The following is a 65270-nucleotide window of genomic DNA, read 5'->3' as shown; positions in this document are numbered from 1 at the left end:
CGACGCCACCCAACGGTTCCATTTTGTTATTCAATTTTGTTTTATTTCTGTTCCATAATTGTTATATAACAGTAAATATCAATGAGTGCCAAATAGTTTGTCATTACACTTTTTCACAATTTTGTGGGGGGCAGAATTTTGTGTGTGTTTTTTTTGGATGCGCCATTCTATGCAGTTCCATTTCGGCGCGTTACTATTTCGTCCACCGTCTCCAGCACCACCCATCTGTTTCCGTGCCGTGTTTGATTTCTGTTCATCATTCATGCGGCACGAGCCTGACGCGCTATGTAGTTTATGGTAGACCATGGCGGACCGATCCATCCACCGAATGGATCCGCCGATCGTTGTGTGTTGCTGTTAGTTAGTGTTCGCCCTCGCCCCGCTACGTATAAATCCATTCATCGTACAGACTAGAAACAACCATTCAAACAGAGTACGCTAATTCAGAAGGCCCAAACTCAAAACGGTGTTTAGATTTGCTTGCTTTAAGTACCCGGACACTAGCCGTCTCACACTCTGTGACCGTAGTTTTCGTAGTTCGTCTGGCTAAGAGACGCCCGCCCGTCGGTTGGATTGACGATTTTTACAGACGCCCGGCTCCCCGGTGTAGCTGGCCAACCAACGTGCGCCGGCGGCCTCCGCCCTGCGAGGAATCGATGTTCCGGGCGGTTCCAATTAGTATTTAAAATCTTGTTTTATAGTAAAGTGTTCGGCGGCCACTAGCCGCCGCATATTTCGAATTCGAATTTATCGTTCGTTTGTTTTTTACACACGTCGTTAGAGAGTGCTACAGAGAAGAGGGAGCTGTTAGAGTTGGTTGGTACAGAGTAGTGTTATGTTACAAATATTATCAAATAGAGTACTTAAAATAGCCGTTTTACTTATGTTTGGGTGTGTTCCTTTTGCTTGTTCTAAACATTCTCCGTTACCGCTACAGTGTTTCTTGCCTAGACTTCGAGCGGTTACCGCCCTTTCGCCCTTTTCTTTTCCTTTCCAATTTTCCAAGATCTCGCGTTCTGAATCCACAATTTTTGCCTAAATAATTAACAGTTAATTTTAAGTTACTTTTTCTAGGTTGTTTTTTACTCTTTGTTGCATTATTATCCCTCCGTCGACACCGTGCGTCTTTCGGGCCGTCCTACGTCTTGTTTGTCCCACCCACAGAAGAAACGCAATCCCGTGAAAAAAAAAAGTCAATCCTCTTCCTCTCCGTCGGCTCTTTAGCGAAATATTTACAGACTTACCCCCCCTTGATCCCAACAAAACAAAAGTCACATTGAAACGTACGAAATACACGAATGCAAAAGCCGAAGAAACACACTCCGCTGCCGCTGCGTCTCGTACTCGTATCACATTGCACATCCTTGAAAAAGTAACAAGAATCGATTCAACCCCCCCGGCCCGGGAATTGGACGCCACATTGAGCCATACTGAGTCCAGCGAGGGGGGCCTAGTAGTCTGTAGTAGCGGTTCGCGCCATGTTTCTCTCATAGTTATTACATTTGCTACCTTCACTTTACACGATTACGTTGTTTGTTTTTCGTTTTTGTTTTCGTTCGTAAAAATAGAGGATTTGAGTCACCTGTAGTTGTCGTTTGAGTAGAGCGAGCGTGTGTGGGTGTGGTTCGAGTGGCGGCCCTTCGAGTGTCGTGCCTATTGTTTCGCCACGATCACGCCAGCCCACCGGACACTATTATTCACTATTTTTGCCTGTTTCGTTAAAGGTTTACGGTTAAAGATTTGTTTATGTATATGAAATTCATTATGTTACCCTGTTTTTATTCCTCTTGTTTATTTAATGCTGCAGGCGCAGTGCAGGAGTGTGTTGTTTGTTCTCGCCTCTCTTTTCCTCCTTTTTCCTTCTCGCTCTTCGGTTGTTGTTCGGTTGCTATTGTTTCAAGTGTGTGCTGCAAGATAAGTGAGTCCATTTCGGTACTTTGGCTTCGATACTGTCGTAAGTTGTGTTTCACAAAAATTGCAAACGAAGAAACGGGGAGAATCCCGGCCTTTGACGGGGTGTGACTGAAGGTCGGCAAAACGTAAAACGTTGTTCAACGAAATTCGGTTTCAAGATTGTCTATTGCTTTGAATTGTGCTCGATGTTTGGTTTCGCCTGAAGCGGACACTAAACTGGGGGCTGACTAGTAACTGTACTGTGTGTATGTGTTTGTGTGTAAAGTTCTTAAATAATACGCATCTTGTTCGTTGTGGCACTGGGTTGTGGCAGAATTACCTATTTGGAACGCAAAAAACAACAATGAAATACACGGGCGCGCACACCTTAATTGCACGTTGCGCTAATAATGTTGCTAGGTTCGGGTTCCAGCTTTGTACATATGGTTCACCTTATTCAGTAATCCTGTTTATGTTTGTTTGTTGTTTCACCTTCTTTCGCTATTACTTTATGCGCCGTTTTTTACAGTACTTGAACGTAAAACCGTTACCAAGAACACGGAGCACGGTTCACTAACGCCATTCCTTCGTATACTCTAGTCTCTTTCCGAATGGCCGTTTTCGTGTTTAACAAACAAAATTCATCTTTACGAGTGTGTCGTTTACCACTCCGTTTCTTTATCGTTTTCTCGGTTGCTCAAATTGTAGTTTAGTTTTGCCAGTTATGTTTTGTACAATTGCCCGGTTTACTCCGAAAGCGCGCTTCGTTGTTCGCGGATCGATCGGGATCGATTCGGGACTTGCCCCTCGCGCCGGAACCGGAAACAGAATGTTCAGAAAGAGTACTTGTCACGCTTTTGGTGCCTAAACGAACGAAACGAAAGAGGGCTTCTGATCGCAAACGCAACGACGATTAATACATTTCATTGCTCGCATTGCGTTTATGCTGCGGGTTTTTTTTGGGGTTGATTCTCTGTACATAACATTGTTGCATTAGCCCAATCCCTTTCCCTGTTTGAGGTTGTGTATAAAATCTGCTACCAGCCAGCCAGTGTGTGTTGTGTGTTTGTGTTGCTTGTCCCGAGTTTTCCGGGCCCCGTGTTTTCCGGTACGGAACCGGGCCTCGTCCATTCCGTTAGTGCGCTTCCCGCGTGAAAATGATTCCCCGGCTCCGGCCACTCCTCCGAGCTTGACCGAGAGTTGACAGTCGAGTCGAGTGCTTTAAATCCTTGGTTTCCATATTCTTCAATATTCTCCGCCCGATCGCGCCGCTATTACCTGCCTATTGCGTATTGCGTTGTATAAAAATATATGTAAAAAACAGTTTCCCGGCCCGGCCCGACCCGGCCCGGCCTTTATATGTAGTTGCGGTCCGGATCGACCCCGGTTCCGGATCGTCTATCTATCGTCTCTGGTAATGTAAACCGGTTCCGCGTTGTGTAAAAAACCATTCCACTTAACTCAGCTATGGATTCGGTGCTTCGGAACTGTTTTGAACAGTTTCTGGTGCTATCTTGTAAATAAGAGACACACGCGGGACATATCAGGGCGACCCAGCAACAGCAGTAGTAGTAGTGGTAGGACCCACCCTGTAGGAATGGAGCCCAGGTTCGGCCAGGACCACACGGGACCCAAACACCCAACCCAAACGTCACCGTTGTTGCCGTAGGCGCATAACACAGTCAAACAGCTTCTCCTTCCGTGGGCATGTGTGTCCGGGTGTCCGCACCCTATTGCTCCTTACAGACTGCGTGGGTCGCGAGATACGCCGCGTGTGTTTGCGTTTGTGTGTGGTTGCTGTTGTCGGTTGGCTTATTTCTTAATCTTGATCAACAAATAACTGTTGTAAGTATTATTGTATATGTATATTGATTGAGGAACTATTGGTTGTGGTTGCTTGTATGTTGTATGACCTTTCATCATCTTCATCATCATCATCGTCACCATCGGCTTGTTTGCTGCTTGCTTCAAGTTTCACTGTATAGTCAGAGAGTTTAGTTTGCTGTGTTGTGAGTAGTTTGCCTGTGACTATTTTTGGGCTAGCATTAGTAACTTTTTCGGTTCGGTCGGCACTGCACAAAAGTGCACTGCGGTGTGCCCCGAGTTTCGGTATTTACCTACACAACAGTTTGCATTAACAAAAACACTATTGCTCTGTGTTTGGAGGCGTGAACGCACGGTGCATCAGAAGGGTCGTTAGTTAAGTGGGTTTAAGTGTGTTTCGTGTCTGTGTGTTTGTGTGTGCTATCTTCTTGTTTGCAAACTCAAACAGTAATGTAACAACCAACAAAACACTTTGAAGCGAGCGGGCTCTTGAACAGAACTGAAACAAAAACAAAAAGAGGTGGTCAAAACATAATAAAAGTAAACAAGTTAATGAAGAGTGAGTAACATGATGGCCTGACTCCAACGGGGCTAGGTGTAAGATCTCAGTGGGTCTCAGTCTTATTTCGAACGAATCATTGCGATCCGACCTTCCGCGAGCTGCGTCCTGCTAGTTGGGGTGTGTGTTGGGTGTTTCCTATACTGAAACGGTAAAACAGGAGCAGGAAAATGTGTCAAACAAAATGAAAGTAACGTGAAACGTGGAAATAAATAATATAACAGAAGCACAAGTGGTAGAACAAAAAAACAAAGAAAGGGTAATGGATGATGTAAGGGTATTGCGAGAATATCTGATTTATTAATACTGTATATTTCAGCTGGTGTGTCGGCGTCGGCTCTTCTTTGAAGTGTTTGTGTCTCCCCACCATGGTTCTTGATTGCGGTCCCCTTCCCCCCCACTCTCCCTTCCCTCCGTTCTACGAGTTATAAAATAGAACCCAATTAACTAAACAAGGCCAAGTGTAAAACTAAAGTAAATAGGAATCGAGATAGAAATCAAGAACGGAAGAAGTGTGTTTTATCTATCAGCATCACAAAAGGAGTTGCTCAAACCAAATCCTCAATATCGTTTTTTCGTTATCTGTGTTGTGTCTGTTTCGAAGCCGAACGCTAGAGACTACGAATACGTATCCTATATCTATGTACACCGAATTGCGGTAAGTTAAAAATAAAGAATCTGCAAAGTCAAAACATTAATTGCACTTACTGCTACGGTACACGGTCGCTTACCAACTAACAAAACGAGGATAAAAAACGGGCGCAGTTTTACGGCCGCCGAATAAAAATAAATAAACAATTGCGCCAAAAATGACAAAAACAAAACTGACGAATTGGAAGAACCAATAGAAGAACGTGAGAGGGAGAGAGAGAGCTGTGCAGTAAGAAGCAGGGGAGAGCATGGCCTACTGGCCTATTGATTGACACACAACACAGGAGAAGAAAACACCCTAACACCGGCCCACTTTCTTCAGGAAGCACATTTTTCTCCCTCCCCTTCTCCTTCTCTCTCTTTCTCTCTCTGTCTCGCACACTGCGCTCGGTTCGCTTGCGTTCTCGGTAATTGATTTGACCATTGTTTGACACGTGGTTGACATGCAGAGGTTGCTTAGACTATTATTGTTTGTGTGACTGTCTGTATGTGTGTATGTTGGGTTTCGTTTGCGGCTGTGTGTAACGATGAGTAAAAATACGTATATAATCTTAAGAAATAATATTCGAGAAAGCACCATACATTTTTCTTCAACTTAGGAATAGCCCATTGAAACATTAAACTAGAAACGTGTTTGTCTTTTCCGGTCCGATAATATCATGTTGCGTGTTGCACGAGCCGTTTGCCGTCAAAAAGGAAAAGATCCTCGCCACTTTCCACTAGCGACCCTAGAGGTACTGCACTTCGATACAACCGACCAGTCTTCCGGTGTGCAGCACGTGCTCCGCAACGTGCGCCACAATTATTGCCCCGAAGAACTTAAAGTAGTATATCTATCCGGATCCGCGTATAAACTCCGCTGCTGCCTCCGATCAGTAGTAACAAATAAGTTATGTAACGTGTTCGCGTTGCACCTTGAGCGTCTGGCGTCAAAAGCTGCGCGTGTTAAACTCAGGGAAAAGAAAACAAAGTCTACTAGCGCCACCGTCACCTACTGGACCTACTAAGCGGATGACGTCATGCCGGGGCGAAGTAATCACAAAACGAGAACGAACGTAGGATCCCGGAACGTAGGAATTGAGCTAAGGTTGCGATAACAATTTGAGGGGACCCTCCCGGAGCGGAGCCTAACTCGGCGTCGGTGGCTGCAGGCGCTGGCGCATGAATCTTAAATATTAGTCCTGCCCGTTCTGTTGGTATATCTCGCGCCGGCTGTCGGCCAGCGGGTCGGCGGCCGGCCGGTTCAGGGCGAGCGGTTGCGGGAAGTCATCGTCCAGCGATTGCTTCGAGCGATCGCTCTTGCAGTCCTCGTCGACGGCCAGCGACGGGAGCGAGTGGGGCGGGTGCCGGTCCGGGGGCAGCAGGTTCAGCATGCTGAGCGGAAGTCCCGGAAAGCCGCCCGGGAAGTCCGGATAGAACCCACCCGGGAACGGGTTGAACAGTGGGTTCGGGCTCGACAGTAGCTCCGGTTCCGACGAGACCGACCGAGGGCCCCGGAGATCACTGGCACCTCCGCCGCCACCACCGCCACCACCACCACCACCGTTCGGTCCGCTGCCATTGCTGCCTTCTCGGCCGGGGCCACCGTGGTGATGCAGGTGGTCCCCTCCTTGATCCTTGTTGCCGCTGTCCTTCTTGTCCTTGCCGGAACTATTGCCAACGCCCATCTGGAGCAGCTCGATCGGTGGCCCGCTGATGCAGTCCTTGCGCAGTTGCTCCAACTTCAGGCTCTTGCCGTACTTGCCCCGCACATACATCAGGAGTGAGTTGTACGGGATGCCGAAGATCCGTGACGCTTGGCTCGTCGTCATCTTCTTGTTCCAGACGTGCTGCAGCGCCTCGGTTAGCTCCGCGTTCGTCCACGACCGTGGCGGTCCTCCCCGCGGGGCCGAGTGTTGTCCCTTCGGTCGATTCACTGTGGAGTGAGAGAGAGAGGAAAAAGTAGACATAATTACTAATTTTGACAGGAAGACAACAGGCGTAGTACTGTAACTCGAATTGCATAGCTTCAGACGGCGTTCGATTTTTGTACTTAAAGTCCAAAAGTCCCCTATTTAAACAACTGCAATCTCGTTATAGCGAGCTTCTGATTTGGACCGCCTAGGTTCCCGCCTAGAGCCTAGCGCAACGTCCCGGAATAGAAAGTGCGATCGAGTTGCGGTCTAGCAGGGTGGGAACCGATCGCGGTATCACCCCGCGGTAAAGATCACCCGCGGGCCGCGGCCCGGTTCCCGGGGGGCGTAGTGAGAAAAGTCGTGACCATCGGGCGGGCCCATCAGATGTTTGCCGAAAGCCACGCTCCGGGGAAGGATTTGGAGGTGTAGCCCGACACATTGGAGGTAGTCCATTTGTCCAATTACAGAAACAAGCTCCAGGTACCGATCAATTAATTATCCTCGCGATGATACCTCGCTAGGTCCTGGGGTCAGGCACCCGCATCGCACCTCGCATCACCCTCACATCATCGCGCATCATCACTGACTGATAACCTTTTCCCGCATGCGACCGCTGAAAGAAAGTCTTTACCGGGCGATCAGAGAAGGTCTCAAAAGGGGGGGCTCGGGGAACTAGACTAGAGGCTCCTGAGGCTGGGCTGGCTTTTGGGCCGACTTTCTGTCGACTCATCATGACGCGGAGCTGCTGGCCAGCCATCGAGGGCCGCCAGTTTAGTTGCTCCATCATTTCACGACTCTCTCCCCGACCCCACGACTGCCACTGGGACTGGGACCTATGATTTCGGCGGGCCCAACAGTGACGCAACGACGCGCACATCTTGTTAGCACGTTTGATCCGCTCCCTGGCGGCAACCTCTATGATGCCGCCCGAATACCCACTTTTTGGCACACAACCCGCTGCCGGGGTAGTTGTTGTTGTTGCTGCGTTGTTACGAGGTGCCCCATGTGTGAGAAAAACGTGGGGCGAAAAATATTATCTCTTTGTTTGGGAGGTCGCGCCGGTGGGTCGTGCGCAAGGCACTGGCGGCCATTCTTGGTCGGGGCCGGGTTTCGCGCTACATAAATCTTCGCGTGTTTGGTTGCGCCCAAAAATAAACCACAACCCGAACGGCGCATTATTCAGCTGTGGCAAGAGACTCCGGAGCTACTGCTTGTTATTGCGTATGGGCTTCCTCTGAATTCTTCATCACAATCCTTGGCGTTCTTGGGGATTCGTGTACGGGGAGGAAGTCCAACAAGCTGCGAGGCATCCGCAGAAACGGTGCTTGACGTGCAATCGTGACCTGAGCCGGGAGACGGCTGTCTCAGTCCTCAGTCCCGATTCTGATTTGGAATCAAGAAGTTATCCTCAAAAAGTCTGCCGAAAGAATGAAAGTTGAAGGAAATCGTCCCGGAGGCCGGCAATATCTCTCCTCGGTCTTGTGTCCTCCGATATCAAATGTACTGATGCGCGGTGTGTGGTGGAAAAAAAAGTGGTCCAGATCTCTTCTGTGAGGTCCTCCTGCACCGTACCTCTAACACCTTCGCCGGGGTAATAAATGTAATTTCATCCATCTCGGTGCATTATCTGCGCGAATGCTCTTTTTTCCGGCGTTCCGGTGTGCTTAATTCAGGGTCTTCCGCCGGCCGGTAATCGCTCACACGGCCAGTCCTTTACTGCGGATCTCTCTCGCTCTCTCTCTAGTGCCAGTTTTTGCCACCCGCTTCCGTGTGAACCGAGCGGCGACGGCGAACCAGATAAAAGTCCTTCACTTTCAATTTTCACCTCTCACATCGCCAGCAGCCAGCGCATCCTTTCGATACGGTTTGCACTTTTCTGTTCCCGGCGGCCACCTTCGGTTTTTTCGCTGATTGAATCGTCATTTTCTCACCCACCAGCAGCACCGGTGGCCGGGGTGCAGTTTTTCGCCACTCAGTTCCAATCCCGGACCAGGCGAGCAGACTATCAATCGAGGCACAGGATTCCTCATTCGGGCGGCACATCAACCTTGCGGAGCAACTGACGGAACAGATCGCTGGCTTAATGTCTTGTTTTCCACTCATTGATCGGTGATGGCCACCGCTTCGGCACCTCTTTCATTCATACGATCGCGAGCTACACGCTGTTGCTTTTTGCCAAGAGATGTCCCTTTGAGATTAAGATTGAGTCCCCAGTCCAGCACTCAGTCGGACCACACAAGGGATCTGCAGTGGAAAAAAACCGGGAAGCACATGAATGGAGCCCCCAACTCATGTACGTAATGAAACGGTTCCAACCGCGAACTCTTGGAGGTTGGCATGGAATGGTTTTCGGAACGTTCAAAGTGCCGATTGGATCGATGCAGTGAAGTTTCGTAAATTTAATCACCAACATTGACTCTTCGAAAGTGGTTTCTGTCCGGAGCCAAGTCGGAGTGGATTAAATGGTGGTTGATTAAATTCGCGCAGGACAACAATTAAGTTGCTGAGTGCCTTGTGGGTCCTTCCCCATTAATCACACATCAGCAAATGAACACAAAATAGGATCAAACTAAATGCAAACAACACCGAATAGACGATGGTCGGTAGTGTTCTATCATTGGCCACCTATCACATGAGTTTGGCCGTTGAGCCCCGATACATCAAAACATTAATAGTAAAATTAAAATTACTTCAATAATAAGTACTTCCGGTCCAGGACCTCGGTGCTAAAAATTCTGAATCGCTTTTCGATTAATTCTTTATTTTCAGGGTGTAGAACCCATAAGAACTAGGTAAAAGGGCATCCTCAGGCGGTGTCATCGTCCATGTGAGCACAGATAAGTTGGTTCTACTGTGGGTAAGCGTGGCCTTAAAATGATGGTGTTTTTCATACTAAACCCCGAACTACGAACAATTAATGTAACTGAGTTTTGATATTTTTGAATGAATTTTTTTAAATATTTTTTGTGATCTATCTCTGATGAATGATGAATAATTTGAAGACCTCAAGCGGTTAATTATTGACTTCTTTTCACGAACCTCGGGAGAAGATACTGCTTGTTTCGTAGCTTCTGATCTGTTCGAACCATTCAAAATTAAAGCAAAAAAAGTGCAACCGTTTTTCACCTTCAGAAACTGCTCGAAACTGCTCGAATGGCACTAATATTCACAGCTCTTGTAACTTTTAACCTATTCAGCTAACCATTGAGTGTTGGCGTGCTTCGAAGGGTCAACTTTTACTTCCTTCTGCTGCCCAAAAAGCCGACCCTATGGGTAGAGGTTTCGTGGACCTCAGCGAAAAGTGTGTTACCCGCCGGCGGTTGGGCCGAGCGAGGGTGGAAAAAATCAGCTCAATCAATCCGTGAATCGCCTCGCCGCCGAAACTAGCCGCCCACCAGAAGGGGGGCGGGAAGGGTAACTCCGGTAAACGGCGGCCCATCGACGGTGTGGTCATCCTCATTCACACCACACCGTGGCCGCGGCCGTGCGCGGCCAGATTGATTCGGTAGTGATGTCTAAATATGCAATTAATCGAATTGATTGAAGGAAAAGAAATTGATTGAATGAAAAGGAAACGAAGGGAAGGGAGAAAACAAGAAGCGAAAAAGAGGGGCGCTGAAGAAGACCAGTGGACACCAGTCCGCAGAATCGAGCGCCCGAGAAAGAGAGAGACTCGTGCGATGGTACAAGGAAGAAAAGGTGGAAAACGATGCGAAGACAGAAAGAAAGCCAACGGAGAAAATAAAACACCAAACAACAACAAAAAAACGGTAGTCTAGAGGTAGAAAGAGAGACCCTCGGAAGAAGTAGGTGAGAATAATGCTAAAGCGTTCTGTTCGGCCGGACAATGGCCAGGAAGGAGTGGTGTATCATTATCGCGTCTCCGTATCTCCCTGCTGTTGACTCGTTGCGCCACCGAGCTGCGTGTTGGCCCCGAGGCGCCACCGAAAGGAGAGTCCCGCCGCGAGGGAACCGGCTCGGTAGCCTATGGGAATCGGCGGCAATCGGCGCTTGCAACGGCCTAAGTGAGTCTCCGAAAAGTCTTGATTGGCATATCGGCGGAGATTGAACCTGTAGCAGCAGCAGCAGCAGCAACCGTGTACAGTTAGACTCATCCTGTGGTTTTCGAGGTCTTGACGAAAGCGCCCCGGCCGGAACTGCCACCGGTAAACGTTTCCGGGGAACACTGGACCGAAGAGTACCGAGTGGCCGAGTACCAGGAACCTGGCGGCGCCCATGTGGCGTCGAACATCGCACTGCTTAACGGGGCAACCGGCAGGTGACCTTCAGGTAGATCGTAGACCGTAGGAAAATGACGTTTATCGGACGTAATGAGTAGCGGGCGCATTTAAGTCATTAGCTAAATGGGCAAATTTCGTTGCTTCGTTGCGGTCAACGGTTGTATCTTCCGCGGTCGCTAGAACCGGGATCGCGTCATGGTGCGATGTTATTGTTGTTGATTCAAAACCCAAACTCGGTGTACTTTTGTATTTCCGTGTTGTTTCGAGCACATTCTTCTATTTCTAAAGTGTTTTGTCTAGGCGTTGCAAGCTATTTTCCTAGTTGCTTGATTTTTTTGCTTGTTTTTTTTCTAGTTTCACATTTCTTTTGAAACCACTTTCAACATTCTTTAGCAGGTTTTTTTCACTTTGCTTGTCCAATTATGTTTTCAGCTTTGGAATGCACTGCTTTATTTGTCACACTTGTTTCATTGTTTTATTTTTCTTTGTTAAATCTTCGCCATTTTCCAAATTCATTCACTTGTTTTTTTCCCATTCTTCATTCTTTGCTGTTCTTTTATTCGATTTCACGAACGTGTGCGCTTGTTTACGTTTGTTTAACTAGTTTCAGGTCGTCACTTACTTTAACGAACCTTTTTTCAATTGTTTCTAGCAACTTGGTGCACCTGCACCGATCTGCCAATCAAACAGCTTTTTCCAAACCTTTCGCCAAATGCCACCAAGCGAATTTTATCCAACCCCAAAACACCTCGGGCCGACCTTTTGCATCGGAAACAATCGCGTCTGCCCACCGCCTACGGGACGGAGCCGGAGTGGGCCCAGATTGGTCAAACATTTTCCTTTCAATAGAGTTATTACACACCGACGCTCGTCGGTCGGTCGATCGGACGAGATCAGCGATACAATCATTCAATTACTCAATTTCGCCCGCCCGAAACGGGGCCCATCCTAAACCGGGCGGCCCTGTCAGCCGGGGCTAGGGCACAGAATCTTAACACCCGCCCCGGGGGCATCCTCGCTTGACTAGAGGGGGGGGGCGCCAGGCGACCCGAAAAGGGCACACCCGGGCCCCGGCGATTGGCGAACCGTCCCCGCTAACATATCGCCCAGATAATGATAGTCATTTCGAGCACATTTATTCTGCATATGCACTGCACTGCACTTTATGGGCTCTTGTTTTTTTTTCTTCTTCTAAAGGCTGCCCTTTGCTGCTAAACCCGCCCCCGTCCCACCCGCGAGGACCACCCAGTGACGGGTGGCGTTGGCGTAGAAGAGCCGGTCGGCAGGATGCGCGGCGGAGGCTGATTGATGATTTATCTTGATCGTTTGCGATGGCGGTTATCTATGGGATTTGGTTTTTGTGCTTCCCCTCCCCCCCGTGGCCGGGGGCCATTTACCCGCACCACCCCACCACCACCGCACGGCAATGGCCCATTGTGCGGGCGCGCTGACAGGATCAGGGGTTTTTGTTTATTTGCTTACAGCGGAGCAATTGAGCGGAGCGAATTGAGCAACGCGGCTGCTCGTGGTGGTAAAAAAGGTCGAACCAGGTCGTGGCTAGCGAAGGTGGGCACCTAGTCCCCGGGGGTTGGTGCTCCACTGCACCTCCACAATCGGGGCAAATAAGCCTTTCAATCCGATCGATCAGCGCGGCCGCACATCCTGGGCCGCGAAAGTGGCTCGTTGAAGCGAGACAGCCGAAAAGGGCTCTGGCCTCCTGGCAGTGTGTTGGGCTGGCCTGCCCGAAACAATGCGCCGCTCCACCGCGTCTCACGCTCGCCGGGCAGGCCTGAGGTCCTGAGGCGCATATCGTTTTCTGTGTGTGCCGGGCGAAGACCGACAGCGAATCCATTATTTGCATATAAAGCTTCTCTCGCCGATCGATCTATGCGCCACCCACACCCGCCGACGACGACGACGAACGTGGCGCAACCGGTTCCCGGGGACGAGCCGAACGCGGACCTGCCACGTGCCTAGCTAATGCCGCATAATGGGCCGGAGAGCACACGTTCGGAACTGCACACTGCGCACATTGGGCCCCGCTGGGACCGAGGCGCCCTGGCCAGCGTTGATGAAGATGCAACCACTAAGTGAGTGCTTAGGCCACGTTACCGAGTTTTTCTTCTATCATTGTGCTTTTTTATGTCACACGATACAGTGGGACATCAGTGTGGTCCATTAGCGTAGTGAGTTCTTCCATCGATAGTGATAGTGAAGAGCCCCAACTTGGGGATTCTATTTTCTGAAATAAAACTCGTAATAAAAATGAAACACGTTGACACGCTTCAATCCGTGGTATCAAAATGCTCTCCGTTTTTATTTCTCCTTCCTTATTTATAGTTAAATGGTGCCCCCGCAGCTCACACATACCAACGAAATTCCATTCCAGCTATGATATAAGCTTCGCGTTTTTAATGCCCTTATTTGGTCCGAAATTGTGAGATGGCTCGTCCATGTCCCAGCCTGCGGTCAATCAATGCCTTATCAACCCCAACCAACTCGTATGGGCCGTTTAATAGAGTAGTGGCTACCTCGAAATCTCACACGACAGCTCGAACCTGAGTTCGAATCCCCCGGCAAAACGCAGAAAACAGAGCTGCTCAAGTCCCTATAAAAGTCTGGGGCATTTAAGTTCGGAAACGATTACTTACTTTACTACAACAAGCTCAATGGTCCGATCGAGAATTTTTCGACAAACATCAGACGAGAAGGATTTTGACATATCTCCAATTTCGAATGCCAAAAGTTCAGTTTAAACGATATTACGACGATAACGACTGGATATTGAGGCAAGAATTTTGGGACTAAAATATTCCTTCGGAAATTGGGTCACCAATTCGGACACCAAAGCTCTCGAACCAAGTACGGAAAGTTTGGGCAACGAAACGTTCGGGAAGATGATTTTTTGGCAACTCCCCGGTCCTTCTAGCCATGTTGAGTGTCATTGAACAATCTTTTAGTTTATAAATTATCCTGGAAAGCTTCCGTTCTGTACCCGGATAAGAATGGAACAGACAAAAAGCAACCTATTTTGTTAAAATTCTAAAGTCGTACATTGATATGAAAGTATTTATATAAAAGTATCTGGGAAGGATACTTAACTACTAAAGTAAAGAATACTTATAGGACCTAAAAGCAGACAACAATACTGTAAAGTTTTTCCTGATTTGGAAAACTGCCACTAGGACAAAAGCACCAGTAATAATGGTACCTCTTCAGTGGCACCATTAAAATGCCACGCGGATCACACCACTTCGACCAATCGAAAAGTATTGGCCAACTATAGAGTTGGAAGTTGAAAAAGAATACTGTGGACATGAAGAATTGGAGAAGACAACGTACCTGGTCTGGTTGACCTACAGAGTTTCCGAAAACATGATTGAAGGATTCTGTAGACGAGTCTACGATTTCTTCTACACGAAATCACAATAAAATCTGCTTGGAACCCGAGCGGTTTAATTTGGAAGCTCAGAATAGTAGCTTCACTTCACCCCAAACAGTATTTTTACCCCGTCTAATTAACAACGTAACAATAATCCTGTCATATGCAACCGACACGCCTAATATCGCCACGCTTTGACTCAAAGACAGCGGAAATATTAAACAAAAAAAAGAGATTACCGCATGTCTAGGAACATGCCGTGGGATGGCATCGTTAACACGACTAACTTCATCAAAGTATCATGATGGCATCGGAAATTGTTCTCCGGCCCGACGCGACTTCGCCCGTCAAAGTAACAATTCATTTAGTCACATTCTCAACCCCACCAAAGCCATGTGTTGGCTGCGGTTGGCTACTAAAGTTGAAAGTCATTAGAAGCGACGAAGTCCAACTCCACGGAAGGCCACAGGTTAGGGCCCGAGCGGTGCATGCACGGGGTTGACTTGCGTTTAAGCGGGACCACAAACTACGGCCCCGCGCGGAACTCGGTATGCAACTCCCCCCGGACATGGCCCGGACTCTGCTGCGAGACACGACAAAGTTTTCAACTCCCGTTTCCTGCTCCCGGTTCCGCACCCGATTCGATTCGCCGTCCAAGCGAAGTTGGCCGCCAGAAAGGCCGCTCGGAATGGCGAAAGTAACCGGGGCGTAGCTTGCGAAGCCTTGCGGGTTCATACATGGTCTCCGATGTGATCAAAGATATGACATCGCTTCGTCCTTTTTTTGTGGTGCCGTTTGGTTGTTTGTTTGGTTACATCCCCAATCGGTACGGTCGGTCGTTACGCAGGACCTACGCGAGAGTCCTTCCCCTCGCGCGGAACGAACGATTCCTCAACCTATGCGTGTGACTAGTGGTATGTCAAAACAGAGGCCAACCAACGCGCCCGTGTATGTGTGGAAGGCCAATGTCTGGTCTGGCACCGGCATATAGGACACACTTCTCCCCTTCTCCTCCACCAGCCGTCGGTTCTTGGCAGTGCTTGACGCATGGGGTCGACTCCGAACCAGGCGAGTCCTTGCGATGCCGAACGCGTTTTTTCCCCCGTAGCCAACTCCTTAGCTTAGCGTCACCAACGAAAACAAACAAACGGCGGACCTAAAAGGTCCAGCTCGGCGAAGGGAAACGCAGCGCGAATTTGGCGGAAATTTGGCCAAATAAATTTCGTTTCCATGTGGCTTCCCGTTCTTCTTTTTTTTTTGTTGTCCTGAGTGTAGAGGTGGTCCTGTTCGTTTTTATGCCATTCTGCTGGTGCTGGTGTCCTTTCGGGTTAGTCGCGTTCCGAAACGGGAGTACGGGCTTCTGGGTTGGTTTTCCATCAGACACATGCGCCACGCGTTGCAGGAATTCAAGGCTGGTGTTTTCTTATTAATAGCATAACTGGGAACCGTTTGAGAAAATGCAGAGCCACCATGCACTGCACTTTTGAGTGCCAGACGTACTTCACTGGAACAATCGGGACTTTGAGTCGGCACTTCAGATGCCGACTGAGCAACCATTCAAACCATCCTTAAAGTCAGGGCTGGTGCCCTAAATAAAAGGTGACCGAGTTATAATTTTAACTTCCACAACAAATTTAAGTTGTTCTTCATATTATGCTCACAATAAGCAAAATAAAGTTGAAATAATATTCCCATCTGTTACAATACCAAAAAACATGATCGAGTTTCCGATACGATTTTGTGAGTTGGGAAATTACCAAGACACCATTTTTATGTGCAGCTTTGTGGACGAAACAAAAAAAAACAGTTCCCTAGGTCCTTGCTGCAATATATATAATAAATGGCAATCAATGGAATGTTAGAAGTAATGCCCATTGTAAGGTTGGAGATAGTAACAGTAACGAGATAAAATAATAATAAAATTATAATAATTATATTAGAAACATTTGAACACTTCATCAGTTCGCGTTGATAGTGAGATCGATTAAGTAGAACAAATGAACAAAGCCAGTTTTCCTTAGATATGACCTGCTATTCATTAATTGATGTCATAGAAAAATGAAAAACTTGCTTGAGATGTTTTTTGCTTTGGCCTTGTTAGATCTTAAGATTTTGGAGACCAAAAAATTAAAACAAATTTACCTGTAGACTCATTGGAATCTTTTAAACGAGCAACGCAGATTACTTGACTCGCTCGCTACGACTACTGCAGAACTTATGTGGGCTCGTTTCTGTTTGAGCATTGACGAAATAAGATTTAATGCCGTATTGCACCATTCTCACACGGAAAAACACAAGAGCTCCACCCAAAGACAAAAACCATACAAAATAAACAATCGATCCGCTTGTAGTGCCGAAGAATTGCACCAATTCTTCTGCGAAACCCTGTTCGACCCACGAACCACGGCGCCTAGCATCATGGGCTAGCGAGGCGAGCAGCATAAAGCACACCTCCGCGCGTTCCCACCGATCAATCGAAGATCACGAACCGACGGACCAGGAATTGCCGCCAGTTCGGGCCGCCAGTTGGGTCCACGGACTCCACTTCCCGGCCGAAAAATGTTTAACATTCGCGCCAAAACAATCGGCACCGCTGCACCGGTGTCGCTGCTTTGATCTCCCTACATACCGAAGCTCCTGGGTGGAGGGCGGTTGGGGGTGGTCAACGTGTCTTACACACACACCCACACGATCTGGAATGCTTTTCGGAAGAGTTTCCAACTCGCCGCGAGATGAGGTAGAGCACTCCTAATCAGGCAATATGGATGATCCTGCCGGCGTGTTACCGATAATGAGAGAGAGAGGCAGAGAGACTACCTCGGGGAGGCCTGAGGTCTGAGGGCGTTCAATCGACCCGCCGCGCGATCGGTGGCCTCTGGGGGGGGATGATGATTAATAATTTCCCACATTGTCAAATCGATTCACGTGAATCATTTATCTCATCTCCAGCATACCTTCCTCGAACTCACTCTCCGTCTCTCTCCCTCTCTCTCTGTCTCTGTTACATTTTTTTTGTCTTCCAGTTGGTGGTGGGGACTCCACATTCGCCACCATCATCATCACCATCATCGTGATCATCGCCGGCATATCGGCGTCGTCATCGTCGTCGGAGGCTGCCGTTAAACGTGTGTCCAATTCAATCGCCCATTTACTTTGACGTTTGCTCTTTGAAGTTTGACAGGGGGTGGTGGTGGTGGAGGGCACACCCCCCAGCCAATCACCCACTGTCGAAGAAGGCATTTTCAGGGGGGCGAGAACTCCTGTGTCGCCCTCTGGCGTGTGACGTTTGTTTGCTTGGTCTTTCTATTTTTCTCTCCCTGTCTCTGTTCATTTTCGGAAGGCTTTCTCCATATTATCCTCCGAGATGCCGAGCATCATTTATGATCGTAATTCACACCTAATCAGCGATGTCGCGGCACATGCTCCTCAGCGTCGTCAAAAGCCTGACGCGCGCGTTAACGCAAGATTCTGACGCGTGTCAGACAGCAGGAGCCCATGTGGAGGCCGCCCCCATGGCGGTGGCCTATTTTTTATCCTCTTTTTGAATGTTTTATGCTTAACCGATGCTCGGCGTGGCGGGGGTATGCGTCGTGATGAAATGGAGATAACCACGAGTATGAATAATTTTATCACTCGCGTGGCTCTGGCTCGGCGGGGTCTTCGGTCGGGTGGAAAATTAAAGAGATTTGGAGATTTTTCGCGCTTTTTCCCACCAGCAAGGACGTGTGCGCTGTGCGCGAAAGTTCGTGTGACAAATTGTGGCGCGGGCCACGTTGGATCGCGGTTCGTGGAGTGAGCTGCTAAATTGATTGAAAGTTGCAGCTGTGGTGTGGCAGGCACCAGTAGGTGGAACACATCGCTCAGCCTCAGGTTTACGAGTTTTTGACAGCCTTTAACTACTACGTAGGGGATCTAGAGGGCCCAGGGGGAGTCGCGCGGTGGGAATTGATGACATTGCCGGTTACCCCGGTTGATTTATTAAGCGTGAACTCGCGCACGAGGCAAACAAGGCTAATGTGGCTGCGTTTAATGAGTGTTAAAACATTGATGATGACTTTTCGCGAGCATAGATCATTTATCAGATCAACGATTTTTGCGCCCACCGGGGGTGACTGGTGACTGGGTGTTGCCGGTGAGCCGTTTTATCGCTCCTTTTATTAGGGTGTGATGTTCGTATAAAGGAAGTGGAATTTTGGGCGACCTCTCGACCGCTACTTAATTGAACACTACGAACACGCATATAATGTTTGGTCGATGGGGGGCCATCAAGTAGCGTTAACAATATTATATAAAGAATATTTTTCCAAAGACCCAAAGGGCAAAGACTTTGGCCCTAGCTTTGGTCTAAGGAAAGCAAAAAATAGGCTAGTCTAGGGTATTCGTCAATACTGCTCTAAGAAGCATTTTTTGAGAAGGAATATGACTTCCTTTTGCCATTCGAAAGCTCGAATTTGAACAGTGGAGAGCGAAAAGAAGTTTAGTTACTGAACATTTGAATAATTGAATAATTTGAATTTTTTTTAAACAAGTTTAGTTGAAGATTAAAGTTTGAAGTTTTCAGTTTTTCACAGCAATAACCTTCGTTTTGCTTGGTGGTAAAGCAACTGGGGCAGATTTAGTTATTTATGAGTAATAATTACTTGATTTTTTACATGTTTTTATATTCAAAATGCAAAATGAAGACTGAGAAACGCTCCGTGTAGAAGTCACTAGACATAACACTATTTCTGAGCTTGTAAGATGGGAGAACCCTTGAATTATCGTAAACTAACCGATGAAAAAGGGAAATTGGTTATAGTTATGAGTACTAATGGTAAAAATAATAGGAATTTTGAAAAATGTGTCTACAAAAGCGAACAAACAATCGGCAAAATAATAAAGGAAGTTCTTTAAGCAAGGGCAACATGAAAAAGAGAATTTGACTTTCGCAATGCTTTGAAACCTGCTTCATTCTGTGGGCATTAATGGAACATCGAGTGTCTCGTAAGGGATCGCGTACTTTAACGGAGTTAGCCAAGATCATTGAAGAAGGCGGGTCCACAATAACAGCAGGAAGGTCATCCAGAAACAGAAAAACGGAGTTTAGGTTTCCTCGCCAATCCCAAAGCGCGCCAGAAGGTATGCAAACAGCAACTCTCGCTCGTATGTGTTATCCTTTAATTTCCATCGATAAATCTTTACCATTCAGTGTAACAGATTGTTGAATTGAATGAACCAGCACAAACCATCGTCGACAGCGGAGAAAACGGAAAAAAGATTGCAGAAATCACAAGGAAGCAACAATGTTTCTGGAACATCTTCAATCTCCGAGGACCTTTCATTCTCAGTGAGTTCAGATCTCGCAAGAAAGCCCCGAAAGCCCATCGGGCGGGCTGGCTAATCTCGTTAAACTATCTTCGTGCTTCGTGAGCAGAACTTATCACAATCATTGCCACCGACACAAACACACACATACACGCTATTCCCAATAGACAAAAGCTGCGCGCGCACGATGAAATCGGATCCATCACATCCATCGCACGCGCGGATATTTCAAACTCCGCGCTCGCTCGTCAACGCGCCAACATACCACCAGCACGTAAAGCACTCAGCCTCGGAGAGATGGCCACAGGGAGATGGGTGAGAAATAGGATCACCCTCGGGTGATTGTTGGGTGTAATGGAAACCCCCGGCGGACGCTTGTTTGTTCACTAAAAACACTTCACCTTCACTCCTAGCTCTCTCTGTCTCTCTGTCTGGGGCTGCCGCTCAAAACAGTATCAAACAACGGACGATGTTGCGAACGCACACACCCACCCGCCGCCCGGGGATGATAATAAATTATCGTTTTATTCTTTTCTGATGTGATTTATTGCTGGTTTTGTTGATACTACGCGGTGCACATCACTTCAGGCTGCTGCTGCTGATGTGCTCCCGTGTCGCGGTGCCCCCGATGCCCCCGGGCCTCTCAGACGAAGCTTAAGATCCTCTCAGCTGTCGAGGAGCTTCTATTTCTTTTTTGTCCCCCCTTTTTATTGTTTCGAATTGAATTTGAATCGTGCGCGTAGCCAGCCGTTGATGGTGGTTGACGGAACTTTGTCATAAGTTCAAGTTCCTTCTCGCTCGCTCGGCCAGCTTTATGGTCTTTTAATCGGTCGAATGGTCCGGTTATGAGATGATGCTTATGCTTTGGAAGCCACACAGTGACAATTGACTAATAACGATCATGGTTGTTTTCTTTGTTTCGGATTCGGATTTTTTTCCCCTATGCTCGCCCTCCCGATGGTGTCCTGCGGTCTAGCGGGAACCTGTTACGGTGTGGTACGCACGCGTGTGTGTATGTGTTAATCTTGGCGGAACTGTGGTCGGTTCTCCGCCACCAAACCTCCGCCCTCCGCCGCGGTCACCGTTTTTCGGTGGTTAACACCATTACGCCCGATGGCCGGGGCGTTGAAGGGTTGCGAGTTGAGGCTCGGCTTAAAACAAGCGATTAACGACCGACTCTCGCACGACTCTCGCAGGCGATGGCGATGGCCTTCTGGCAGGCCGCCATCGATCAAACGGTCGGCTGCCGATGCCGAGTAAACCACCACCACCACCGATCGAGCGACACATAACTATGCTCGAAAGCGTAAATTTCTTTCCCAATGCCCAGCAGCATAAGCATGTGCGGATCGCCGATCGTGTGGTTTTCGAGCAGCCTTCAGCTGCTAACCGCACCGGAACGGCTTGGCCTGCGCCTGCTCATTTGCGTCTCGGTTTAGTTGTGAATCATTCGGGGTTGACGTACGCCGACTCTGCGGACCCGCAACAAGTTGCTGCAACCTTGCGTTGATAGTGTGTTGTTGTTATCCTTCTTGTGGTTAAGAGAAACCATGACTTGCTGGGTCACCGTCCCGTCAAAGTGAAGCCAGGGTGATCCAAGTAGCACCGCTTTTTGTCGTCAAGAGCGAAGGGAGCTTGGTTTGTAGTGTTCAAAGCCCTGTGAGTCCCCGATTGATCTTCACAGTCGATACACACGGAAAAAGACGCGATGTACATTGCCCGATCGTTATCGAGAGAGGACAGATTTTGCGATAATTAGTTGTGAGAAGAAATGGTCTCCAGAGCTTAAGACACGCGGGACAATTATTCATTCTTTCCACAGCGCGCTCCCGTGCCGGGCTGTCGGACCAACCTGTTTCCCCGACCGATCGTGTGATCCGCGAGATCCGTGTTCTCTGCGTGGCTTGAAACACTTTGATCCTCGGGCGGTGATCCGCGGGCGAGGAGATCCGAGAACATTCAGGGGGTTCCGCGAGTGTCAGGTACATTAAAGACATACTAAATGACAACCCGCCTGCCTGGGTAGGCCCCACAGCACCACCCCCTGATCGTGTGTGGTCCCACCACCCACCCGGTCTGATCACTTTTATCGTCGTCGCTGCTCGTGGACAGCTGCTTGAAAGCATTGTCATGATTGATTGAGGTCAGCGAACCGAACCAGGGGTGGTTTGGCATTATTTCCTCAAAAGCTACAGGGAGCTCTGGGCTGGACTGGTGTGAGTAAGGGCTTATTTTGGTAGGTTTCGTTCGGGAGTTGAACTTCGCTTCTTTGGCATCATGATGTGGTGAGACTGTTTCGGAAGATGTACGTGGCCTGTTAAAAAAGTATCCGGAATTTTGAATTTCCCCGGGCTACGTATATTCGATTTTCGATTTTTCTGATGCGTTATGTTGCTACTCATGTCACTTACTAATGGTGATAAGGGCGGCCATTTTGACTAATCGGTCAATTTTCGGCAGTTTCTTTTGCTTGGACGTTTTTTGGCTCATCTTCGATTTTTTCTGCTTTACGGCAAAGAATTTGAATCAAATTTAGTTTGACAAACGAAATAAAAAACTCGGACGCAATCTAATTGTTGACTGTGGTTTAAGGTAAATCTGTTTTGGCCCAAAGCAGCGTTTATCGGTGGTTCAAAATGTTCTCAGAGGGTGAGAAGATGTGAACTCAAGGAGAGCCAAGTTTGGTTCAATGTGAACAGTTTTTCATACAGTTCTCTTCGATTGCAAGAGGTCATGGTGCTTCATGAGTTACTGCAAAAGGGTAGAAAGGGTTCATAATGAATATTAGCCGCATGTTATGCGCAAACGCCCGGATTTGTGGGAAATCAAAAATTGGCTTTTGCGCCGCTGCTCACACATCGTTTTTTCTGCCCGAATGTTTGGACAAAAGGACCCATTAATGATGACAAAGCCACCATATTCTCCAGATCTGACCTCCTGTAACGTTTTCTAGTTCCGGAAACTGAAGGGGGTCATGAAAGGACGACACTACGCAACGATTTAGGAGATACAGACGGCATCGTTGAAGGAGCCGAACAAAATCACAAAAAATGTTTTATTGAAGTACTTCTAGGATTGGAAGAAAACGTCGACACAAGTGTATGATGGAGGTTACTTGAAAGGGCGGGAAATAGATGTTCATGAGTAAAGCAATATAAAAAAAAAAAACACAAAAGTCGCAATGCTTTTTGATCACACCTCGTATAATAAGGGTTACCGTTTGCAGCTGAACGTCGTTTTTTGCTTTCATTCAAATGCCGTGGCGCTTGTCAGTATGATTCGAACACAGTTTAGGGGTTCCAACAATATAATTGGGGCTTTCTAATTAAAATAAGCCAAATCACCGTTTCGTAGATAAAACTTCAATACTTCAAACCCGATGCGATGCGCAATTGGGGCTGCACATTCCAAACTGCGCCTGTCGTGAGGTGAATTGAGTGCAATCGGCACGTGATGCTCTTCTTGTCCTTTTTTCGCCTATAATTAAGCGTTCTAATCAATAGTGGCCCCCGGGGGCCCCGGGGGTAAATAAATTATACCTCCCAGCAATGTGTGCCGCTTATTTTGACAATTGGCATTTCGCGCGCCCAATACACCAACTGTTACTCATTTCAACGACCGCGAAGGGGCGACGGCGGCTGCCCAAACCGAAAAACCCATCTGCTGGACAGAAAATCGATACACCGAAACCGAGTTCCGTTCCGGGGTTCTGTCAAAACCGGTGCACGGCAGCCTTTTCCCGTGGTCCGAAATAAAACAACCATCCCAAGCAAGCCCCCGAAATTAGGCATGTCGCTCGCCAAAAGCAGCCTCGTCTGATTAGTCAAAGGTTGATGGCCCCGGGGGCGGTATAGGCGGCGCCACAGAGAGAGAGAGAGGTGCATAGAATAAAATCATGATTTTTTGACAGGGAAATTGATACAAAACATTTGCGCCACGGCAACGGAATTTAAATAATGATCTAATGCAGCCGACCGGACCCCGGGTTCCGGGTCCCGGGAACCGGGACACACGCCGGGCAACTAAAGTAGACCAAAGCCGGGGCATAAATTGTATCGGGCGGTTGCGAGGGCAGAGGCGTTTTGCGAGGTTCTCGCCAACGTCAGCCACTCGTCAGTGCGCGGAGTGTTCCCGGGACTCGATCGTCGTCCGATTTGGTGCAGGTGCATGAAAGGCGCAATGCGCTCCACTAAACTCCTCTCGGGGGAGCCTAAGTGGAATAGAAAATTCATAACCATATTTTATGATCTAAATTAAGCAGTTCCCTGAACCAAAACAGATCTCTTTGCGCTTACATTATAATGCGGGATTGATGGTTTTCGACATACCGGAAGAAGTTGGAGAACTTCCGCAAGTATTTGCGCTAACTCAGTATTTGTAGGGAATCAATAAAACAAATAACATCATACAGGGTTGTTCAATAAGTTCTGCGGTTCGATAAGAAACTCCTAATTTTATGGTTTAAAATACACTTTATCATTCAGTATGGTCTCCCTGAACATCAATACACTTGTTACAACGAGGTTCCAATTTATGAATTCCATCCCTGAGAAACTGAAAGGGCTTAAAAATACATTTCTAAAGTTGTTATGACCTCATCGTTTGATAATGAAAGCTTTTCACGCACACTATTTTTTAACAGATGGAAGTCGAAAACGCTCCAAATGATGCTGAGAATGTGACATTGCCCAATGAGACTCCCAGGGCTTCTACTAAATCTCTTTCAGTCACTCGACGATTTTCCAATACGATATCCTGTATTTTTCCTACGATTTCAGGTGTTGCTACTGCTTTTGGATTTCCTTGACGTGGATCGTCTTCAATGCGTGTACGACAACGTTTAAATGGAGCAGCCCATCATTTAACTGTACTAACTGAAAGCGAAGAGTCCTTATGTACTTTCAATATTCGTTCATAAATTTCCATTGCTGTTAAACCTTCCTAAACTAAAAACTCAATGACACGTCGATATTAAATGGCTTGTAAACTAATAATAAATTGACAGATTGAAACGAAACTTCACATACGTTCATATGAAGAGTGTACCAACATACCAAAAAAAATTGGGCTAATAGCAACGGCGTCTGTTATTGAAGCCCAAAAGTTATTTAAAAGCCTGGTATACTACATTCAAATGTACCATTATGCCAGCAAGGATCAGATAAAATATAAAATACAACATTTAGAAAGAATATGAAACAAAGCGAAAGGTGAAACTAAAAAGTTTACTAAGATTTTAAAGAAATGAACTAAATAACGGTGTTATACGAGAACGTGTATCAAAAACTTTCTACCATTTACTTTAAGTTGTTCTAAAACTAAAAAGGCTTAAACCACCGTCCCGTAAACATAAAACAAACAATTTAAAGCAAATCATTTGCCAAAAGTAATCACAAACGCAACGGCATGTTTCAAATTAATGCAGATCAATGCACAAGGAGAATAAAACTGTAAACTGACGCCAACTGCAAGGCCGATCAGCAAAACAATGTGCCCCACATATTAACCAACCTAATGGTTGTCAATAATTTAATTTATTTCAACATTTCATTATCGACTGCTGGTTTCGCGGCGGTCCGACCGTCCGGGGCTTCTCATGTGTTCGCTGACCAGCGCAAGTCACAGCCACAGCCGCCGCTGCTTAGCGCAATTAGCCACACACTCAATCCAATCATCCCGATTTCCTCATTCTCGCTCCGCATTGAACCGCGGTGTTTATGCGATTTATGTTACAGGATTGACGCTTTTTCTCTCTCTCTCTCTCTCTCTCTCTCTCTCTCTCTCCCTCTCTCTTTAGTGCTCTTACATCGCCACATCGCCGCACGTCTTTGGCAGGCAGATCGATTGAAATGATTCAGTTTTTGTTTCTTTCGGTGGTGCCATTGCTTCCGTAACGGAACCGTATCGGAAAGCGGCTAGAAAGCAAAACCAATGGCAACTTATGGGCCCCCCTGTTGGGGCCCCACCGGAAGCCACTGCGGCCACACACCCATACACACACCCCACAAGGCAGTAGTAAAAATGCGTAGCTTAAATAGAAACGCGCAGCCAGCTCGAGCAGAACTCGTGGTCGCTTTCCACCACCTGCCAATCTGTTAGTATGTATGAGTGTGTATGTGTGCGTGCGTGTGTAGGTGGTGGTTTAAGACCCGGACCTGGGGCGAGTGCAGCCAGGCGCGCCTGTCGGATGCATTTCTGGAGCGGAAGTCATGCCTGCGTCTGGAGCGCGACCGAAACCGTCTTCCTTTCCCCGGCCGAATGTTGGAAGTCACACAACACTCGCCCACATACACCCTGTGGCCTTTTTGTTTGGCAATTCAGTTTTGTTTTGTACGATTTGCACATGCCCAACATATTATTGTGTGCGGTTTTTATGTTGCTGTGGGCCGTGGCCCTCTCGCGGGGCTTGCATGTCAGCCGTTTTGTCAGCGAATCGCATGCACAATCGGACGAATAGGAAAAGGACGAAAACGAAACACACGCGGGATGCGCGGGTGGTGTGTGCCGGCACACAGCGAACCGGCCGGGGTTCCTTTGAAAGGGTTCTGCTTGCCAAAAAAAAAAAACCTACGGAAGCTCACCGAAACAACGATGTCGACAACGACGACGGAGCGAAATTGTTTAATCGAAATTTTAAAAATAACAAATCAACGGTCGGTGGCCGCGGGGTCGCGGTGGCCGCGGGGGGCATATGGAACCCGGGTGACTAGAATGGGGCGACCCAAAAAAAAAATAGAGAAAAAACCCAAACAAAACGCCCGCGATATGATGAACGATTGCTAAAAATCGATTGTCGGGAGCGTGGAAAATGGTAGTTCACGAAAGGGAATCGGCACAATGCCACCGACCGAAGGGCCTGCCTGCCTGCCAAATGTATGGTGCGCCGTGCCACCCACCAAAAAAGGGACATTCGAAGACCCCGAAACGCCGACCCGTTGGGGAAACGGAGGAGTGTGTCCGGGTGAAACACCACATGAAAGGGCCGCCCGAGTTCGCCGGGATGCACCGCCGCCGACGAGGAAGACATCAAAAACCTGCGACCAGAAATGATCTTTTCCTTCGCCGGGATCCTTCGCCGGGCGCGACCGTCTTAAAATAATTGTTTTGCCAGCTCCGCCACGACGCAAAGAGCAGCGAAATTCTCGCTTTGAACTCGTGTGCACTTTCGGGTGGTGAGAAAAATCGCGCAAATCGCGGAGAAAAACTTTAACATCTTCACCCACACATTCGAAGGGCGCGTTCCGTCTTCATTTCGCCTTCCTGCGTCGTGGTTCCTGCGGCGGTGCTCAGGATCTGTTCAGCGTTCTGAATTCGATAAGGCAACTCCGGCAGCTCCGACGACAATGGGGACGCCGTTTCCGGCGTCGGCGGACGGTTTTGGCTCGCCCCGAAATTCCGCATCCTTTTCGATGCCGTTTTCACGTAAACCTCACACACTGACGGGTGGGGGGGGCGGTGGCGGCGGCAGCAGTCTGTCATTTGGGTTATGAAAATACGACGGCAGCGCGGCGCAACAAACATGTCTCGGCGCTGCGCTCGAGAGATGAGCAAAGTTGAATGCTGCAAATGAGGAAATGAAAATCTCTGGCTCTGGGGTGCTCGTGGGCTGCAGCATAGGAGTCGCATACGTTACATTACTCATTACGGAGCAACACGACGCCACGGTGGAAAGTTTTCTCAAGTCGCTTTGAAACGGCTGGTTCCGGCCTTTGTGTGGCTTTCGGTGTTTCGTCTTCGACCGGGGACTATGGTTTTTTTGCGTCCTCCTTTCCTCCTGAGCGTTGAGCGTGAATGAGCAGCATAAGTTACTTTTTGCCCGGGTTCGCTCTGTATGTCTTTTATCGGTTATGCTGTGTGGATAATGCGGGCCGAGTATTCTTAAGAGCGCCAAGGCAGTACAGATCTGATTCCCATTTTTCGCAATAAGACCAATGTGTGTATATCTCACATAGAATGCTCAATTCATTTTATTAAATCTACAGGAAAGTTGTGTCCGGGGTGTTGAAGTAAACCGGAATACGAAGTTTCCCAAGCTTGAATAAGTCTTTTTAATTTAAAAAAAAGGATATTGCTTCCTAGTAACTTTGGCAATATGTTTGGCAATCGATTGCTCCGACAGTGGCTTGCAGACAGCAGCTATGAAATTGAATTTGATTTGCTGTATGCAAATCTCTTTAGGTTTTGTATGTTTCAAAAATCAGCAATTCCTTGGTAAAGACTTTCGATAAAACTAAAGAAGACAGGCTTTTTAAGCGTTGCAGTAAAATAAAGAAAGATAATTCAGAGAGGATTCAATGCTTCGAAACTAACAACTATTCTTACATTACAGTATTCTATTTGAAAATAAATTCTCCATAGACCTTAAAGGTTTAAACAATGAATTTTCTACACAAAGTTTGCATATTTGTTTAAATAGTGACAGCCGAAAATTTACCAAAAACGATTATGGTTGTTGCAAGTACAAAGCAAACTTCGTCTTCGGAGAAGGAACAAACCGGTCAGATTGATCCCGAAGGTCTCACAAGACACATTTCAAAAGTATACTTTCAAATACCTTTTTGTAAACTTTTCTCAAATTTTTCATATATTCCCATCAGCTTCGCGGACAATTTTTGAACTATTAACCAATTTGTTGTATGAAAATAAAAATGTTCAAAAAATCCTATTCGTTTTACTTCTCTACTAACTAATCCCGTTAGCCCGTAGTTCTGACGAAAATTCCATTCCAAGTGATTTCGATTGATTATGGTTTAACCGGTTGCTGATGGCCTAGATTGCCATTGGACAGATGAATATCAGCTCTAAACACAATAGCTATATGTATTTTTATTTTTTGGCAAGAAATGAAATCCTAAAAATATAGCTTAAGGATATCTTCTAATGTGTAGTCCAGTCATGTATCCATTCAGCCCTTAATTGGTTAAAAAGTTAAAATAGATATATTTGCTTTAAGTTCAAACCACACGACCAACTCTATTGATAGACTTTGGCAAACAGCTGACCTCTAGAATGGCAGTGCCGCCGGTGGATCCTCCCGGGTGCCTCCGATAGCTCTATTAAGGTCCACGGTTTCGTTCTCTCGATTCCCACGATTCCCAGGGGCCCAAGAAATAAAACGAGTGCGTCATTTCCTTTCGCCCGACAACGGTTCCAACCCTCTCGGACCAGAGATTCGTTTCGGGCGCCCAATGGACGGCGAGTGAGGCGAGAGAATTCGCCAACGCCGGAAGCGGATACACGGAGCGCCCGGCGGCCTCGTGGGATCGAGGAAGCGATCGCACGCGAGGCGAAGTGTGAAACTTCACACACATGCTCCCCGATCGATGTCTTCCTGTGGCGCTGGAACATTCTGGTCCACCAAACCCCGGACCGGGTGCGGTTGCTAATGGCTTTCGATTACCCGCAAACCGGCAGCCGCGCGAAGGCCGAGCCTCGAATAACTCAATCGATTGATCAGGTGTGTTGGATCATGCGTGACACGATCGACGACGACGGTGGGGCCGTGTAACCGATGACAAGATCACCAAACGCCACCGCCGCTTTGCGACAAAAAATAAGAAAATAACACCACATGCACCAGAAGCCGGGGTCCGGCCGCGTTTATGTCAGCTGGGTTCGGACGGGTTCGGCCACGCGTAACGATCGGCGGCGGTGGCGATGCACATTAAGCAATGTTTCGTTTTCTAATGTTTTACACTTTCCCGCTTCATTAGCCCCCGGCGACAGTTTGCGGCCCTCTCGGCTGCGGCCATAGATTTTCCATTTCTCGAGCCACGAGGGGTTGCAAATGGAAAATCGGGTCGGGCGATTCTCGGCAGGTGCGGCCGGTGCCGGGTCCACAATATCAATCGGTCGATGGTGATGTGTGGGCCGATTGTGTCAACAACACGCTGTTACGCAAAACGGAAATGAATAATACATACACTTACTTTTCTTCTTCAGGAACGGGGGCCCGTCGTGGTGCATGCTCCGCGGGTCGGACATTTCCATCAGGGGGCTGTAGATTTTGCCCGGGTCCATACCGGGCGGAAACAGGCCCAGCGGTGAGTCCAGACCGAACACTGCAATGGGAAAGCGAAGGGAGTAAGTAAGAAAATAAAATTAGCTAAATGCCTGAGGTCTGGACATCTGTCTGGATGTGTCCCTCGGATCCTTAGGTAAACCGTCCAAATCTATTCGTTTTGTTTAGGACTCTTGAAAAAAATCTTCAAACAGTTTTCAGACAATTTGCATCTCCAATAGTTCAATCCGAATCAGAATCGCTTTGAGCCAGCGCCCGTCTGATCGCCTTCGATGGCTCCTGCTCGGACTCGAATCTCTTAACTCATGTCGTGGATGTTGCGGGACTCCTGACCAACAATGTTAACCCTCCAGGACTACCTACTGACACTTACAGTCTCGGTGTCAGCTTAAGAATTTTTGTTAATTTAATGTTGGTAGTAAGTTAGGTTATCTATCTGAGTGCATCCAGTTTGATCTATCTCTTTAAGTCTTTGAATCTCTGAATAAATCTCTCTTTAGCATTTGATTTCATTGTTGTCAATTAAGCCTAGCGACTCGACGGACTAGGACTTAATAAATAAACAGTATAAAGTCGTTATTGGAACTGCTTAACGGGTCGCCCGAGCCGTCAGTTGACTTTTGGCGGAAAGTGACTATTGAACGAGTTTAGCGTATCCCAAAGCGCTACGTGTTGGAAGAGTAGCAACTAGTAGTTTTTGTCCGCTCTTAACATAATCAATGGTAGGTCAGTTTCATAACTTTAGTTCGATAAGTTCTATAAGTTCTATTCTTAATTAAGGATCTTACGGATCCTTAATACGGAGTGATCCGAAGAAACTCTTTTCTGATCATCAACCCAAAGAATACTGATACTGTCAAGACTGTTTAGGACTGACGGTAACGAAACGAATTGAAGACCTGCGGCGGTCATTACGACCCAAAGCTCATTAGAATGATCGATGTCGGGAAAAATTTTCTACAAAGGATTTGATTAACCCATCCTACAATCGTTTGACGTAGATCTATTGTGTTCTCCTGTTACATTTACTTGGCCTTTTTGCCCAAATATTTGAAGAGCCAAATAATAGACCTCATACGCTGCACTCCAGAGCGATACTCCGTTTACCGTTTCGCCTAGACCGTGGCCATATAATGTAAGCTACGGTGGAAAAAAGCCCCGCAAAATGCTATTAGCATAGGTCCAGCTGAACGCCCGGGAAAAATGCGACTCCCACGAGACGCGTGAAATCTACGCAATTAAGAAAAGACGATATTCGGGCCGTCCCGAAGGCCCGAAAAATGGGCCCCGCCAACACCCCGGTCGTCCCCGTCGCGTGGGGTTTGTTTTTAATTTTTCTCCCCCATACACATTCACATTCACCTTCTCACATACATTAAAGCGTCCGTGGATTCCGCTCAAAAGTCGAGTGGTGGGTCGAAGTCCGCCAAAATTACAGTCGCAGTCCGAGCGACTGCGACCCAGAATGGAATGGAATGAATGAATGGGCGCCTGGACGCCCACCTCTGGCACCACCCCGAACCACCCACCGAAAAACGGGGTGGTGACCACATTTCCAAAAAGATTTCCAACATAAACCCACCGAAAACCGGTGGCCGGGCCCGTTTGCTTGTGAGAACCATCTCACCCACAGTCCATTATATATGTGTGTGTTAGTGCGTGTGTCTCGAATATGTGTGACCCACACCCACACTCACACACACACACCGGGGGTGGCCAAAACAAAACGCCTTCCCAATTTCGGGTGGAAAATTCGGCCTCCCAACGCTCCCCGAAAAAAAAGGAAGCAAAAAAACAAAGGAAAATAATAACACCCACCACAGGGTGGGCCATTTTCCCGTCCTAATCATGTTCGGTCCAGCGGCCGGTGGGGGGGTGGGGCACCACACGTCTGAGAACGCGCTAACGGGACCTCGGAGGAAGAGGAGGTCTCAAGAAACGACACTTTCTCGAGCCGCGCGGGGTGCGCGTTAATTACGTGCAGCGTGGAGCATATCTTGCGCGCGAGTGGGTGGGTGACGGCTGACGTCTGGAGGGGGTCTGAAGATGATGTTATCATTGACCGCCGAGCGACGCATCGCTCCCGAAACTCGGAGCTCGCGCCGTAGCGTGTATGGTAAAATATGTAATTTTATATGGTCATTGTTGATCGGTCTCCACCGGTCGGTCCACCCTCGGCTCCGGCCTGCGATGGGTGGGTGGTGCGGTGGGTTGCGCGAAATTTTCGGTGGAAAACAACAATGGGGAAATATCTTAATTTTTATGTTTATTGCCCTCTGGTCTGGGGCTCGGTCTCGTGGGGCTCTTGGGGGGCGCTTTTAAGATTTTCTCCCCTGGTCGGGGGTGTCGTGGGTGAGTTGAGGGGGGTAGGGGTGGCGTGGGTGATATCCCAATGTAACCGGACCGGAAATGGATGGCACATAAGTGGGATGTGCGTGCGGCTTTTTTGTACCTCAGACCCCGGGCAGACCTCGGGAGGTATCTCTTGGACCTCTTCCACAACTCAGCGTCGCGCGGGGCGAGGCAAGGAGGGTTGCCGGTCACGAGCGGGAGAGATGGACCTCGTCTAATGATAGCTGCTGTCAAGTGTCGTTAAATTGGCCGGGAGGTGTCCATATCGTTGCTTTTGTTCGTCGCGGTTTGCCAACAATTGGACCACATTTTCTTCGACGAGGTCTCCGAAAGTTGATCCCGTGGCCGTTATGCGGAGGCCAGGGAAGTGTTGCGCAGGGAGGGCATGTTTTGGACCACGCCGGACTGCGGAGTTATTGGTATAAATCGACAACAAGTACCCTCGAAGCTAAGGGTCCATGCTCCAGTCCGTTAGGTCCATCAGAAGGTGGTGACACCGAGCCCGATATTTATAGGCCACTCATTCGGTCATTGGCCTCCCAAATTTATAGGCCACTGTTTGTAGTGGTTAGAGTGCTACAAAATACGATACTTTCGGAATAAATTTAATTGTTATCTGTCAGCAGGTCGTTAATCTGTTAACAATGAAGGTTTTCTTCCTCGTCACGACAGTATTACTTATACGTTAGTTACAGTTATTAATACAGTTATTATTATTTTTAGTTTGAAAATTGGTCGTATCGGACATTGGTCACAGTGTCCATCAACACACAATAGAGACATCAATGGTTGCCAACAAATGATAGTTGACTGCTAAACACAAGGCCATTGAAGTCATCTCAGGGTTCGACAAAAGTATTAATATGTTGCTCTCTTAGATGTTGCTACATTAGCTTTGTGTATAAAAAACCTCTTCTTTTACCTATTATTGCATTGTTGAGTTCATACAAAATCATTACCTGTACAACAATTTGACATCGCTTTGGCCCCTACGAAAAATATACAGAGGTTTTACTTTAAAATGCGGCACCATCTTCTAATCAAAATTCTTATCAAAAGCATGCAATCGATAAGATCGATCGGATTTTCTAATTAGTTAGCCAATCCTGGGGACCACTAGATGTTGCTAGTTCCGTAATGTTCCGCCAGCAGGCATCGAATGAACAGCGCAAGACTGGAGTTGTCTCGACGATCCGTCCTGTACATTTTTCTCATGGAACTTGGACAAACCAAGCTTTGATCCAATCATTTGACCAATCATTTCAAAGCGCACTTTGGTCTTTGTGGTCTATACTAAAGCATGGCCCAGTTAGAACCGGGAACAATTGCATTAGCTCTATCTTTGGGTTGGTTTGACTTAGGAAATACATCAAGGTGTCAAATTGAAGGTATTTTATTGTATTTTAAGAGAAAAATTTCAGAAATTTTTTATGTCGGTCATCGGATGAAATCACGAACTTTCTTTGGAATGCGCGCCATAATTTTCTGCACAATCTTCTGGTCCACCTCAGCGGCGAATTTGATCCAATTTCTCGCCATCTCTGCAGCATTCCACATCACCTTTTCAGTCTTCATCAACTTCCTATTGATTGTTGCCCAATAATTTTCGATTGTTTTTGGGATTTTTAAAGTAGGCCACGTGGTGTTTTCGACGTGATTGTGCAGAATTATTTTTCTTCTTTAGAGTTCAATTAAGCATAACTTTCCATAAACTCCACGTACTAAGATGAAACTTTCAGCACTGAAAGTTGAATGTTTACTGAAGATATGACTATCAACACTTTTGAAATCCGACCACCAGAGGCGCTGCTAGAAATCATGCAATTGTTCCCGATTCTAAATGGGCCATGCTTTATTTTGTCAATCTAATATCTTTTGTGGATTTAATACGAATTCTTGAAAGAGTCGAGATGTCGAGTGTCTTGAAGTGATCTACTTGTCAAAAACGTGATCCTCCTGTCAAAACCAGCAGGTATGTTAACGATTCATCTGTGACAGCGCCCCCTAGCGGCAAACCAGTACACCCCAAACATGTGGGTCATTCGATCTCGATCTCACGATCGAATATGTCCCTGTGGTGGTTGTGGCCATTTTTAGTTTACCGATCGAAGTGATCAACTCAATTTCAAGATCGATTTTGACGATACTCACTGTGGGGCGGGGTGAGGGTGAGCGACGACACCGACGGCAGGTGCGGGAAGGGCAGCGGCGAGTGCGGCGGCCTCGGTCCCGGTCCCTCCGCGGAGTGGTTGAAGAACGGCGGAAAGTTGAGCGTCGGACTGTGGAGAAAGTCCTTCGGTCCACCACCGCCTCCTCCTCCACCGCCACCGCCCGCCGAAGATCCGGACTTGAGACCGTGGTGCGGGTGTTGATGCGGGTGGTGCAGACTGTTGTTGTTGTTGTTGTTGTTGTTACTACTTCCGGTGTTGCTTCCGGTATTGCTGCTGCTGCTGCTGCTGTTGTTGCTGCCGCCAGGAGGTCCTGGGGCTCCGGGAGGCAGGCTAGGGGCTCCGGGGCTAGACGAGTGATGCTGCTGCGGCTGATGGTGGTGGTGTGGGTGATGATGTGGTGGGTGGTGAGGATGTTTGCTGTTCTGCGGATGGTGGTGCTGCTGCTGTTGGTGGTGATGATGGTGGTTCAGGAAGCTGCCATGATTGTTGCCCCCGCTGTTGTTGTTCTTTTTGTTGGTGCTGTTGTTGTTCTCACTTCCTTCGGCCTGGAGCTGCTGATGGGCGGCGGCGGCTGCAGCGGCAGCGGCGGCCGCGGCCAGGTGTGCCGAGTGGGCGTGGTGGGCGAGCGGGTGCTGGTGGGTGCCGAGGGCCAGGTCCATGTGATCGAGGAAGTGGGGCGGCTCCATATCGTCGTGGCCGGCCAGCAGCGACCGCTCGACCTCGTCCCGGTCCTCCAGCTTGACGCGCTTCCCTTCACCCTGCGGGTGATGCTGCTGGTGGTGGTGGTGGTGGTGGTGCATGAGGCTCAGAGCGGGGTGCAGGTTGTTGTTGAGGGCCGACGCGAACGACGGCGGCGGCGACAGGGAGCCGAGCGAGCGGTTCAGGGCCGCCCGGTTCAGGTGCCGGATGTCCTTGAGCGATAGCAGCCCGGTTCCTCCACCGGCCGTGGAGTCCTTCGTCGCCGGCGACACGAGGCTATCCCCGACGCTACCCCGTCCTTCCGCCCCGCCCCCTTCCCGGGCTGCACCCACTGGCGAGGACTTCTTCATGCAGAGGTTCTCCGGACCATCGGACACGCCGAACGATCCGGACGAGGACGAAGGCGTCAGCGGGGGAGCATCACGGGCATCACCCGCCCCCTTCGACCCACCCTTTCGTGGCTTCTGCAACGACCGTGACCTCCGCGTGACCTCGCCACTCTCCCCACTTCCGCGGGACTCCACACGCGCTTCTTCCTCGTCCTGCTCCTGTTCCTTGGTCAGCTTCTCGTCGACGGACTGACTTCGGCGCAGGATACGCTTCAGGTGGTCCTCGTCCAGCTCCAGCTCGTCCTCCTCGTCCAGCTCCTCCTCCCCTTCCTCCAGCTCGTCGATGTCGTCGTCATCCAGGTCCAGGTCCAGATCTCCCAGCTCGTCGTCCCGCAGTGGCCCCCGTTCGTCCTTGGCCCCCTCCCGATCATCAGCACTGGGCACTGGAACCGGAGGTACCGGCGTGGAGGGTTTACTGCTCAGGTCCTGCGGGCCGCACTCACCCGAACGTCTCCTCGGTCGCGCTTGCTTTCGGCGGGGCATCGGCGAGGTGCACAGATCGGCCGCGGTCGCTGTCGGGAGGCTGAGGGACGGGTCGGCGAAGACCTGGGGGGGTCGGAGTAGCTTCGGGGTGGTCGCCGGTGGGCCTGCTGGTGACGTGAGCGGAGGCGAAATGTCCAACAGACTGAAGTCCTCCGGGGACTGGGCGGGCGTTGGGGTGCTCGGGCCCGCCACGGGGTGGTCGACGAGGCCGCGGACCTGCAGCGACTCACCCGCCTGGATCAGGACGGAGAGGCGCTCCTGCGGCACGCTGATCTCGCCCCGGTACATAAAGTCCACGATCGCCTGGACGACCCAGCCCCGGAAGTCCTTCAGCACGATCACCGGGTGCTTGCAGGGCGTCTCGGAGAACACGCGCTGGAAGAAGGGCGAGCAGGCGGACAGCACCACCTTGTGCGCCCGGATGCTCGTCTCCGCGCACACCAGCGTCACGTCCACCAGTGTCTTCGTCTGCAGGAGCGTGTCGAACGCCCGCAGGATGTGGCTCTGGTGGTTGTTCCACCGCAGACTGTAGTGCTCCTGGTCCGGCATCGCGCCTTCGAACGGTTCCTTCATCGTTCCTTCGTTACTCAATCGGGCTCGGGCTTCCGCTTTCTGTCCGGTGGGGCGCGGGGGTCCTCTACTCGTCGGGACTAGTTCCGGTCCCGTCGAGTGCGTCACAGCCTCCGGTCCGGCGTGTGGACCATAACCGGCAGCCAGCCACCAGCCGACAGCCGCTCCCGGTCCGGGTCCGGGTCCTGGTTCCTGTGGAGTAGACGGACAACACGGAAACGCTATAGAGACTAGTGGGTCTGCGGGGGATTCTATTGTTGCGATTGCGGTTGACGGTTCGTCTGCTGCAAAGGGAGTCGGGAGTCGGGGCCGTCTGCGACTCCCGAACGGCGAATAAAAATCCCGAATAAAAAATCGTGGCCATTTTTTGCCTTCTTCAGAAGTTCGGTCCCGAACGCAGAGGAACCCGACCAGATCTCCGGTTCAGGGGTCGGCTCCTCTCAACGTGCGCAGCCCGCGAGGAAACTTTTACTTCAGCAAAGTTCGGTTCGTTCGGGGCGCAAGTGACAAAGTTTTTAAGTGTCCCCGCGACAACTTTACATGCCAAAGCTCGAGCGTCAAAACGATTTGTGCGATCCAAGAAAGGTCAGCTTCAAGTTCAAGCGAACTCAGTGCTCGGGTTCAACCCCTTCCGACCAGGGCCGTAATCGAATTCCATTAATCATTAATCAATTTAAAAAAACAAAAAATGGTATTCTTTTCGGGAAAATGGCGGAAAGTTCTTGCGGCCATAATTTATCACCCGCCCGACGGACGTTCGGATCGAAGCTGCGAAGCGTTGTTGCGGTCTCTCGTTTCAATTTGAAAGTTTTGTTGCCTGGTCGTTTGCCGTTTGGTCGAGGACGTGGTGGCTTCTGGACCGGCCACCCAGAGTGGCCCTCCATGTACAAGTTTAAAAGCTTTCCCTTAATATATTTCACACTGCTTGTGGGGCCCCAAGCCGCCAGGGTCGGGTTGCTTTGCTTAACCACCCGGCATTGTTGGTCACTTGCAATTTAATTACTGTTTCGGTTCTATTAGCAAACTTTGTATCGTGGGTATTGATCAAAGTTACTCTTGTTTACTTTTCTCTATTTTAAGTCGAACATTTGGGCTATTGTTATCTCCCTTTATCACTACTCTACTACTGCACTACTGTACTCCAACAATTGGAACTTTAATTCATGGATTGATGAATTCTGGTTGGCGGCATTCTGAAACCCAACACTTCACTCAACATATTACTTCCACTGCCCAATACCAGATGCCTAGGGTTTCTACTAAATCTCTTTCGGTCATTCGACGATTTTCCAATACGACGTCTTCAAGGATTGTACGATCACGTTTAAATTCAGCAACCCATCCTTCAACTGCACTAATTGAAAGCGAAGAGTCCTTGTAAACGTTTAACATTCGTTCATAAATTCCCTATGCTTTTAATCCTTCAAAAAAAATGGATCATTGCACGATACTTGATTTGTCCTTTATCAGAAGTACTATGACAAGTCGATTTTAAATGGCTTGTAAACAAAGAAAGAAGTGATAAATCATTTTTCGTGGTCATATTGCTACTAATGATGTATTCGCCTATCTTAGTACCATCTGAATATTTGTTAAACACAAGACATCATTTAGACATCATTTCCATGGACATCATTTAGAGTCGCTAGTGGAGATAAAATCCGAACGAATGTGAATGGACAATGTGCATTATTAGGTTTCATATTTTATTATTTTATAGAAAACGCTGGCCGCCTGTCTGAGTTTTAATTAGTGGAGGTTGTAAGAATCTGCTACACGAAAAACTACTTCAAAACTAAAGAAACAAAAGTATTAATTTGACATGTACATGTATTAATTTGTATAAAAGCCTGCCGATGTTAGTGTAACTTATCGGCTTAGTTTGTTTTAAATAGCTGACTTTAAATGGAATCTATGAAGTTATGACAACAACAAAAAAATAAAATTCTATTGTCATGCTACTCTTGAAGTTCTTTTCAATTTTTCATGAAGAAGCACCAAAGCATGAAGATGCGTTCGGAAGCAATGAAATTCTGCAGTTTTGGCAGTTATTAAAAATTATGCCGATCTTGAGAAACGGTCAGATGGCTTGAGTTGCACGTGACAAAATTGGTGCAGTAATACTTTTGAACCAACTCAGTTTAGCATCTAATTGCTCGTACCGGTTCGATTCTTAATCCAGCCTAATCGAACACTGATTTACACTTTTGAGAACAATTCGGAACATTGTTGCCAAACATTTACGGTGCCGATATGTGAACATTCAATAAAATCCATCCCCTGCTCAGTGATTGAATGTCTTTACTATAGAGAAAGAGGTTCTTCCGACGGCTGGACTATCCTTATGGCTTGTTGCTTAAGCCTGGGGGATCTTCTGGCGATAGCGAAACACCAACACCGTGTGCCGCGTGGAAGCAATAGGGAACTTAAAAAACGCTTAAAACCGTCACATAGTACAAGACAGCCAACTAAGCCCCACAACACACATTAGTCTGACCGTTTACACCGTTGCATCACCGTTGAGCGTTGAGCCGTGTTGCGCCCAAGACATGCGGACTGCGTCCGCTCGCTGCCCTCGCCGCCGGAAGTTGTACACATCGTTATCGAGGCAACGAATGGGTTGCGGCGAAGGATGCGAAGGGCACCAAAGGACGGCAGAAAAAATGCCAACCCAAGACGACTCTCGCAAAGGTGACCGTGAGTCTCACAGGACGACGAACGACACCACACTCGGTGTAATTATTTTCCGGCACCGGCCCACTCTGGCCATATGGTTCTTGCGAACGCACCCACCCGCCATGTGCCCGTGTGCCGTGAATTGAAGTGACGTTCGCCGACCGACGTAAGGTTGTGTTCTGTTTAAAACCCGTGTAAAGCGCCGGGAATAAAACCATCACACCGTAGAGAGCTTCGTCTCCGACTACTCCGGCCTGGTGCAGCATTCTAAGGGATCACAGCGGGTTGGCCGTGCCTAGTCGAGTGGCCAAAGTTCACACCCCTTGAAGGAAGAATAGATGTCCCGAAACATGCTAATTGGCACCGCTCAGTGAGGCTTGAACCGTGGACGTTGGGCTGTGGAAACTTAATCAAGTCGCTTCAAATCCGTTCGCTTCAAATCCGGTTTAAAAAAATCCCTTCAATCTTCTGAAGTGCGTCTGAACACGACATCCACATCCACGACATCCACATCCAACATCCACAACTTCTTCATAAAAGAATAATTGATTGGAAAGTTTTGTGTTAAGTTGTCGTACGATTTTACATTGGTCCAGCAGCCACCAAGTGGGCAAATTTCTGCGCCTTGTGGCTGCCCATAGTGCGCCACGAGTGGCTTCCTCCCGTGGCTCTCGGTAACCGTGAGCCAGTTGAAAGGAAAACCCAGCGACCGAAGCGAACTCGTGAAAGGGCACCCGGCACTCGACACAGCCAACGCAGCCACAGCCAGCAGCATAACGAAGGGTGACACATATTAACACATCATAAGGAATATGTTATGCCGTACCGGAACCCAAGGGGTCGAGGGCCGTGCACCGAGTCTCGGTGCGGTGCCTTCCCACAGGTTGCTCGCCACGTTGCGTCCTTTTCGGCGCTCGACAACGATTATTGCACACCGAGGACGTCACAGGTGCGGAAAAGCCAACCGCTTGGCCCGGCCTGGCCCGGCCTGGACCCGGTGACGTCTTGGGACTGCTGCGCTCTCCGGAGGTTAAATGGAGAAATGAAACGGCTTTCGCACAAAACGGTCCGCGCGTTCTGCAGTTCTGCACGTTGCATGCCGTAAAACAGGACGACATATCGGTTATTGTACGGTGTGCCACCCTTCGTTCGTCGGGTGGGTGTGCTAATTTGTGTCAAAAATTTTACTACCACACCAGCAGCGCCACAGAGAGAGGTCCGCTGCGGTGGCGGGCCGTGAAGTGAGCAGCAATATATTTGATTAATACCTGCACCAAGTCAACGGTTCAACACGGGGACACGAGGACATTTGTTGGAAAGTTTGCCGAGCGTTGCTATCCTTTACAGGGGCGCCCATCTCGCATGCATACCGTCGACCATTGTCAACCGGTAATCCGAGGGTAGTTTTTCATTTGACAGCACTAGAGTGGATGGTTGGGAAAACGGAGGATATTCCTTTAATTAAGGACATTTAAATGGGGTATTAGCTGGCGTTCTGGTAGTAAGGCGCGCGCCGTTCTTTGACAATTTGTATCAATTATTGGAAGATAATTTCTTTTCCCATATTTATTAGCCTTTGTAAACATTTGGGCGTTCAAGTAGTCAATTGAAGTACATGACTCGAAACATTCAGATAGTATTTAAGATGCATAAGTCGACGTAGCTTACTGAAGAGTCTTAAGCACTTTATGGAGTATTGAACGACCGCTTTCATTAAGCCTATTTCTCAAAACCATTGACGAACATTTGTAAGTCTAGGCAATATGAATGATGCAGTAATAATACTTTACTACTGTTCATTTGTTTGTTCAGCATTTTTTAAACTATTGGCCTAGATGGTACACTAAATTATGTTCATTCGGAAGAAGATTTGTGTTGCTAAAATTTTCACGTTGAAAGAGAATTGCATTGCATGAAAAATGGCAAAGGCAGAAGAAATTAAGTAAGGATCAAGATCATTAGTCATGTACACCCTACCAGACCAATAATTAGAAAACTGTGTTTTCAGCAACTGTGTACAGAGTGCGTAATCATCACCGGACGTATTGAAATTTCAAATAATTCCGCCATTTTTCAGTCGTATTTTGAAAAATCAGCCAGATTCTGAAACGTTAGTCTAAAAAGTGGGCTGAAAATGTAGCGCTGTACATTGAAAACAATTGTTCGTGCTTATTGTTGCCAAATTTCTTCTGACTTCTTTCTGTAGGGCTATTTGAAGAGTAAGATGTATGCATCACAGCGGAAATTTCTACTATTGCGACCGAAATGTTCAATGCAAAATGCCCAAAAAAGATGGCGTGGGTTATCAAAACAATAAAAATAAGAGTATAAAAGTCAAGAATTCGGCAAGCTCTGACCATCAAGGGTTCCCGGTATAAGACGAAACATCTGCGGACAAGTCACTGACGAGTGCCTGTTGAAGCATTGTCTATTGTCTGACGAAGCAATCCATCAAATGAGCTTAAAAAATATGTTTTAGTAATTAAATTCGAATCGCAACTCCGTTCTTTTAAACTGGTCAATTTGAGGCCAATGAGTTGGCCAATGAGAGGTATTCGGTTCATCCAGCGTTCTTATATAATATTTGAAAGTTTCATTAATAATAAATTTCTTCCGTAGGTAGCCAAAATGCCTTGATTCCCGCGAAACGTCATTTACAGGCACAAATTTATTTCTTTTTCCACTTGAAATCATTTTCCAGTTGTCACACCAAGGTGATGTTGCTATAAAAGCATAATTAGGAAGCACAAATTGACAGCGATAGCCATCTGTTTAACAGCCCGATTTTCATGTTCTAGACCTAGTAATTGAAATCTATCTGAACTACAAAAAAAGTTTTGTTACGTTTAAAGTAAATATGGAAAGAATCCTTATTTTAAACAGTTGCTGCATACCTAAAGTGCCTTCTTCAAATCGTAAGCCTAAAAATCTCTCATCTAAGCTCTCTTTAATGAGAAATTCATTTAATATCATAACAAAAAGTCCGTCAGAAAAAGGACCCGTAATAACTGCAGATGAATAGTCTTTTAACTATAAGGCGACTGAAAAGTCATTGTTCTGCAACAAAGCGAAATTTTCGGGCAACATGCCTCGCGGGATTGAGAATAGAACCGTGTCCTGCTATGAATAGAACTGTTCTACGTATCTCACGAACAACAAATCTTTATTTGAATTAAAAAAGCAGCAGAATCATTCTTATTACCGGCATACAGTAAATCACACGCTCCGCACGTACATTGGAGGCGTAAGCACCTCAAGCATTCCAAATGCCACACAGTTCTTTATCCTATTAATCACGAAAGCAACGTGTGGCGCCACAGCGCAAGGTGTTCGCCAGTGTGTGGCCGCAACATTAAGCATATGCATGGCCCCGGCGATGAAGGTGTTTCCTAGTGGTGATCCCCAGCCGAGGGGTCCGATGTCCACGTTGGCCTTCGTCGGTCCGTTTTCTCACCCCGAACCGGATTCCGGCCGGACTCGGTCACGAAATCATAACTGGCGGTGGCGGGCGAGTGAGAAACATAATTAAACAATTGCTCCGATTCCACTCGTTACGAGTTCCCCCCATCCCCACACACGCACGCACACATCACAAGTGGTTACACATATAATTATCGACGTTGATTTCGGCCGACACGCAATTCGGGATTTCGGTGGCTAGAAGGGTCCACAGAAAAACACGGTGGGCACGTGGCCAACAACGTCGCCTTCCCGCACACCGGATTAACCCACCCGCCCGGGGGTCGGCTGTCTTTGCCGAAAGGGTACCGACCGAAAGGACGAAGGACCGGCGCTCCAGCTCCGGCGAAAGAAGTAGGTTAATTTTATTACACACTCGCGCACAAGGATATCAAGGGCTGGCTGGCCGGGGCATCGCAGCTGGTATGCCATGGGTTTTAAATAACCTGCAGACACGAATCCTGACGAGTCCGATGTCCTGGCGGCGGCCAGGGGGAGTATCGACTCAACTGCAGTCGAAATATGATTTGATTTATGAATGGTTTTGCAGAATGTTTCAACATTAAATTTACTGCCCACCGACCCGTGATGGAAAGAGAGCGAAGCAAGGTGGGTGAGAAAGCGAGACAGAGAGCGAGAGAGAGAGAGAGAGAGAGAGAGAGAGAGAGCGTCGAAGTGACACCCGGAGACCAAAAGTTGTTTGCCAAAAGTTGTTGAAGGGTTGCTCGCTTCGACCGAGAATCGTTCGGTTTTTTTCCCGCCCGGGAGACTTTTTTTCCAATGGAGCTGGGCTGCGAACCAACCAATGCGTCGTCGTTGTTGCGTTGTTGCCACATAGTTCCCTTACTTTTCGGGCCGTTTAGTGGTGCAGCGCCGATGGTGGGCGATGTTGGCGAATTAATTATCATAATTTATGCCCCGGCATGCCCACTGAGGTGAGGTGTGGAATTCCGGGCAGTGGTGAAGTGGTTGATTCCTTATCGCGGAGACACTTCACGACGAGGAAGACGCGAGTCTAATGCTCTAATCGTACACACGTAAGGTTAGTGCTCTAGGGTATGGTTAATGCTCCTAACCATACTGTACTGTGTTGTGGAAAAATTGTGGAAAATTGAACCCCTATAAACGTTGGTTTTATTCCATTTAAGACAAGATCCCTTTAATAGGGATTGTCGTCAGCTGAAAACCTATCGCCTAACACTCCCGAAATATTACGAAAATTTCATTTTTGGAAGAACCTTCAACTTCTTCTTCGATCCGAAGCGTATGTCCGGTCGATCGATTTAAGGTCGACTCGTGGTGACAAGGACAACACCAACAAGGACCAACAGGACCACTACGGTCTCTGATTGCCAACCGACACCAATGCATTGATTTGACTGGCATGTTCCTAATCGGGATCGTTCGGGACGGGTCTTCAACTCATTTTCGACGCTCTTTGGGCAACTCGTTGCAACTTGGTTTTGGCCAGGTCCTATTCACTGAAGGTGTTTGCAACTATTTGGCTTTGCTCATCTTCTCTGCCAACAGGAAGCTTTTTGTTGCACAACAGTAAAAGGTACAATTCGTGAACTTTTTCGTGGATCAAGGTGCATTTTCCAAGCTCAAAAAGGACACCTCACCAGGATCTAGCCGGTAACATTAACGGGCAGGAAAATGGACACTTTAAACAAACTGGACATTAAGTTCGAAAGTCCACAGAACAGAACCTACCTCCTTTGACAGCACAAACACGGAAACACCCAAAACTGGCCGCACAATTTTCTTCTCGCATCCGGCAAACACACGCGCGTACACACACAGGAGCGGAACCAAAACAAGGAAACACTCTCGAAAGGGAAACACAAAATGGGGGCTTATTTTTTGCTTTGTTTTTAGCGCAGAAAAACTAACTCATCAAACGGTTCCTCCGCTGGCTCCGGACGGTGCTACGGATTCTTGCTTCTCTCAGCCTCAGCCGCCTTTCTCAACTTAACCAACTTTAATCCACCGAAAACGAAACACACATACGCTCGGTTTTTCCGCAACTTGTTATCCAAAATTGTTCCAAAATCGCATCCGCTTAGCATTCACGGCCAGACACGGAACAGCAAAGCAAAGCATCTTTTCGAAACTTTTTGCCCTTAATTTTCGTACACTAAAACAGCCTCCCACTAGCTGGGCATTGCACTTGATCACCCCCACACAGCCACCCACGCACGGTGTTGCACAATTTCTTTCACCTCACCAATTTTGGGCGCACCCGAAAACTGAACACTGTACGCAGCGCGAACGATCGAAAAATGTTTCACCTTTTTCACAGTTGCTGTGGTTGTCGTTGCCGAAAGAGTCCCACAAACGGCCGGCCTCTTATAACTCAGGAAAACCAAACGGAAAGCGGGTGTGGTGCGGCCCAGCCCGGCGAACAAAACAATTTTGTGTTGTGTCCGAAATGTTCAATTTTGATACGCGCTCGGGGCTCGAAAAGGCTCCAAAAGGGGGGGTCCAAAAGTGATGGGCCGCAAGCGACGATGGCTGGGGGTCTGGGAACGCCCTTAGCTCATGATGCTCCCGATGCGGCTTGGATCACCAGTTCCATCTGCATCATCTCCACCGGGGACCGTGGGTCATGCCTCTATCCTTTAATGCTGCATGCTGCTGCTGCTGCTGCTGCTGCTGTCGAACTACGGTTACGATGCGCGGTCAAGTCAGGACATCGTCATCAACGGTCAGGATCTTCACCGGCTTCAGTTCGCAGCATGAATCCTGCATGGTGCTGGCAGGCAGCACCTTTCACGAGCCGGTTCCGAAGGCCACGACATCCTCATCCTCCATCGAGCCGTAAGGATTTCCCCCAACTAGTTGTGGTTCCTCACTCACGTCACCCGTTCTTCCTTCACTCAATTGCACTTTCCACGGCGGAAAATTTGGCACAACGGTCGATTCCGGTTCCGCGAGGTCCTTTCCGGGACCCTACGGGAACGCACACATACACACTCACTCTCACTTAAGGAGGGCCACTTGTTAGCAACCGATCAACCGCAAACTGATCGCGCGGTCGTCGATGTCCTGGTGCCATAAACCACCTCGAGGGTCTCGGTTGATTCGACCACCTGGCCACAGGGGTCGTGATCGTGTGCCGCTGAGAATCCTTTGCCGGTGTCCTTCTTCTTCGACCTGGCTCACTAATATCCTTTCTGTGGCGAGTTACACCTCTAACGTACGGATTAAAACTGCGGCTCCGGGTGATGTGTGAGGATGTGAACGGATGAACTGATTAGTTAGTAGTAGTTGCGGTGTTGCGCGCGCTTGTTTAATTTTGCTTATTAAAAACGTGGTTTTGATTTAATTTCCGTTTTGTTGCTGTTTCGCTAATTTCTCTATTGCACCGAAATTGCAGTTTGCAGAATTTTGCCTTCCCTCTACTACGCTGCTACACGTTAATGCCTGCCTCGGAACGGAACGGGAACAAATTTCGAATCCAACGAACGAACGCCCTGTTTTTTGAGAGCTGTTTTTTCCTCGACTAACCGAAACCGACTGAAGGTTGAGCGGCAACGTGCACCGTGCCAAACCCGTGTGCGGCACGGCCGTGCACACATATCACCGCAGCAGCATACACCATATACGGGGCCATGAGTGCCGCGGAGCGTAACCCGATCGTTCCACGGCAACCAAAACGCCAACCATTCATGTTGGTGGGTGGCGTATGCTGTGTACATAAAACATAACATCGCCGAACAGACCAACAGACGAAGTTTCGAAGTTTCGCTTCGAGCCACTCACAAACTGTGCGACTCTCGTGAGCGACCCCTTCCAGCGAGCGCCTGATGGGCTGAGAGAGTGAGAGAGCGGGCGATAGACAGGCAAAAAAGTGGTATATAGGCCACGCACACAACGATACGATGGTGGCGATGCGAATGTTGCACACCGTTCGCCGTGTGACGTCACGCGTCGCGCGAAAGGCTTCGCTGTGGCTCTCCGCAGTTTTGTACGTGTCTCTGCCTCGCTCTCGCGCGCATCCTTTCGTTCGCCACCCTCGCGAGGAAGCACATGCGCATAATTAAATCACACATACGCACGCGAGGAAGTGAGATCGAGCGATGTTTCTAATGCCGATTAGGTTTGAAAGGGAGTCATCCCGGGAGCAAGGACACCGCCGCACGCCGGGTCGGGAAAGGACCTCCGGTTGACCCACGGTGATGGAGGATGTGTGAAGGAATTTTAAGGACCTCCAAAAATCCCTTAGAGTTTGCGGCCTCACTCTCTCGCTCTCGCTCACAAACGCTGCGCTCGCCTTCTCGTTCGCTCCAGTGTGTGCTAGTTGAAGACAGATCCGTTGGACGGGTTGGTCCGGAGTGCTCATGTGCACATGCTGCGTGTGTGGGTACGGGACCATCCTCTATTTTCCCTGCCCGATAGGTCACCCTGCCGCATAGTTTTCATGCATAGAGGTGTTGAGTGGGTTGGACAAACAATTGGCCTCGGCTTCCCACCACTTATGTACTGCGTGTCGGAGCGTCCGGTGGTGGCTTCGTAGTTCGTAGTGACAGCATAGTTTTTTCCCTATGTCGGGGATTCGCCATTTTGAGTTTGCGAGCAGCAGCAGCACCGTAAGAGTCGTGGGATGGCAAGGCATTTTGCAATCTTTTAGTTGATCAGATGATCGTTCTTTATTCGAGAGCGATCATTACAGACACCAAGACAAGACAGGTGTCGATAGGGTTTAAAAATCTATTTCCCCAACGCGAAGGAAGATAACACGTTCCGGGTCAACGACCGGGAAAAAGTGGCTTCCAAAATCTAGTGAAAGTAAAAAGAGAAAAGCAAGTTGTGTGTTGCATACTTTTAGGGGCGCTTTGATGGTTTACCTAAATTCAGGCGCCTGATAAAGGCTTGTCGATTACTTTGAGGAACTACAAAAGGTTATGGACAATTCTTCTGAACAATGACTCGATGGATATCGAGCTGGCCGGCCGTCGCACCGAGGTCGTTGACCCATTCCCTCACCGACGCCACTCCTTTCGCAGTCCGTCGCGACACCTCCCCAGAAAGGACAGTCGACAGAAAAAATAGTAACAAAAACCGTGGTCAGTGCCCAGCCAAGATTAGCCCGAAAAAAGTCTCTCAATTTCGATCAGGAAAACTCACTGGACTCACCTTGGACCGCGGTGGGAAAATCCTCGACCGGGAGAAAGAAAATGGAAGAGGGAGCAACAGAGAAAAAAACAATAAGAACAGAACAGTGTTGCAGGCCCCTCGCGAGCGTGCGCGCGTTATAAAAGTCGCGACTGGCATTTTACGTTGGCGCGTCGTCGCGCGTCTGCCGCACTTTAGGTTAGGTTAGTGATTTTCCGACTGTGTTTTTTTCGTTCTTTTCTCCTTCTGGTGTCCCTCTTTTTGGTGGCCGGCTTCGCAGGGTCGCAGGGCCGGCGTCCTTCGCGCGCTTCGGAAGCCGGCGAAGTCGGGTTTCGGTCAGTCGGTCGGTCAGCAGCGGGCCCCTCCGATTTTTTTTCCTTTGGTCTTCGCGTTTTCGGACCACCACTGTTTGCGGACAGGGTGCTAAAGTGCTATAAAATGTCCACTATGCAAAACGGGATTCGTTTATTTTTTGCTTTCCACGCCGCCAAGTGGGATGAGCCAAGGCAGTCGACTTGGGATTGAAGTTTTTTTTCTCTCGAAGAAACGACTTTTCAAGGCCAGTCGCGACCCAGTGGCGAAGAAGCGGCTCGTTATTATTGTTGAACCGTCGGGTGCTTTTTTTTTGTTGCTCCGTCTTCGCCTCCTGAACCTTCGGGGGAAGGAATTTCCCGCCATTCGATAGTGGCGCGCGGTGGACGGTTTAGCTTCGCGTTTCCAATCGACACTTTCGCTTTCGCTCCCCGCGTCTGGTGCCGTAGCTTATTGCAAGGACTTTCGATTTCGGACTCCGTGTTCTCCGGCACCGGGGCAGTGTTCGAGGCGCTGAGGTTTGACGCCGCCATTAGAACGAGATGTGAGATATTCGGGGACGGGCGTTGAGCAAGTTTTAATTTAATTATGCCCTTATCGTCGAGATTAAAGTGCACCGGGTAGCATTAATTGCATTTTGCAAATTTGCGTGCCCGTGGGTTGGTGCGTTCTCGTGTGCCCAAGGCGGGCGCGATGACCGTCCAATTTAGTGCAATGGGTGCGCTGCAAAGACGCTGGCCCAGCCAGATTAATCAGATTTTAATAGAAATCTAATTCGCCAACTCTGCTCCCAAACTTAATCAGGGCTCACGGATTTTATCAACTCCACATTTAAAGCCTAGTTAAGATTGTACTAAAAGTCTTGAAATGTAATAGGTTATCAGGTTGCCCCTAATAGTATGCACCAGCACTTCGTAAATACCTTGTGCTGATAGCATTTTTGGCCAATGAGCAACAACCGGGACGATATCGGGGAACCTTTCGTGCCACCTATCGTCGGTGCAAAGTTTGGTTCCGTGGCTGCGAACCGTTGCAAATACTATCAGAGAGTGATTAAACCCGTACCACATTTCATTACGTGCTCCTTATCGGAATGCTCCGATGTATTTCGTCGTCGATTGCTGCTGGCAGTTGCTGGCCGACCAACAGACTTGTGGATGTCATAAACAACTTGGTAATGATTTTAGCAACGACCGCACAGGTCCGTGTGCTGTCGTCTACCGCGCCGTTTTAATGATTTAATTCTTATTTACACCGAGCTGGCCCTTTACGCCGCGTGCGGTAGAAGACGAACGTCATGTCGGTGTTTTTGTTTCAATCGCATAAACGATGGTAATAGGAAAAGTTAGGCTTTAAATAAATAATCATAAAAATGTTAAATCACATCTTACAAATTGAAATTAAAGGAACAAATTGAACTAGAGAGACACGGTAAGAACGGCAAATGATTGTAAAGGGTGAATAATTTGTGTACTTCATAATTTTACCATTTACATTGTATTTATTCTTGGTCAAGAATTATGAAAAAGATTGTTCAGTTACACTGAACTGATAACTCTGTCAGCTTTTTCTACTTCGCTGGGGACTGCAGAAAAGACTGCATAACAGGAAAACGAAAATTTTATTTTGCATCAATTTTTAAATTTAGGTTGTTTTAAATATGTATGGCTTAAATTTTTGCCTGTATACCAAGGATTATCAAAAAGCGGTAATACTATTCACACGACTTATCCAACATTGTTGACTGGTATCCGATTGACTAGAATCAAGTTTCCATTCTCGTGTTTCATAAAATCATAAATCTTTCGTTATTTTTTTAAGAGATATTTTTCACCAGTCAATGCATGTAACTGCAGCTTTTAACAAATTATAAAATCAATTTGAATTTATTTAGTGAAATATTATACTTATCCGAGTCAAATTATACGTCAAAATACTAATCAGTGATTGCGATATGTGTCTTTTGGTAAACAGTGAAAAGTAAATTCTTCGTTTTACATCATTACAGAAACTGTTCAATGAAACTGGTAGAAAAAGTTACAAAAGGCCCAAGCAAACTTAATCGAAAACAAGAGTTTACAAGTGGTACAAAATCAATTGACGAGCTATAGCTTAACAAAATCATAGAATTGATGCTCCAAAATCGTCAATTGACTGAAATCTTACTGACCTTGTTGTGATTTATAATCTATCTCTTAACGTCTTCTAAAAGGAGTGGTAAAATGAAGGCGTTTTTATGCTCGACTAAACTCGAACAGACGTACGTGAACAGCGGTATCGATTAGTACGTTCTCCTATGTGTGTCAAACTAGCACAACACTCCTTTATCGTATCTTTTTCGTTTTTCTGTTTCGTTCGAAGCGCAAACAACCTAATGAACAGCGCCCTTCAGGCGCCCTGATTCCTGAGACCCGCACCTCACCCGGCAGTGGGTATCCTGCCGGCCCTGTCGACTGCTGACTGCTGCTGATGCGCGTGCAGAGGCAGAGTTCGAGAAAAATAAACTCAATTATGGAACTGTTTTATTCGCTTTTAATAAACCACTGGAAACAGTTCCGCGCTCCAGGCTCTCCGCGCCGTGCACTTATGCAAACCGCACACAGGACTTTCTTGTAAATCCCTGGCCCGAGTGCGCGCGCGCGTGTGTATGTGTGCGACGGTGCTGATCCATGCGATAAAACAGGAGTCGCCGTTTTTTGTTCGCCTGTTGAAATATGTCTTATGCATCAGCATTATCAGCATCCGCATCAGGGTGCTGAAAGGATCAGGAAAAACGCGGGAACCATTTTTCTGCACCGTGCGCCTGCAGTGGGAAAAACTGGGAAAACTCATTTCCAGCTGCACACAGCTTGGAAAATCTCACCCTTGAAACACACATACATACACGCGGTTGGGTGGGAAAAGTAAGAAAATCGTGCTCCACAGTTCGTCAGATGTCCTTAGCAGCGAAACTGCTTACGAAACGCGACCGAGACGGACGACCTTAATGACGGTGGGTGGTGGTGGTGTCGGGTGTGGAGTCAGATGTAAAAATACACACAAGTTTTCACCACCACCCGCCCGGGCGGGCGTGTGTTTTTCCGACGCCGGTCGTCTCCGTCGTTTTTCTTTTCGGGTTTTCCCCGAAGCGCTGCAGCGCTTTCCCGACCCACCCGTCCGGCAGCCGGCGTTAATTTCGATGAAAAACTAACTAAAAAACTTAACTTATTTATTTGCTCACTTGCGTGCATCGGGCAGCGGGCCGAAGGCGGATCCGGGTGCGGATCCGGAGTGCATCCAGGAGCAAAATCAAGCAACAGCGGCTCAAGTGTTTGCGCGGGCCTCCACCACACCCAAGAAATGATACGTTTCGCCTGCGAATGTGCTTTAGCTCGCTTAAAAGCATACACACATCATCCCGGGCCAGCGGGCGGGCGTCTCAGGTGAGACTGCATCGTCCTGGGCCGGGCCATTGGGGGGACTCGAAACCGAAACCGAGCTTCTGGCAATGTTGTTTCTGAACCTTCTTCGGCCCGGTTTTTTTGTTTTGTTTACACCGGGAGCCCACTCGGTGCTCCGCGTTCACCTCTACGATCTACAATTACCACCAGAGCCCGCCCGACGAGAGTTTCCTTCTCGAGGGTCGGTCGCCGGGAAGGATGGATGGATGAAGCGGTGGCAAAATATAAATTCGCAAATGGCATCATGGTAGCGCACACCGCGCTTCCCGGTACAGCATCTTGGGCCTCGAGTGTGCTGCGGATGTTTACGGTTTTCTTTTTGCTGCCACGAGCCAGAGCGAGTTACGATAAGTGACGGTGCGGTGCATGATGCAAAAGTCCCACCCTGCTGCGACGCAGGTGGATCGATACGCAGCAGAGAATAGAAAACGATTCCCTCGATTTGGGGAAAAATTATGCTCAAACACAATGTGACGCAATTTACCAATCGAACCCTTGTCTGCCCGAAATGGGACAAAACCGACTAGTGTAAGAAGGCTTCGGAGCTGATCATCCATATGTTGAGCTAAGGCAGCGATACGAATACTTCAAGTGAAAAACTACAACGTTACAGAAAACAACATAGATTAACATTTTCTCTGGCGTAAGTCACCGGTGCTCGGTGTGCTCGGTAGTTCTCATGTCCGATGCAGTACTAGTCAATGGAATGGCGTGAATCGTTCGATCAAGGTACTAGTTTTACTAACTGATTCCAAGTACTACCTTTTATTAGCTAAACTGTAGTTCCATGAAAAGCTTTTGTTATGAAATTAGTTATTATGTCAATTTTAGCAGAAGTCTCAAAGAGTCAGTATTGAGAACTTAAAATGTTGTGTGCAATGTATGTGATGATATTATTCGATATGCCGAAGACTAGAGTTTGACGATTGTTGAAAAAAGCCTAAATGTGATCGTTGCCTTTGATTCAATGAAAAACGTCGGTTACTGAATGGCACAAAAAAGTCTTCCAAGTACCTACATCAAAATGAAAATTGTGGTCGAGTTTGTAAAGAAATGATCACGAGAATGTGATTTTTTATGTGATTTATGAGGCCCGAACGGTCACTCAAAATGGATTTCATATTCCTTTCGATATTCCATCAAAGTTAGTAAGGTCTGGAACTGTAAATCGACGGTTTTGGAACACCAATTCTTCGATTTTATGATATGATGGAGTATGGTTTCTTCATTGTTTGAAATTTTGTTATTATCTAAGTTATTGGAGAGAGCTGTTGGCCATTAAACCCAACCGCTGCTCTGGAGTCTTACTCTACAGTTTGTACGGAATGATTGTGATTAATATATAAGGATAACCCAAATTGACAACCAATGCAGAGTAGAGAAACAAAAAAATCTATATCTGAAGGGAAATTCGATGTTCGATGATCTGGGTAAACAACAGCTTCGGGGACAGAAAGTTAGACCCACCTGAACTTTGGTCGAAGTGGCTGCCCCAAACCGTCGCTCAACCGTCCGCCTATCCAAGCGAAAGAAAGCCCATCACATAATTAGCCTGTATGTGGGATAATTTGCGTCACAATCACAAGCCTGAAGGGCCTCGGCCCTCTTCACTCTACGATGGGGGCGGTGGAGCATAATGTTGCTGCACCCGCCGGGCATAAACATAGGCGCACGTTTAGTAGCGCCCCGATCGGACCAGCATAATGTGCAGGCGGCCTCGGTGGAGCCAAAACAATGTGCATACCTCCCGCAAGAGCATAAATGTGCACCAAGGAGTGCCCTAGTGGCATGATGGAGTAATGAATACACTCCAAAACAACAGCCGAACGCCGAAGCACTTTGTGCCCGTGTTCTCGTGTTCTCTATTTTTGCGGTCTCGAGAAAGTAAACCCAACCCACCGTCGCTCGACTTTTGGGGCAGCACATCGGTTGTAAATCGGCTGAGTGGCTCAGGGACCCGATCCCCGATGAAATGATGACTCCACTGCCGTCGGGTGGGTCGGGTACTGCACTACAGCGAGCAGCGAGAGCCAAAAAAACGCCGAGAAAACCCATTCACATGTTAACACAAAATTTGCCAATCCACATTTTTCGAGTCCGGACTGCTGCATCTTATGTATGCAACGGCACTGCCCCTCCTGTCCCCGGTTCGGGTTTGTCGCCAGCCAGCAACTCCCGCAACCTCTCGAGTCTCTCTCTCGAGTGAAAAGTAGCAACTCTGAAGAGGACCCTCCTGGGGATGTTTCAGAAAAATGTTTTCGAAAACCCGACATTTTGCACCCGCGTGCACCGGAACGTCCCCGTTTGGCGAAGTTTCACCAAGGGTTTTCGGCATTCCCTTTTTACTGGAGGCAGATTTTAGACGTGGGCCCTCGGTGGGCCCGTTCCGCTGTGGTCGAGCAACGCAATCCTCACCGACTCACCGGATCGTTCTTACGGTCTGCGGAATTAGCCACTAGTACATGTCTTGCGACCGGTGGCCAAAGTTAGAAACTGCAAAGAGAAATAAGAAAGACAGAGAGAGAGAGAGAGAGAGAGAGTTGAAAAGGGGGAGATGTAGAGAGATGTAAGAAATAATTAGATGTCGGAGCAAGCAAGCTTGAAAAGTGCACCATTTATGCAATAAGACAGAAATGTTGTTCATTAGTGAGTTGCCGCTAAATGTATCTCCCATTCAGAGAGGCCTCTTCCTGTTTCCGGAACGTTTTTTTCAATGCGAATAGTAGTAGAAGTGGTCAGCGAGAAGCAAAGAAGCGGTCCATCAAGTGTGTGGAAGTAAAAAACTCGACGGTAAAAATCAAGTTTTCAATCGGATCACGTTGCTTACCAAACTACCCTACGGCAGTGTTTGCATGTTGAGTAAAGGTAAAACATTTTAATCTAGCTACGAAACTACGGTGAATTCGCAGGCATACGAACAGCCGAACAAGGAGACTATCTTTCGATGACCTTTCCAAGAGTGGTAATCAATCTCTTTGAAAGTGTTTCACTCAGTCCTGAAGTTTTCTCAAAATGCATTGACGGAAAACGTAACATATAAAATGGCTTACAAAATAGACGCAGAACTGAGTTGACGTTGAATAGAAATTAATTGAAATATAATTGTGTATACGAAACATGAAATAATCGGTTAAATTTAAACAATTATCCAATCGGCTTCGAATTTTCCGCAAACATAATGAAAATTGAAAACACTTTGATTACTCTTTTAGCAATTAGCAATCCAGTACACTAGTATCAATTTAGTATGCCTCTTAATGGCTCATCTTTATCTAGAAAATAACTCATGGGAAAGTACGGATGCTAGCACATAGCCAGCGCTAGTCTTATTGCATTCACTACTTTTTAATTATTACCAACCTTCAAAAGAAAGTTGTTAAAATTACATGATATCTACTCAAAATGGTAAAAATACCGTTCAATTGAAGCAATTACTTAAAACGTGTTATAACGGCTCCACTCCAACAGACACAACAAGAAAACGATGGTTGGCTAATTTCAAACGTGGTCGTAGAAACATCGATGATACGGAACGCAGTGGTCGTTCTAATGAGGCCGTAACGCCAGAACACATGTAAAAAATCCACAAAATCGTTTTGAATGATCCAAAGTTGAAGTTGTGTCAGTTAGCTGACATTCTGGAGATATCAAGAGAACGTGTTGGTTTTAAATTCGGTGAGAATTTACTATAAGAAAGATCTGTTCAAAGGTTGTGAACACATTATGAATTGAACTTTGAATTGTTCCCTCATCCACCGTGTTTGCCGCAGATTTGGCTCTCAGCGATAACGCATTTTCTGTCTTGGGTCCGGGACTTTTTAGTGTATGTGTTACGTATGTCTCTTTTTGCATTAAAATAGATTCCTTTTGGTCTTAGTATTGTTTACTATTATTTACCTTTTTCTGCCTTCGCAAGAATCTTTGCCGTCTTTTACAATAGAACAACATAACTAAAGTTGCATAACCACTACAATACATTTAAAAAAAACCATACAAAAAGTATTGTTTGTACAAAACACATAAAAATACAATAAAAAATACAATAGAAATAGAAAGTGAATGTAGTTTAATAACTTCAAACTAATCAAGTAAAATAATAACAATTAAGCATGACAAATTGTGGAACATTTTCTTGTAGAAGATGCGTAGGTCCCAAATTATTTGTTTAATTTTGAATGGGTCCCTCATGTGGTGTGCAGTAGATCGAGCACTTTTCAGCTTTTCTAATGTTCCTCGAGCTGAGTTGCTGGTGTTTTGTTGTGCGCAGTTGACCTTAATCAGCACAGACAGATAGACAAGTGGGATAACAATCTTGAGCGGCAGTTCGTGTACTGTAGAAAACGGAAGGACCACACGCATACACTTTTTACGAGTTTTCTTTGTCAGCTGACGCACTCGCGGTAATAAACTTGTTCATTAACCACTCCTGACTGAGCGTGAGTCGGAGAGCTGCTAGAAGGGGTGAAAGTTGCCGAAGAACGCCGATCGCGCCCTCGACACAGCACGTGTTGTCGCCGAAGGACGACAAACCCGAAAGGGTTGGCCATTGGGCCGACCGGTCTCGGCCGAGGACCCTCTGTTGAGTGGAGGTCGGTGGGCATTAGAAATTATGTAATTTTATGAGTGCGTGTAAGCATTTTTATGTTGCCAGCGAATTAATGTAAATTTGGCATCGGCGGCCTGGGTCGGCGCGCACCACTTACATCACAATCAACCTGCCTGCCTGCCTGCCTGCCTGCCTGCCTGATGGTGGGCTGATTTCATCGCACGCACGCACCCCTACACTCACACGGGACGCAGCACCCGGGACACGAAAGTGGATTACGGCGAGGAAGGATACGTGCCGCCCGGTGCCGAGTGCCGGGCCAGGACGAAACAAAAAAGTTGCTCGTTTGCTTCGTTTTCGGGGAAAACGATATATGGCCAACTTGTGTGCACCTCGCATATCTTCGAGTTGGGTCCATAAAATACAACAACGGCCCCGTGGGCCCCGCACTCCCGGTCCGCCCCCCGCTGCCGGGCCTCTCGACCGGAGAGTGGATTCGTTGATATGAATATATTTTATCGATGATTATTTTTTATGTTTCCACCACTCGACGGCCCCGACCAGTCCCGAGTTCCACCCACCGGTACACACTCCACGCCACCCACACACACACACACGCGCACGCGAGCAAAGGACGTCTTCAGCGGTGGCGGTGGCAGCCGCGTGCCACGGCCAGAAGGGCCGTGAGGGGGGAAATGTCAAAATTGTTGTGCAAAGAGAGCGCTCCTTTAATTTAGGAGCAGTTTACTTTTGTTTTGTGTGTCCCCCTGTGTGTGGGTGCCTGGTCGTCGGTATTAAGACGAACTTTTTTACAGGCCGTGGCGTCACCGTGTAAGGCGATTGTCCTCCATTGCGGAGCGGGAAGGGCGAGCCGGGAGGGCACATTGTTAACTGGGCGCGTTCGTTTGTGGGCCCGCCGTCGTCGTCGCCACCGCGATAAATGCTTCTACGTGGCCCGTGCAAGGACCTTTCGCCCGGCTTCGGTGGGACCGAGGAAGGACCCCAGGATCGATGAATGGAAGCCATGCACGATACGTGTGCATGGTTTGTGTGTGGAAGGACCTCCTGTTGTTGCTGGCGCTACTCTTTGACCTTAAATGCCACGCCACATTAACGACCCCGGAGCCTGAAGCTGATTAATCCTTCGTTTGGTTCGGCTTAAGCAAAGGGTTGGAAGTGGTGGTGGGCCAACGGTGTCGGTGGCAGGCGCATAAAGTAGAGGTGGCAGTGCAGAAACCCCATCGACCGATCGACATTTGAGGGCACACATAAAAGATGGATGTTCGTCGGGTTATGTTACTACATGTTAGCGTTCATAATTTGTGGCCGAGCTGCTTCCGGCCCCGTCCGCTTTGGGGAAATTTTAGGGGCAATAAAACATGGACAGGCATCAAACCGGAGCATAAAACAAAAACTACTCAACCTACCTTCCAAAGCAAACAAATGACGTCGCCGTTTGAACTTTCTTTGCCACCGAAATGGAAGGCAATGGATGAGTTAAGGAAATTCTCACACTTTTTGTTTGCTTGTTTTTTGAGCTTGTTCTGTGGGAGTAGATTCTGTTTGTTCAGTGAATGCCTTTTTTAATCATCAACAAAGTTCAGTTATCAAGCAAAGGTACCCGTCGATTGTTGTGTTTTATTGTATTCGATTTATAGACTGTGGGTCTTGGCCAATCCAATGACAACATACTTTGCTCCATTTTTATGGGCTTCCATGTATTTCAATTTCATCTACCCTTTGAGTATGTTCTTCTCATCTTGTATGTTATGAATGTGTTATTTTGAAGCTCTTGTGTATTTTGCCTACTATTGGTGACTTTGTTTTTCAACTTGTATTTCTTAATCTCAATTATTTCAAGCAACATTATTTATTTATTTATATTTATTTATTTATCAGGGCAAGTTGCTATGCTGGAACCAACCCATCCTCAAGACAGCGACTCTCGTAAACCTTCTCTGGACAGTCCCAATCGCATCTTCCTATCATTGAGACTTGGAATCTATAATTAAGAGTTTTCTGGTTATTTAAGCATGGTCACTGATCCTTAAATGTAAGCTTAGGACTAACATGAAACCTACGTCTTCAATTCTGGAAATAATTGACCCAATATTACACTTATTAACATTAACAGATATAACATTTTAGTTATACCATCGATTAAAAATATACCAAAGGTCCTGGAGTTGGCTACAGATAGGAGATTAGTTAACAGGTAAGAACTGAACGTATTGGGTCATCGGCAATCAATAGGTGACTGTCTAGGAGCAGGGTTTAACTGATATTATTGAACAACAGGATGAATTAAGTTAATGTTAACCGAATGCTCAGACACACAATCATGCTGTAGAGTGCTGATGTGTTGTTTGAAAGAATGAGACAAAGACACAGAGATGACAATGTCAAGAACAAACACTAACAGAGAATGAAGATGCCACGATAGTTAACTATGTCATCTTAATCTTAAAGACATGTATTTGTTATGTAGTATTTTGATTGCGAGCTTAGCCTTTCTTCTTTTAACAGCATCTTTTGATGTGAAGAATTAATAAATATGGACCAGTCCGGTTTTTGTGATTAAAAATGGATTGTTTGTTTTATTTAGCTTTTGTCGGTTTGTTTGTAGCTTCGTCTTTGAGCAATGCCCGCACCTTACTGGGAACAAATGGGTACAAAAGTGACTCATTTAAGCGCTTCGTAGCCCACAAAAACCAACGAGAAAGACTTCCTCATCGTCGTGCTGGGCCATAATTTATCGTCGGTTCGTGAAAGTTAGCGAAACCGGTGGCAACCGTGAGCCCAGTTCCGCTCGCAAGGATCTCACCCAAGGATGGATGTTGTGGATGAGCGAAAAAGCAAACGAAAAAAAAAACACTCAACGCAAAATGGGAGAACAAAAAACAAAACCGTAAGGAACCGGGCGGCCAAGAAGCGTATAGTGAATTTGCATGTTCATATTCATTTACCCGAATCAATAAATCATAAACTGCACCCAAACTGCGCGCCCGGGGGCGACGATGCACACTTACACGCCGAGGCACACAAACACACTGTCCCGGAGGGTGGATTCGCATCTGCTTCGACGGGGCGGGGGTTGCAGCGCGCGTTTCTTTAATCACTTATATTTTCCCGAACAAACCACGGGCACGACGCACGGATGTCGTTGACAACTCAAGGATATGGTTTCCCCGCCCGACCCTGTTCCGGAGCTACCGGTCCTCTGATTCCTCCCGTCAGATTGTTTCATAGCGCTACTTTTTGCCCCACTGTTCGGCTTCGACTCGATGTGGTTTCGATTTTGCATTTCCCGGCCCTGGTTCGGAGTCGGGTTGGGCCGGGGACGGATTGTACCGAGTCATCCTTGCAGCCTCCGATGCTGCTGCACAAACCGCGCTCCGTTCATTTGCCACTAATTTTCCTTCGATCGCAGTCCGCGGAGATGTTCCCGGGGAATCGAATACGGCTTTCGCCGGGTTCCAAAGACGCGCCCCGAACCGCGTGGATAGTGGTTTGGCCCCTTTTTTCTTTTGCTTTCCCGCGCCTGGCCGTGGCATAGCAATGAAGAAGTTTTACTCCCCTTCCCCTAGCCAGCCCCCCTACGGGTTCAAGGAGGCTTAAGGCGGCGAAGGCGGGCGAGTTCCTCGCGATGCCGGCATAAATATGCGATAAATGGAAATAAATGAATCGAATGTATATAAATTCATATGAGGCTCGAGTGCCTGGCGTCCTCTTACCCGGGGACGTGCAGGGCGGTCCTCTGGCGGCGCGTTTATCGCGCTGATCAGAAAAACGCTGCGCCGTGCTCCGGGATTCCGGCTCCTGGTCGATCTTCTTACCCACTCGCCCGGTTCCTGCCCGGTGTTTGCCCGGTTACTTACATTTCTGCTTAAGATTTCTTTCTTGGGCCCATTGTTGGCGGGCTGTTTCTTCGCCCCGCTTTTTATGTTGCGGGGCCCCTGGACCCTTCCCTCGGCGTTTGTTACGACTGAGCCCGATGAGGGCCTCACATTTTCCGTGTGTAGTATGGTGTGAGTGAGTATTTTTCCATTGTACTGGATTTTCCACGTTTCGGTTCCTTCAGCAGCAGTAGCAGCAGCGATGTTCTGGTGCCTTATGGATGCTCTCCATTCCGCGTAATACGTCATGTGAAACCCGGAAAGTTGATGTTTGCATTGTTTGGCGCACTGCTGATGCTGCTGATGCCGTTCGAGTCGCCGTTCTGAGCGGTGGATATACGCTTTTCCCGGGACTAATGAGTCCACTCGGGCTCGGGCTGTTGGTAAAAGGTTTTAGGCTACGTAAGTTTCTTGCGAAAGTTTTAACCTTGCCGTGGGGTGCGTGAGGTGGAGTTGTAATGGACACTCGGCAATCGATATACCTCACTCTCGATGCTTGAAGCGGATAGTCAACATTAAAATGGCCATCCAAAAAAGGCAATTAAAAAACAAGCTGCCCAAACGTTCGCTTCACATATTTGCCTGTTTTCTACATGTTTCTTTGGTTTTTTACTGCCATTCATTTTCCTGTTGTTACTTATAAGCTTATTATTTAAATACTAGCAGGTCCCGGCAAGCTTCGCTAGGCTGTGTAAAATTTCAAGCGGATTGGTTCAGTAGTTTTGGAGAAAAAGCGGTACACACAGACAGACAAACAACTTCTTAAAACCGTTTTTTTGCCTACTATTCAGTAGATTCTATTTTGTTAATAACTTTAATTTTTTGGATGATATATTGAGTAATTAATTTTGTTTTTGTTTTTTTTTTCTCATTTAGTTGATACCTTAACGCAAACTTGTGTGATACCATGACTAGCTTAGGAATTTCGGGCAAACTTACCAGACTTGTGAGAATCTATATGGCCAACATCACGAGCCAGACGATAGTTGGACGGTAAGCTTTCAGCGACCACAAAGGGATTGCGCTAAGGGGATGGCCTACCTGGAGCGGGCCATTCGAGATTCCAACGCCAATCATCAAAACTATGGTCGAGAATAACCAACCGTTCCGTGGCCCTATCAGCAACGGCAGGCAGGATATGTGGACTTGCAGATGGGTGACCGTAATTTCGAAGTCATCTCGAGCTTCACCTCTCCAGAGTCAAAGGTTGGCATCAACAACACAAACCTGGAGGATATTCACGCTAGGATGCTAGCAATCAGGCAATTCTTTAGTTTGAGGGGACTATTTCGCCCACTTCTCGTGTCGAGACCGACGAAGCTGGGCTCACATACGCATCTGACACATGGACTGTACCCAAAACTGACGAAACAATTTTTGTCGCGTCCGAAAAGAAGACGCTGTAAACGATTTTTATTGACACGACAACCTCACTATGCTCTAGAGCGGACTGGACATGTAATGTAACATTGCTCTAAGATCTTCTACAATCTTCAGACATTGCTGAATATCTCCTCAATTGCATATTGAATAAAGCTTCTGTTGCAAATTATTAGGGTCCTTCCACACCGGTGCCAAACAAGCGAGCGACAGCGTTAGTTCAACCGGCGAGCACTAGGGGGCGCCGGAGAAAGTCAGGCGAAAGAGAAGAGAGAGAGAAGAGAGAAAAGGAGTGAGAAGGGAGAGAGAACGAAAAAGGAGGAGATCGAACTAGCCCGCTGAACAGAGTAGTCGATTTTTTATTTGCACGCCACTAATTACTAATACTAAGTGCAAATAAAAATACGCTCTAGCGGCGATCTACACCAGATTATACTGTATTTTACACTATAAAATACAACAGCTTCGTTGGTTTGTACTTGGGCAAATGAACACGACACACTTTTGGATCATTTTAGTAGCAGCATTCGAGTGCGCTGCATATCTGATATCTATACGTAGTAAAGGTCTTTATATTAAAACATCAAAACCAAAAAACCAAAAACGATCACCCCAAAAATATATGCATCTCACTGAAAGCATAGTGTCACGGTTTCGCTACCAGAAATTTCCTTTGCCACAAGGGCTTTCGGGACGTAAGATACCGAAGAAGCACAGACGAGGAGCAAAGGCGCCGGGCCCTCATTTGCATATGTCACGATAAGGACATGTGAGTGTGGAAAGCAAAAAATAAACTGCCGCAACATAACACTCGGAACCAAATTTATATGCACTCCACGAGCACTGGTTTCCACCGCTTCCGGGCCACAAATCAACGATCGACACTGGCTAGCTCTTCGCCTTAATGCCTCAATCAAATCGGGCAGCTTCGAAGACGCAGCGCACCGAAAAATTTGCATAAAGACTGGATCCCTGACACGCCAAACTGAAGCGACGTTTGGTGACGACATGTGAGCAGCTCTCGATGTTCAGCTTCGTACGTGCGACGGGTACTCTTATCGTCGTCCTGATGGCCTGCCGGGGAATGTTTCCGGTCGTTGCTAATCTCCCGTGGGTGTGTGTATGGTAGGGCGACATGTGATTATCGCCAACACCACATACTCACATGGGCCGCCGATGGGAGGATGTATGTTCTGTCGGAGCTGCGTCCGTAATGATAATGCGATTCGATGTAATCGCGTGATGAATGGAATATCGAGCAGTCATTAGACAGTCAGCTGCGAGGAGTGCGTAGGACTTGAAGGTCTGTCCTTGAGTTCTCTTCCGTATCGATCGGTTGGGAGAATTTTAAAGCGCTCCCGGCACATACGTCAGCTCTGCTCGGTGAAGATGTCGTGCCATCCATTTATGGAATGAGCTATAGAAATTAAAGTAAAACTGTGTGAATAAAGCCTAACCGGTTGCTCCCTTCTATACACGCAAACAGAGCTAATGAAGATAGCAAATAAAAACGCGGGCCCATCAATTATGGGACCTCAAACAAATGGTGGGCTTCGGACAACAAGAAACGGACACCACCGATCAATTTAGATTATTTGTCGCACGCGTTTGGTGGGGGCTGAATAAAATATACGCATTCTGCTTGCCATTTTCCGGCACCCGAGAGTTCCCGTTTCCCATCCGGTAGGTCAGGTATCTCCCGGGGCCGTGCGTAATTTTGTTTTCGCCCGAACGGCGGCCGGTTGCGCGTTTATTTCCCTAACCCACCGGAGCCACCCTTCTAATGCTTGATTTTCGGGCAATTAGTGAACCCGTAAAATGAAAGCCATTTCCCGCGTGGCGCCCGCGCACGCCTCGAGCTTTTAATTGGCGAGCGCGCGAGTCCTCCTAAGCAGCGCAGCCTTTCTCCAATTTGCAGCCATTTGTCGGTTGTCGACAGCGCGCCAAATCTCACGCATTTCCCTGCCCGGGGTACGGGCAGCGGGAAAACTTGGGCCCCCGGTCGATTGCAATTATCAGCCGCAAAAGCGCGCCGGAAAAATGCGGAAAAGGAAAAACATTCACCTTTCAACCGGCCGTGATTGTTCGATGGTGATGATGGTGTGCAAGGGATTGTTGTAAATGGCCGGCATATTGGGGGGGCTGCGTTATGCGCTCCGGTTAATCGTAAAGTTTGGCCCACGGTGAGTGGAGTAGCAACGCTGAGTTTTCTAATTCCCGATTCCGAGCAAATTTGGCTGTCTCGTTAACAAGGTGATACACTCCGCTTCATCGACTGCTGACGTGTATGTGAGAGTAATATATGGAAAGCATTAGGAGTGCTCAAATTTAGGTATGTGATTGATCATTGAAGGATGGTGTAACTGTTATGTTGAAATCTTGTTATAGACCAACGTAATTGCTGTCTTAAGTATCATAGATCTATACCAATCTTCTAGGATCTTCAAATCCGCTGGATCTTCCAGGGCCTTCAAACGAAGGGATATGGTGCATTTGGCCACATTTGGCTGATTCGCGAACTGTTGTTGCGTTTGTCATTGTTTGCCGAATTTTTATTGCGTTGAGCGATCTTTAGTTGTTAAGTGAAAATAGCTATTTAAAATTTTTTTACACCGCCGAAAGCACTTCCAAAAACAAATTTCTACAAACATTTCATACGATTCTGTAGTAGCTTTCTTCAGCAGGTAGCAGAAAAGTAAGGATGCCCACAAAACGTAATTTTCAGGAACAAAAGTCGACATGGTCCACAACGTCTTCAAAGATAAGGTAAAATAAAAATTATTTTTTTCATTTGAAATCATTTGCCCGACGTCAAAACATGATAATGTTACCAACAAAGGACAACTAGGAGGGCCAAAATGACTGCTAGAGCCATCTGTTTACACGATCTACTTTCATGCGGTTCGACCTGATCATTTAACCGAAGAACCATTAGAATGTCTATTGGAAAGGCTAGTTTATCTAATTATCACTTAGGAATACAAAAGCCAGCCTTTTGGAAAAATTCAAATTTGCGCTAAGAATTTTTCTCTTAAGCGAGGTTCCTCTTCGTCACTGTTTACGGGGGGGCTTCAGCAACAGCAACAGATACGGACGGTCATACACCGGCCCAGGTTCAGTACACGGCAATTAAGCCCGCCTTTTTGGGGGCCACTCCCAAGGAATGCACTCGCAATCTCGCAAGATAGCCTCGCGACGCTGTGTCAGAATGGATGATTTATGCTATGGCCCAAGGTCCGAAGGTTTATTGCACCGCCGAGCCGAGCTGAGCATCACACAAAAGCATCACACCTTCTTCGCCGCGCGCGGGAACTGTTCACATGTGCCCCGCAAGGCGCGACACATCATCTAGGTGTGTGCGTCCGGTGGGAGGATTTTTCTCCGTGAAAACAATACGCAGCCCGCAACATAGCCCCTCGCCGAAAAATCATGCACTGGCACAATAGCAGCCCCCGCTAATGTTTATCTGTGAATGGACCTGTTAAAGACCTGCGGACCGGCGGGCCCGAAACTGGAACGTACGCCCGGCGAATGTGAGCTGCGTGAAGTGTCGTGAAAGCTGACCACAGTGGCCAGCCCCTGGCAGCAGCTATCAGCCACAGGCCATGGGCACGATGGGAAAATGTTGTTTAATTGTTAGCCACGGCGGGGCTGCCCAGAATATATCTAGAAATGCCGAAAAATAATGACCGGACTGGACAGTGCGTGTTATGCCAAACCAAAGCAAAGCACACAAAAAAAGCAGAAACACAAGGCAACGAGGGTCATGGATCCGAGCCGATGAAGTGGTCAAGTGGCTGGGCGCCACGGTTTGACCCGTTGGTTCCCATATTAAAAATTTTAATGATGATAACTGATTAGCCTTGTTTTCGAAAGTATTTTGGTCAAAATGTGTAGCAAGCAACACGCCGCGGGAACATGGAACGGGCGGGCGGTGGGACGGCCGGGTTAGTTAACTTGCGGCCGGGTTTTTTTTTTCTGTTGCTTCTTCCCACTTCAAATATATGTG

General features: G+C 47.7%; 1 protein-coding gene across 1 annotated transcript; it reads right to left on the bottom strand.

Moving 5' to 3' along the window:
• Positions 1–6102: 6102 nt before the first annotated feature.
• Positions 6103–36437, bottom strand: LOC131215271 (protein jim lovell). Its single transcript, XM_058209660.1, has 3 exons — positions 34274–36437; positions 29673–29810; positions 6103–6842 (listed from the first exon to the last, which is right to left on the bottom strand). The coding sequence occupies exons 1-3, from the start codon at positions 36435–36437 to the stop codon at positions 6103–6105; spliced, it is 3042 nt and encodes a 1013-aa protein (XP_058065643.1).
• Between the last annotated feature and the right edge of the window lie 28833 nt (positions 36438–65270).

Source organism: Anopheles bellator, chromosome 1 (genome assembly GCF_943735745.2).
Source record: "Anopheles bellator chromosome 1, idAnoBellAS_SP24_06.2, whole genome shotgun sequence".
NCBI classification, from domain to species: domain Eukaryota; kingdom Metazoa; phylum Arthropoda; class Insecta; order Diptera; family Culicidae; genus Anopheles; species Anopheles bellator.
This window is presented reverse-complemented; position numbering and strand designations above follow the sequence as displayed.

Excerpts from the sequence above, each read along its gene's own strand:
- LOC131215271 (XM_058209660.1), bottom strand. The coding sequence starts at position 36,437 with ATGAAGGAACCGTTCGAAGGCGCGATGCCGGACCAGGAGCACTACAGT. Across the intron at positions 29,811-34,273 it reads CACCCTCACCCCGCCCCACA|TGTTCGGTCTGGACTCACCG; the intron begins GTGAGTATCGTC and ends TTCCCATTGCAG. Across the intron at positions 6,843-29,672 it reads CCTGAAGAAGAAAAGTAAGT|TGAATCGACCGAAGGGACAA; the intron begins GTATGTATTATT and ends CTCACTCCACAG.